Source organism: Dipteris shenzhenensis, chromosome 5, assembly GCF_047967505.1.
Source record: "Dipteris shenzhenensis isolate YYH24624 ecotype China chromosome 5, Dip_SZ_1.0, whole genome shotgun sequence".
NCBI classification, from domain to species: Eukaryota; Viridiplantae; Streptophyta; class Polypodiopsida; order Gleicheniales; family Dipteridaceae; genus Dipteris; species Dipteris shenzhenensis.
In genome coordinates, this window is record NC_141600.1 from 56,646,116 (window position 1) to 56,718,204 (window position 72,089).

The following is a 72,089-nucleotide window of genomic DNA, read 5'->3' on the forward strand; positions in this document are numbered from 1 at the left end:
CATGTGAGTTTAGGCTTCTCAATGCCATTTCTTAGGGCCTAATAAGAGATTGGCACCACTGCCATTCTCCACTTGTACAAATGTTTAGCCTACTATTCTAGGAGGGGTATTCAAGTGATCATAGGAGAGTGGTGTCCTATTCCATTCCACATGTGAGTTTGATGATCTCAGTGTCATCATGTAGTTGCAAGCATGAGATTGGCACCACTGCCATTCTCCGCTAGTAGTAGTCTAGACAGACTGAACCTATAGATTGACATTCCACTAATTTTATTGGCTGCAGTAGGATAATGGCAAAAGTGCCAATGCACATGTGAGTTTAGGATTCCTTGTGCATGTTTTCAGGTCATGGTATGAGATTGGCACCACTGCCATTCTCGACTGGTGGCATTCTCCACAGATATTGACACAATTCCATATGATCTCTACACAGCGGAGACAGTGATCACTACATAGAAGAATGCACATAAGAGTTTAGGCTTCTCAATGCCATTTCTTTGGGCCTAATAAGAGATTGGCACCAATGCCATTCTCCACTTGTACAAATGTTTACCCTACTATTCTAGGAGGGGTATTCCAGTGATCATAGGAGAGTGGTGTCCTATTCCATTCCACATGTGAGTGATGATGATCTCAGAGATTGACACAATTCCATATGATCTCTACACAGCAGAGACAGTGATCACTGCATAGAAGAATGCACATGTGAGTTTACGATTCCTTGTGCATGTTTTCAGGTCATGGTATGAGATTGGTACCACTGCCATTCTCCACTGGTGGCATTCTCCACAGAGATTGACACAATTCCATATGATCTTTGCACAACAGACACAGTGATCACTATATAGAAAAATGCACTTGTGAGTTTAGGCTTCTCAATGCCATTTCTTAGGGCCTAATAAGAGATTGGCACCACTACCATTGTCTTGTACAAATGTTTACCCTACTATTCTAGGAGGGGTATTCCAATGATCATAGGAGAGTGGTGTCCAATTCTAATCCACATGTGAGTCTGATGATCTCAGTATCATTATGTAGGTGCCACCACGAGTTTGTCTTCACTGCCATTCTCCACTAGTGGTTGTCTAGACAAACTAAACCTATAGATTGACATTCCAAGGCCTAATAAGAGATTGACACAATTCCATATGATCTGTGCACAACGGAGACAGTGATCACTACATAGAAGAATGCACATGTGCGTTTAGGCTTCTCAATGCCATTTCTTAGGGCCTAATAAGAGATTGGCACCACTGCCATTGTCCACTTGTACAAATGTTTACCCTACTACTCTAGGAGGGGTATTCTAGTGATCATAGGAGAGTGGTGTCCGATTCCAATCCACATGTGAGTTTGATGATCTCAGAGATTGACACAATTCCATATGATCTCTACACAGCGGAGACAGTGATCACTCCATAGTAGAATGCACATGTGAGTATAGGATTCCTTGTGCATCTTTTCAGGTCATGGTATGAGATTAGAACCACTGCCATTCTCCACTCATGGCATTCTCCACAGATATTGACACAATTCCATATGATCTCTACATAGCGGAGACAGTGATCACTACATAGAAGAATGCACATAAGAGTTTAGGCTTCTCAATGCCATTTCTTAGGGCCTAATAAGAGATTGGCACCAATGCCATTCTCCACTTGTACAAATGTTTACCCTACTATTCTAGGAGGGGTATTCTAGTGATCATAGGAGAGTGGTGTCCTATTCCATTCCACATGTGAGTGATGATGATCTCAGAGATTGACACAATTCCATATGATCTCTACACAGCGGAGACAGTGATCACTGCCTAGAAGAATGCACATGTGAGTTTAGGATTCCTTGTGCATGTTTTCAGGTCATGGTATGAGATTGGTACCACTGTCATTCTCCACTGGTGGCATTCTCCACAGAGATTGACACAATTCCATATGATCTCTGCACAACGGAGACAGTGATCACCACATAGAAGAATGCACATGTGAGTTTAGGCTTCTCAACGCCATATCTTAGGGCCTAATAAGAGATTGGCACCACTGCCATTGTCCACTTGTACAAATGTTTACCCTACTACTCTAGGAGGGGTATTCCAGTGATCATAGGAGAGTGGTGTCCTATTCCATTCCACATGTGAGTTTGATGATCTCAGAGATTGACACAATTCCATATGATCTCTACACAGCGGAGACAGTGATCACTACATAGAAGAATGCACATGTGAGTTTAGGATTCCTTTATATGTTTTCAGGTCATGGTATGAGATTGGTACCACTGCCATTCTCCACTGGTGGCATTCTCCACAGAGATTGACACAATTCCATATGATCTCTGCACATGTGAGCTTAGGCTTCTCAATGACATTTCTTAGGGCCTAATAAGAGATTGGCACCACTGCCATTCTCCACTTGTACAAATATTTAGCCTAATTCTGGGAGGGGTATTCCAAAGATCATAGGAGAGTGGTGTCCTATTCCATTCCACATGTGAGTTTGATGATCTCAGTGTCATTATGTAGTTGCAAGCATGAGATTGGCACCACTGCCATTCTCCGCTAGTAGTAGTCTAGACAAACTGAACCTATAGATTGACATTCCACTAATTTTATTGGCTGCAGTAGGATAATGGCAAAAGTGCCAATGCACATGTGAGTTTAGGATTTCTTGTGCATGTTTTCAGGGGTATTCCAATCATCATAGGAGAGTGGTGTCTGATTCCAATCCACATTTGAGTCTGATGATCTCAGTGTCATTATGTAGGTGCCACCATGAGTTTGGCATCACTACCATTTTCCACTAGTGGTTGTCTAGACAAACTAAACCTATAGATTGACATTCCACTACATAGAAGAATGCACATTGCCACTAGCGGAGAATGGCAGTAGGATAATGGCAAAAGTGCCAATGCACATGTGAGATTGGCACCACTGCCATTCTTTACTGGTGGCATTCTCCACAAAGATTGAAACAATTCCATGTGATCTCTGCACATGTGAATTTAGGCTTCTCAATGCCATTTCTTAGGGCCTAATAAGAGATTGGCACCACTGCCATTCTCCGCTTGTACAAATGTTTACCCTACTATTCTAGGAGGGGTATTCCAGTGATCATAGGAGAGTGGTGTCCTATTCCATTCCACATGTGAGTTTGATGATGATCCCTGCACAGCGGAGACAAGAATCACTACATAGAAGAATGCACATTACCTTCCATTCCCCATATGATCTCTGCATAGTGGAGACAGTGATCAATACATAGAAGGAGAGTGGTGTCCTATTACCTTCCATTCCACATATGATCTCTACACAGCGGAGACGGTAATCACTACATAGAAGAATGCACATGTGAGCTTAGGCTTCTCAATGCCATTTCTTAGGGCCTAATAAGAGATTGGCACCACTGCCATTCTCCACTTGTACAAATGTTTACCCTACTATTCTAGGAGGGGTATTCCAGTGATCATAGGAGAGTGGTGTCCTATTCCATTCCACAAGTGTAGTTGCAAGCATGAGATTGGCATCACTGCCATTCTCCGCTAGTGGTAATCTAGACAAACTCAACCTATAGATTGACATTCCACTACATTGAAGAATGCACATTACCACTAGCGGAGAATGGCAGTAGGATAATGGCAAAAGTGCCAATGCACATGTGAGTTTAGGATTCCTTGTGCATGTTTTCAGGTCATGGTATGAGATTGGCACCACTGCCATTCTCCTTTGGTGGCATCCTCCACAGAGATTGACACAAATCCATATGATCCCTACACAGCGGAGAGAGTGATCACTACATAGAAGAATGCACATTACCACTAGCGGAGAATGGCAGTAGGATAATGGCAAAAGTGCCAATGCACATGTGAGTTTAGGATTCCTTGTGCATGTTTTCAGGTCATGGTATGAGATTGGCACCACTACCATTCTCCACTGGTGGCATTCTCCACAGAGATTGGCACAATTCCATATGATCTCTGCACATGTGAGTTTAGGCTTCTCAATGACATTTCTTAGGGCCTAATAAGAGATTGGCACCACTGCCATTCTTCACTTGTACAAATGTTTACCCTACTATTCTAGGAGGGGTATTCCAGTGATCCTAATAGAGTGGTGTCCGATTCCAATCCACATGTGAGTCTGATGATCTCAGCATCATTATGTAGGTGCCACCATGAGTTTGGCATCACTGCCATTCTCCACTAGTGGTTGTCTAGACAAACTAAACCTATAGATTGACATTCCAAGGCCTAATAAGAGATTGACACAATTCCATATGATCTCTGCCCAACGGAGACAGTGATCACTACATAGAAGAATGCACATGTGAGTTTAGGCTTCTCAATGCCATTTCTTAGGGCCTAACAAGAGATTGGCACCACTGCCATTCTCCACTTGTACAAATGTTTACCCTACTACTCTAGGAGGGGTATTCCAGTAATCATAGGAGAGTCGTGTCCTATTCCATTCCACATGTGACTCTGATGATCTCAAAGATTGACACAATTCCATATGATCTCTACACAGTGGAGACAGTGATCACTACATAGAACATGTGAGTTTAGGATTCCTTTATATGTTTTCAGGTCATGGTATGAGATTGGCACCACTGCCATTCTCCACTGGTGGCATTCTCCATAGAGATTGACACAATTCCATATGATCTCTGCACATGTGAGTTTAGGCTTCTCAATGCCATTTCTCAGGGCCTAATAAGAGATTGGCACCACTGCCATTCTCCACTTGTACAAATGTTTAGCCTACTATTCTGGGAGGGGTATTCCAGTGATCATAGGAGAGTGGTGTCCTATTCCATTCCACATGTGAGTTTGATGATCTCAGTGTCATTATGTAGTTGCAAGCATGAGATTGGCACCATTGCCATTCTCCGCTAGTAGTAGTCTAGACAAACTGAACCTATAGATTGACATTCCACTAGTAGTAGTAGCAGTGATCACTACATAGAAGAATGCACATGTGAGTTTAGGATTCCTTTATATGTTTTCAGGTCATGGTATGAGATTGGCACCACTGCCATTCTCCACTGGTGGAATTCTCCATAGAGATTGACACAATTCCATATGATCTCTGCACATGTGAGTTTAGGCTTCTCAATGCCATTTCTCAGGGCCTAATAAGAGATTGGCACCACTACCATTCTCTTGTACAAATGTTTACCCTACTATTCTAGGAGGGGTATTCCAATGATCATAGGAGAGTGGTGTCCAATTCTAATCCACATGTGAGTCTGATGATCTCAATATCATTATGTAGGTGCCACCACGAGGTTGGCTTCACTGCCATTCTCCACTAGTGGTTGTCTAGACAAACTAAACCTATAGATTGACATTCCAAGGCCTAAAAAGAGATTGACACAATTCCATATGATCTCTGCACAACGGAGACAGTGATCACTACATAGAAGAATGCACATGTGAGTTTAGGCTATAGACAAACTGAACCTATAGATTGACAAACTGAACCTATAGTAGTCTAGACAAACTGAACCTATAGATTGACAATTCCATATGATCTCTGCACATGTGAGTTTAGGCTTCTCAATGCCATTTCTCAGGGCCTAATAAGAGATTGACACAATTACATATGATCTCTGCACAACGGAGACAGTGATCACTACATAGAAGAATGCACATGTGAGTTTAGGCTATAGACAAACTGAACCTATAGATTGACAATCTGAACCTATAGTAGTCTAGACAAACTGAACCTATAGATTGACAATTCCATATGATCTCTGCACATGTGAGTTTAGGCTTCTCAATGCCATTTCTTAGGGCCTAATAAGAGATTGGCACCACTGCCATTCTCCACTTGTACAAATGTTTAGCCTACTATTCTAGGAGGGGTATTCCAGTGATCATAGGAGAGTGGTGTCCTATTCCATTCCACATGTGATTTTGATGATCTCAATGTCATTATGTAGTTGCAAGCATGAGATTGGCACCACTGCCATTCTCCGCTAGTAGTAGTCTAGACAAACTGACCTATAGATTGACATTCCACTAGTAGTAGTAGCAGAGAAAGTGATCACTACATAGAAGAATGCACATGTGAGTTTAGGATTCCTTTATATGTTTTCAGGTCATGGTATGAGATTGGCACCACTGCCATTCTCCACTGGTGGCATTCTCCATAGGGATTGACACAATTCGATATGATCTCTGCACATGTGAGTTTAGGCTTCTCAATGCCATTTCTTAGGGCCTAATAAGATATTGGCACCACTACCATTCTCTTGTACAAATGTTTACCCTACTATTCTAGGAGGGGTATTCCAATGATCATAGGAGAGTGGTGTCCAATTCTAATCCACATGTGAGTCTGATGATCTCAGTATCATTATGTAGGTGCCACCATGAGTTTGGCTTCACTGCCATTCTCCACTAGTGGTTGTCTAGACAAACTAAACCTATAGATTGACATTCCAAGGCCTAATAAGAGATTGACACAATTCCATATGATCTCTGCACAACGGAGACAGTGATCACTACATAGAAGAATGCACATGTGAGCTTAGGCTTCTCAATGACATTTCTTAGGGCCTAATAAGATATTGGCACCACTGCCATTCTTCACTTGTACAAATGTTTACCCTACTATTCTAGGAGGGGTATTCCAGTGATCATAGGAGAGTGGTGTCCGATTCCAATCCACATGTGAGTCTTATGATCTCAGCATCATTATGTAGGTGCCACCATGAGTTTGGCATCACTGCCATTCTCCACTAGTGGTTGTCTAGACAAACTAAACCTATAGATTGACATTCCAAAGCCTAATAAGAGATTGACACAATTCCATATGATCTCTGCAGAACGGAGACAGTGATCACTACATAGAAGAATGCACATGTGAGTTTAGGATTCCTTGTGCATGTTTGCAGGTCATGTTATGAGATTGGCACCACTATCATTCTCCATTGGTGGCATTCTCCACAGAGATTGACACAATTCCATATGATCCCTACACAGCGGAGATAGTGATCACTACATAGAAGAATGCACATTACCACTAGCGGACAATGGTACTAGGATAATGGCAAAAGTACCAATGCACATGTGAGTTTAGGATTCCTTGTGCATGTTTTCAAGTCATGGTATGAGATTGGCACCACTACATAGAAGAATGCACATGTGAGTTTAGGATTCCTTGTGCATGTTTTTAGGTCATGGTATGAGATTGGCACCACTGCCATTCTCCACTGGTGGCATTCTCCACAGAGATTGGCACAATTCCATATGATCTCTGCACATGTGAGTTTAGGCTTGTTAATGCCATTTCTTAGGGCCTAATAAGAGATTGGCACCACTGCCATTCTCCACTTGTACAAATGCTTAGCCTACTATTCTAGGAGGGGCATTCCAGTGATCATAGGAGAGTGGTGTCCTATTCCATTCCACATGTGAGTTTGATGATCTCAATGTCATTATGTAGTTGCAAGCATGAGATTGGCACCACTACCATTCTCCGCTAGTAGTAGTCTAGACAAACTAAACCTATAGATTGACATTCCACTACTTTTATTGGCTACAGTAGGATAGTGGCAAAAGTGCCAATGCACATGCATTCTCCAGTGCCATTCTCCCATTGCAATGTCCTAATATAAATTTCATTTTGGAAATACAATTTCAAACAGAATAATTTGAATTTGAATTTAAATTTAATATTGGAGAGAATGGCATACTTGCCACTCTAAATATCCAAATTCAAAAGGGAACAATGGTGGGAAGAGCACTGGTGCCACTCTCACGGAATTCTTATGAGGTCTTGGAGAATGGCACTAGTGCCATTCTCCATTTAAAATTAAAAATTCAATCTCTAAATTTGCCATTCAATCATGAAAATCAAAATTGAGATTGAAGTTTAACTTGAAATCAAAATTTGAAAACTAGAATTTAGGTTTTGAAATACAATTTTAAAAGCATAATTTCAATTTGAAATCAAATTGAAATTAAAATTATCAATATGAATTTGAATTTGAATTTAAATTTGGAGAGAATGGCATAAGTGCCATTCTGTATATCCAAAATTCAAAAGGGCACAATGGCGGGAAGACCTATATTTCAAAATTTGAATTATTTAGTAGTTTCAAACTATCACTTTCAACTTTCAAATCTACATTTCAGACAAATCAATACCTTTTCTCTCATTTCAATTGATGCCTTTCCCTCCTTCACTTTCTATTCATTCCAAACAAATTGGAGAGGAGTCTCAGAGTCTCAGAGTTTTACTCACCACAGCTCGCACGGAGAGTCTTGAGGCAAGAAGACAACCAACGGCTCGACAGCCTGAAGTTGATGGAGCTGGAAGGAAACAACACAATTGACAATTGAAGCTCAATCAGTTCGGTAGCTTCTCTTTAATTTTCGGATTTTTTGCTTTCTTTCTTGCAATTTGGCTTCATCCTCCAACAGGAGGGTTGAAAGAAAGAGAGGACAGCTCCTCCACCATCTACACAACAAGATAACAGGAGGGTTAAAAGAAAGAGAGGAGAGATATACCCGTGACCGACTTAGACTGCTCGATTGGAACGGAGGCGTCGATTGGAACGAAGGTAATTCTCTATTTCACACTTGGAACTCAGACTGCTCGATTAATTAGATCAAATACTTGCTCGCAAGGAACCCCGAATTGCCACTACGGAATTTCCAAGCCACCTATGGAGAATGAGCCTCCCATCACTACTTTTACGGCGTTATTCAAGAATAAATAGGTGAATTGGTCTCCCAATACGGCGTTATTCGAGAACGGTGGCAAAGCTAAAATACGAGCTCTTTTGATTGTAACTCATGACCTTCCTTATCCTTGAAGATGGCGTGCCCTAACCAACCGACAGCTATTCCATCACCGTTGTCCCGGGAAGAGGTAGCTCTCAAATGACTTCAGTGACGAGGAAAGGAGAAGCTTGAACGAAGATATGCATGAGGAGAAGCTTGATGAAGATGATACGAATGATGAGATAAGGAGAAGCTTTACGAAAAAGATACGCATGATGAGAAAAAGCTAGGCATCCACGATTGACGAAAAGTTACGAAAAGCTACGGCGAGGAGACCAGCACGGCATGCGATGCGATCCACTTAGGGCAACGAGCGTAATGATTAGAAGGATCTAGGGTTTTCCATTTTTTTACGTCGTAAGTTTAACTTTTGCATTTCTTTTGCATTTCGTTAAAAACAAATCGATATCTTTTGCATTTCGTTAAAAACAAATTATTCTTTATGTAACGTGCCTTTCTCAAGGTTACTATCATCTCTACATTTTTTTCCTTTTAGCATGCTACGATGTGTTAAGAAATGCACTCGTGTTAACTTACATATGGCAAAAGGAAAAGATCAATTCATAGTTGTAAGTCTCCAAACTAGGAGAGCAATGAGATAATTTCACACCTTGGTATCTCATTTTGCATCCTAGGTACCCACATGCTTGGCTATGGAGTAGCATATATGGTTATCGTATGGCTAAAAAGATTGACAACCATAGAGGCCTCAAGGCATGGACAAGAGGTTTATAAGGAGCAAGCATATACATATGTATGACCGACTTAAAAGCCTGCATATGGTTACCTAAGGGTTAGACATCTAAAGTGAATATTAGGTCAAATATTGTTAGTCTTGAGAACTTGTTAGGTTGCTTATCCAACAGAGTCACCCCAAGATCTAGGTTGTCCTAGATGTTTTTAGTCAATTCAATCTAGGGCCTAGTCAAATAGCAAACAAGGGAGATTGTGAACAAAGAGGATCAAGCTTGTTGTAGAACTTCCATGCTACAGTCTTCAAAGGAATTGCACACTCAAGACCGTACTAGATAATTTGGGAAAAACCCAATTCCTAGAATGGCAGTTTTGGAAGAAATTTAACACGTTTAATATATCCTACCTTTTGCATTTCATTAAACTAGGATCATAAGTTCAATAACTACTTAGCTTGAAATAAGTTCAATAACTACACCCTTCTCAAGGGATATTGAAATTGGCTTATGATCAGAGAACAAGAGGGACGTTAAAATCCTTCTAGAGAAATAAGCAAGGACGGCGAGATATTATACGAAGTTAGAGATGTGTCATTGAGCTTCAAGTATACACTTGGGCTCCATAAACCACACAAGGCTCTAGAAGCCTCTTGTAATAGGCCTCCCAAAAAGATACATGTTATGAAAGCTTTATAATTATTTCTACTAAATGAAATGCAAGCATGACCACTTGTGAAGTTCATTAGTTACTTTGGCATAGTAGAGAGAGAATGGGAAGTGCTTGAGAAGGTGAACATAGAAGTCGTCCACGGAAGACAACAATGGCTTGAGGATGATTTCCTTAAAGAGTGCTTCTTAAGAAATTGATAGGCTAGGGGTTAAGGATGATAATTCTAAAACATTAAGCATCTAGATCAAGTAGATTAAGGACATAATTCAAGTGCACCTTTATTCAAAAGGAGTTACTCTCACTGGCGCACCATGGGCACCACCCACACATCATGGATGGGCAAGATTGCCCGCCCCATCCAACCCATGGCACAGATGCATTCAATGCACCATAGAGGGACCTAGGCAGCTCTAGTGTGAAAACATCATAAGCATTCAAGCTGCCAACTTAAGGGCACCTCAGCCTACAGAGGGGCACGTCTGAGCTGAGGTCAAAGTCACAGAGAGAGAGAGAGAGAGAGAGAGAGAGAGAGAGAGAGAGAGAGAGAGAGAGAGAGACAGAGAGAGCACAACGAAATGTATAGGAGAATATTGTATTGGGTGGTAAGTTTACCTCTTGAGTCAAGACAACAAGGATGGCGAGATATACGAAAAGCAAAATTTTACATTACTTGGACCTTGATCAAGAAAAACATACTCTAACATAAAAATTTGTAACTTGACCAACCTAGCATAACCAAACTAACGTGAATAAACTCACATAACGAGCTAGGTTTCATAAAGTAATATCAATCAACTTTACCACATATATGAATAAATGGAAGTAAAATAGTGTATGGTTTCAAATGAATACCACGTTCACACACACACACACACACACACACACACTACCATCCTCCAATCTCCCCATTTTACAAAGCTAAATTTTTTTTAAATTTGCTCCACTTCCATTCTCCCATTGCATAGGGGGAATGGCACCAATGCCATTCTCCCATTATGATTTCCTGATTCAAATCTTGGCTATGCAAAGGGGAAATGGCACTAGTGCCATTCTCCCAGATTAAAAGTTTTGGCTTCACAGAGTCAAAATGGCACATGTGAGTTTGATGATCTCAGTGTCATTATGTAGGTGCCAGCATGAGATTGGCATCACTGCCATTCTCCCCTAGTGGTAATCTAGACAGACTAAACCTAAAGATTGACATTCCACTAATTTTCCTATTACAATGGCACTAGTGCCTTTCTCCATTAGAATGGCACTAGTGCCTTTCTCCATTTTCCTATTACAAAGCCAAAAAATTAGGACATTCCATTGGGAGAATGGCACTAGTGCCATTCTCCATTTTCCTATTGCTAGTGCCTTTCTCCATTTTCCTATTACAATGGAGAATGGCACTAAACCTATAGATTGACATTCCACTAATTCCAATGGGAGAATGGCATTGGTGCCCTTTTACCTTTGTGAAGCCAAAATTTTGAATTAGGACATTCCATTGGGAGAATGGCACTAGTGCCATTCTCCATTTTCCAATGGGAGAATGGCACTAGTTCCATTCTTCATTTTCCTATTACAAAGCCAAAAAATTAGGACATTCCATTGGGACATTCCATTGGGAGAATGGCACTAGTGCCATTCTCCATTTTCCTATTACAAAGCCAAAAAATTAGGGCATTCCATTGGGACATTCCATTGGGAGAATGGCACTAGTGCCATTCTCCATTTTCCTATTACAATGGAGAATGGCACTAAACCTATAGATTGACATACCACTAATTCCAATGGGAGAATGGCATTGGTGCCCTTCTACCTTTGTGAAGCCAAAATTTTGAATTAGGACATTCCATTGGGAGAATGGCACTAGTGCCATTCTCCATTTTCCTATTACAAAGCCAAAAAATTAGGACATTCCATTGGGAGAATGGCACTAGTGCCATTCTCCATTTTCCTATTCCTAGTGCCATTCTCCATTTTCCTATTACAAAGCCAAAAAGTTAGGACATTCTATTGGGACATTCCATTGGGAGAATGGCACTAGTGCCATTCTCCATTTTCCTATTCTCCAGTTCCATTCTCCCATTGCAATTTCCTAATATAAAATTTTGGCTTTGCAAAGGGAGCATGGCACCATTGGCATTCTCCCAAGGCAAAGTCCCAAGTCAAAATTGTGTCTTCCAAATGAAGAATGGCACTAGTCTGTTCTACTCTTATGAAGACAAATGTTTTTCACAAGTCAATGCATGGGGAGAATGGCACTGGTGCCATTCCCCTTTTCAAAGATGGGATATATGCAATTCTCCATAGGTTAGCCAAATTCACATGGAGAATGGCACTTCTCCCCCCGCTACAAGGACAACTTTGTTGGTCTTATGAAATTCTTTGGTTGTAGTTTGTTCATAATCAATTTCTTGTCATCGTAATGAGAGGGGATGGCTACTATCAGATGCATGAATCAGGTCATGACGATGGTGAAAATAATTCATGCTTTAGAAAAAGTTTTATCAAATTGCTAAAATTTTTAGGGAAATAATTCATGCTTTTATGAAAATTTTGTATAGACTCATTCATGCTTTATAGAGATTTGCACCAATGCCATTCTTCCCCTCTAGGACATGTTTGATGGTCTTATGAAATTCTTTGGTTGTAATTTGTTCATAATTAATTCTCCGTAATCGTAATGACAGGGGATGGCTATCAGAAGCGGGGAGAAGGTCATGATGATGGTGGGGAATGAAGTGGTTGGAATTGGTGGAGTGTGTGCAATAGAACCGGAGGCCTACTGTAGTGGTGTGAAGATTGGGACAGAAAATGTATCGGTGATAGTGGAGAAGTATATCAATAGTGAAATGCTCTTGCCATTTCCCACTATGGCTTGTTGGTGAGGCAATTTGGAGCGTTGTCAAGTGGCCTAAGGGCTCTCTAAAACATGTTGGTGATTCTTTAGATGATGCGGTAACTGAAGAAGCTGCACCAAGTGAGCCTGAGCGACCTTATGTTGAGGCAATGCCAGTTTCTTCATTGGAAACTGACAATTTCATTCGTGAATCTTGGAAAGAGAAAAAGGTTGTCTTATGGGATGAGAGCAAAACAAAGACCGTGGGGGAAGGTGTGATCTTATATGTTTTCCCGAGAGACTCTATAAACTTTGACCTATTGGGTAACGATTGCATTGGTGTGGGTATTGAAAAGAAAGAACAAATTAGAGGAAGTGACTTAGGGTCTTCTATGCAAGATGTCGGCTCTCTCAGCCTAGTAAAGTGGCCCATCAAGCAGATTACCTTACTTGAAGGAAGCCCAGTGCAACAATATGTGCCCATGGACCACGTTGCTGGTATAGATGAGTTGGTCAATGATCAAATGTTGAAAAGGGATGATCCAACATCAAAGAAAAGAAGGTGCACTTTCATTAACAGGGTGCCTAAACAAAGAGCCTCCAACAACAATGTACAAAATGTCACTAGATTCGGTGCAGCAGGTTTCTTCCATCGATTGTTGTGGGAGTAGGTGTTGCCAACATGCAGAGCGAGATCTCTTAATGAATCTAAGGAAGAATTTTTGGGGCAGCTCCTTGGAGTCTCGTACAAACTTTATATACGATGTGTTGTCAACGGCTTGGCATCATGACTACACAGGGAGGATATGCTACAACTTCAGGATAAACGGTCGGGATGTCTGTTGTAGAGCATGGTATGAGATGCATGGAATTCCAAGGACATCATTTTATCGATACAGGGAGCAATTTGAGAGTGGTGTGCAATGATATGTGCATGGCAATTCAGGGATTATGAGGAGGAGTAGGGAGCACATAGGTATGGGAAGGGCTCTCATTCAACACTTTGTGGATAATAGCACAGAGCATATGCCTCACAAGAGTAGAACCATGTAGGATGGTTCTAGAGAGACACAGCAAGTGATACCTGAAGTGTATAAGAATATAGACATCCTATGTGAGGTCAACACTTCACTTAATCAACGTGGTTATCAATCCACATCCACATTTGGCAGGATTTGGAAATCAGACTTAAAAAATGTAGCCCTTGCTAAGACGAGCGAATTCTCTAAATGTAGCTTGTGCAGCCGGATCAAGGCTCAATTGGCAGCCACAAAAAGTCAAGATGAGCGCAATTCGCTCATGGGGGAAGAGAGAAAGATGCATATGATACAACAACAAAGTTGTAGGAACTTATACTATGCATGGCGTAGGTACTCCCAGATGGATCCAAAAAAGTATGTATGCATAATCCATGATAAGATGGACCAAAAAAAGACGGCAATTCCAAGACTTTGGGTGAGGTCGAAGGACACCGATCTGCATGGCAATTACAGGTTTCACTCATTGGAATGATTACCCATGGGCATGGAAACGGTCATTATGGACACTTCACCCTCAATGGTTTGTGGCCATCTGATCCCAACCTGACGATTGGATCGCTCTCAATTTGTTTGCGCAACCTCGAGAGGATGGATATGCATGACCTTGGAGACCTTGCTACCAATGGGATTCCTAGAAGCAATGCTCGCCTTTTGAATGCTCTATGTTCAAGAAACGCTTTGCACTCCCATTACAGTTCTAAAGGTGCACATGTTTCCACAAGTGGAGCTAGCTTGTCTGAAAATGTAGATGTCATGATCACAAATGCAAATCTAGAAACTGTATCGGAAAGTGACCCGAAGTCTGTCACGGAGGCCATGACAACTTCCATTGCAAGGGCTACAGACACATGTGTGAATTTTTTTCCGTCAAATACAGGAGAAAACCCACCCTCTTTAGAGGGGAGTGTTGCTATTGAGCCACCATTCCAAAAGTTGCCAGAGAACTTGCTACTCCAACTAGATAATTGTGGGTCTGAGAACAAAAATAGATACTTGTTTGCATACCTTTCTCTTCTTGTAGCAAGGGGCATTTTCAAGACAGTTCAATTGGGCTTCTTGATGGTAGGGCACACACATGAGGACATTGATGCAATGTTCAGCAGGTTTTCTGAGAGCTTGCAAGTGGGACAAACATTCACTTTCCCGCATCTGATGGATACATTCAGAAAATGTACATCATATTCACCGGCACCATTTGTTCTTACACGGGTTCCTAACTTCAAGGATTATGTAGATGGCTACCTATGTGATGGGCAAGAAATGCTAGTTGGACATGCAAAGCCATTACAATTTCGATTTTACATGCAAGGTGACATACCAATGATGCAGTACAAGGTGCATCCAAAGTCCCCGAATTGGATGCCCATTGAAGGGGGAATTGAGCTATGGAAGAAAGATAGTGAGGATCGATCATTGTTGCCAATAGGTTGTCCGGATATACTGCCAATGGCTGCATTTGTGAGAGATCACTTGCAAGTAATATCAAGGATAAAGGATTACATTAAGTTTTGGGAGAAATGTGCAAGTGGAAAGAATGCATCCTATGAGTCCTACATTAGGCCAGTGATAGACTATTGGAAAACCATGATCGGTGAGCTCGAACAGGAAAACATCTCAGAGATAGGACTGTACAGAGAGTTTTGGCCAAGAACACAATCTCCTGATGAGGAGGATGATATAGATGCTTGCATTAATGATTTCCAAGGCTATGAGGAATGGAATGATCACTATTGTGGGCCTCTAAAAGGTAAGCCGAGGGAAGAGTTTAGACCAATGGTGGATGTTAAGCAAGGTGACTTCGTCTTGGTGAGGCCATCAGATCCTATATACCCCATATGGCTTGGGGTTGCCGGGATGGATGCTGCTTCTCCTAATTTCAAGAAATTATTAATTCAGTATTGGGCACCATCAGTTAAGAGAAAGGGGCTCAGTGATGCAGATGCCTATGTTGATTGCTGGAACAAGTATTGGGTAGAGAATAGGTTGGATCCATAGGTATGGGAGTGTATTGATGCAATTGTCTGGTCACTCAGGGGGATCACTATGTATAAACCCTCTATATCACGTGCATTCAAGGCCTATTTTTAAAATCCCTTATCTGTAATTTTTTCATTAATAAAATGTACCCCTTTTCTATACAAATATGTAAATTTTTTCCAAAACTATTTTAAATAGTCCCTTATATATATTTATTTCTGTAAATTTGAGAAATAAAAAATATCCTTTTGTTGAACTCACGTGATAGGGATACATATGATGAGTGACCCCCCCGAGGTCAGTCTGGTCATGGACATCAAAATCCATAAATAGACCCAAGAAGATCAAGATTCCACAGAGCGTATGTATCAAAGCACAGGAGAGCTTGCTTGGTATCAGAGCATAGAAAATGGTGTCGAATTTCTCCCTCTTAATCTCCCAAACTTCCATTGTAAGGTGTGTTCTCATGTGATGTTTCTCAATTGTTGTTATCTTGTCAATGGGTATTTGCATATTATTAATATGACAATTTTCAGAAGCTGACCTTCACCAACAACTGCTTTGTTTCTAGTGGAACTCACTATGCATGGTGTTTGTTAACACCACCAACTGGTGTTTATTAACACCTCAAGTAAAATATACATGTTGTCCCTAGACGGTGTTTATTAACACCACCAAATACATGATTTTCAAACTCTGCCACAAATGCTTTGTTTCGGTTTTTATACGCAATGAACTGTTTCACAACCAATGAAGTTTTTCATAATCATTGGAATTCCAAATATTAGCTTATTCAATATTGGTAAAATTCCCACAATCAATGGAAATTTTCCCAAATTTAATGAAGCCTGTCCCAATTTTAATGAAATCCACCCAATTTTGAAATTCCCAAAATGCAACTTTCGTCCCACTTTATTTTATACTGTGTTCTTTTTCTTACATTGCGAACACATGCAATAAAGGCATATTTTCATTTCATTTTCCCTTGTATCACAACCATGCAAGCACTTGAGGGTTTTCAAATCACCAGCAAGATACCATTCAACTTGAAAGGTTCCATGACCATCGACTGTCAATGTTTGCCCTTCCTCTTGTCTTTGGATGGTCAATGGGATTCCTGTTCTATCTAGAACCCACTTCAATGTCTCATGGGACTCTTTCAGAGTCTCAAATGCTGCAAGCCACCATATATCTTTCTCTGATTGCATTGAGAAATCTTGCTCTACTTCTTTATTTCCTTGAACAAAGGCTAAGGCTTTATTCATAATGCAGATGCTGACTCTCTCTAACTTGTGTTCTTTCACCAATTGAGCTTCATCCATTTTGATGACAAATATGAGCTTTCCATTGCAATCTGTACAACAAAAGAGAAAAATTATTAGGATAAACATGATATAGGAAATGAACTAAGTAAAGTCCAATGCTATAATGGATTTCCTCTTACCATCTTCCCTCATGCCATAGAATTTGACCATTTCTTGTTGTAGCTTCTCAACATCTAAGTAGACATTTTTGAAAGCATTCATCTCAAAGGTTTGCAAGCCAGATTTCTTTTTACTCTTCCAAGTCATTGTGCCCCTTACGCAATGGTACCCTCCAAGCAGATGTGTAAGCTTCATGACTTACACCGATAGTATCACAAGCTGCAAGCATCTCCTTTGCATCCACAATAAGACCGTATTAGATAATTCGGGAAAAACCCAATTCCCAGAATGGCAGTTTTGGAAGAAATTGTAGCTCCCCTCAATGAAAAAACAGGAGAAATATGTGAAAATAGACTAGATAGCCATTCATGAAGTGTGAAATATCAACTACATTCTCAAATAATAAATAGAATATCAGTGTCTAAACTACGTTATCATCAACAAAATAATAAACTTTGAAACCCATTTGAGTTAGATTCATCTCGTGAGCCATAGTGATGTTCAAAAACACCTTCATAATTCTGGAATTTCCATTGATATTGAGACTCGCTTTTGTTGTGAGCATTCTCATTTGAAAATCTCCAAAACACCGTTTACAAAATGTAGACTGTAATTAATAACCATGAGTATTGCAATGAAAACGAACAGGCTCTTTAACTTAGTAAGATATGTAGTTGATGGAAAATCAAGATATGTAGTTGAGGAGAATGAATGCAAGATATGTAGTTGATGGAAAATCAATGGGCAATGACAAGCATTTGATGTAATTTAGGTGGCAATGACAATCATTTATTGTGCACTTTCAATTTTTGGACTGACTATCATTATTGTAAAATGATAACTTTACGTGTCATGTTGATTACTCATTGCAAAGTAAAAAAGTACACTTTAGGATGGAAACATAACAACTTGTTGATACACCATTAAAATCCCTGAAATAAATCATGATTCCAAAGAAACTCTCAACCACTAGCAGAGAATGGCAGTAGGATAATGGCAAAAGTGCCAATGCACATGTGAGTTTAGGATTCCTTGTGCATGTTTTTAGGTCATGATATGAGAGTGGCACCACTACCATTCTCCACTGGTGGCATTCTCCACAGAGATTGGCACAATTCCATATGATCTCTGCACATGGGAGTTTAGGCTTCTCAATGACATTTCTTAGGGCCTAATAAGAGATTGGCACCACTGCCATTCTTCACTTGTACAAATGTTTACCCTACTATTCTAGGAGGGGTATTCCAGTGATCATAGGAGAGTGGTGTCCGATTCCAATCGACATGTGAGTTTGACGATCTCAGAGACTGACACAATTCCATATGATCTCTACACAACGGAGACAGTGATCACTACATAAAAGAATGCACATGTGAGTTTAGGATTCCTTGTGCACCACTGCCATTCTCCACTGGTGGCATTCTATAATGGCAAAACTACCAATCCACATGAGTTTATGATTCCTTGTGCTTGTTTTCAGGTCATGGTATGAGATTGGCACCACTACCATTCTCCACTGTTGGCATTCTCCAGAGAGATTAACACAATTCCATATGATCTCTACACAGCGGAGACACTGACCAATACATAGAAGAATGCACATGTGAGTTTAGGCTTCTCAATGCCATTTCTTAGGGCCTAATAAGAGATTGGCACCACTACCATTCTCTTGTACAAATGTTTACCCTACTATTCTAGGAGGGGTATTCCAATGATCATAGGCGAGTGGTGTCCGATTCCAATCCACATGTGAGTCTGATGATCTCAGTATAATTATGTAGGTGCCACCATGAGTTTGGCATCACTGCCATTCTCCACTAGTGGTTGTCTAGACAAACTAAACCTATAGATTGACATTCCAAGGCCTAATAAGAGATTGACACAATTCCATATGATCTCTACACAGCGGAGACAGTGATCACTACATAGAAGAATGAGCATGTGAGTTTAGGCTTGTCAATGCCATTTCTTAGGGCCTAATAAGAGATTGGCACCACTGCCATTCTCCACTTGTACAAATGTTCACCCTACTATTCTCGGAGGGGTATTCCAATGATCATAGGAGAGTGGTGTCCAATTCCAATCCACATGTGAGTTTGATGAACTCAGAGATTGACACAATTCCATATGATCTCTACACAGCGGAGACAGTGATCTCTACATAGAAGAATGCACATGTGAGTTTAGGATTCCTTGTGCATGTTTGCAGGTCATGTTATGAGATTGGCACCTTTACCATTCTCCACTGGTGGCATTCTCCACAAAGATTGACACAATTCCATATGATCTCTACGCAGCGGAGACAGTGATCGCTACATAGAAGAATGAGCATGTGAGTTTAGGCTTCTCAATGCCATTTCCAATTCCCAATTCGGGAAAAAACCCAATTTCTAGAATGGCAGTTTTGGAAGAAATTGTAGCTCCCCTCAATGAAAAAACAGGAGAAATATGTGAAAATAGACTAGATAGCCATTCATGAAGTGTGAAATATCAACTACATTCTCAAATAATAAATAGAATATCAGTGTCTAAACTACGTTATCATCAAAAAAATAATAAACTTTGAAACCCATTTGAGTTAGATTCATCTCGTGAGCCATAGTGATGTTCAAAAACACCTTCATAATTCTGGAATTTCCATTGATATTGAGACTCTCTTTTGTTGTGAGCATTCTCATTTGAAAATCTCCAAAACACCGTTTACAAAATGTAGAGTGTAATTAATAACCATGAGTATTGCAATGAAAACGCACAGGCTCTTTAACTTAGTAAGATATGCAGTTGATGGAAAATCAAGATATGTAGTTGAGGAGAATGAATGCAAGATATGTAGTTGATGGAAAATCAATGGGCAATGACAAGCATTTGATGTAATTTAGGTGGCAATGACAATCATTTACTGTGCACTTTCAATGTTTGGACTGACTAGCATTACAAAAAAATAACTTTACATGTCCTGTTGATTACTCATTGCAAAGTAAAAAAGTACACTTTAGGATGAAAACATAACTTGTTGATACACCATTGAAATCCCTGAAATAAATCATGACTCCAAAGAAACTCTCAATTTCTAGCCCCAAAGAGAATGGCACCGGAAAGAATGGCACGAGAGACACTATAGTCATGAACATGTTTGCATATTATTCACACACAACAATTACGCACCAATTTACATAGTTGGCAAGAAAGTAGTAATTCCCATAAGTAATGATTGTATAAAGATATACAATGTTGTTATTCAAAACTCATAGTCTGCAAATAGCTCCTCTCCTGCATGTATATCATTTATGGATTCAATACAAATGTGACCATATTCTGCAATATCTATGTTCATCATGGGGTCATACCAAGGTGGAACATCAGGGGAAAATACATAACAAACATTTGGCTTTACATTGGTATTTCTATTGCTGTTAATAAATCCTGCCACATTGCCATATTGAACATCACCAACAATATGCACCATATCCTTCATAGGGACAGTAGGGTCCTCTTGGATCGAGTACTTCTTTAGCCTTGGATGAACTCTACATAATTCCTTCCAGTCTCTGTAGGAGTACTTGTCACCTCCATAATGGAGAATAGTAGTCCCTCTCTTGATGGAGCCATGCACAAACAAGCCCAAGCCAGCTCCTGTAATGGTTGACTCATGCACCTCGAAAGCCACATTTTTTATCCAGAACACTTCGTTGATAGGGACAGGTAACTTTGGTGGTCCAAATGGATCTCGTTCTGGTATGTACCTACTCAAGCTTGATTTGAACGTATATCTATCTACATCACAAAAGACAAATTCAATTAGCTACAACAACAGTTATATATTGAGATAAAATCAAAAAACACTTTGACATATGTACCTTCATGAAAAATACGCATTCTGTAGTCGGGTTATGTAGCCCTTAGCAATGTATTTCTTGATATAGCTACCTTTGTACCCTAGGTCTATAGCCAATTGAGAAACTTGCATAGCATTCATGCTAGAGAGTTGCGGAGCGTTCCTTAAAAGTCTTATTTGGGATGCATTGAGTTTAGGCACCTGGCCATCACCACCATGGGTTGCCCTACCACCTATATCCCTCTCTCTTAGTTGATCTACAAGAGGAAGATTTCTTGTTTTATATTCCATTCTTGACCATGCATGATTTTCCTCCCTCCATTCATCAATTACTTTCTGGACAAGGTTGAAATCCTTATGCCCCTCCATCACAGGTAATTGTCCATACCGATTTGTCTCAATCATGCTGTGCACATCTCTAGTCTCATCGAGTTGTAGTAAGTACGGCATCAACTCTCTCAGTAGAATATTATCATCCTTGTCTTGTACATCAAACGTTGAAGGAAATATGCAATTTGATGGAGGGCTAATGCAAGCCTTGTATGGGGAGTCATCAACAAGAATTGTCCTTCTAGCATCACATCCAAATGCCTTTGAGATTTTTGCTAAGGGTTTGAACATTGCCTCAACACCAACCTTGTCAGGCCTATTTATCCTCGTCTTACTGTAAGTGTAGCATCCTTGCTGAGACCATATAACAAAGAAAGGGAGGCTCTCATTTGCATAATTTTGCAGCTTTCCTACCATATCAAGTACGTTATGCTCCATCGCAGTTGACCAGATACCTACATTAAATCTTTGTAGCAAGATTTTAAGAAATTCTATGCACCCAGGACGAACAACCATATAACTATTTTTGCCATGCATAATAGACGGATGTATTGGAGACTTGAATAGGCAGCGACTTAATAACAGGCCATTCAAGTCTAATATGATTGTTAATCATGGCATATCCAAAGAAATTGTATGTGGATATAGATCCAAATTCTCCTTGAAGTTGCTGGCTTCTAACTCATCCAAATTGTCAGGTGCTATGATTTCATGCATGTTTGCAACAACAATAAGATTATCTAGTTTTGTCCCCAATGTTGAGATAGTACGTTCATCCATGTTCTCTTCTAAGAGTATAGGATTCGTGATATTCCTTGCAATTTTCTCCATTTTTGGGGTTATGTTTTCTTCTATACCTCCTGCATCCATCACGTAATTGATAGTCCCCATAACTGGTGGTATGTTGTCCTCTACATTTGATGTCTCCACATCCTTCCATGCATCATTGGTCCCTGTGGAAGTTGAGGAATATAGAAATATTTTGATTCTTTAGAGTGTATTCAACAATGTCGAAGCACAAAAGCATATGAAACTAATAAATAACAATAAAGTATGAACATTATCCATCGTCGTTCGCTGATTCCATTGTATTTTTGGGGAATGGCAAAAGTGCCAATCTCTCTAAAGGTCAATTGAGAATGCAAATAGTGCAACCTTTCTCTCTGAACTCATAGAGAGAATGGCAATAGTGCCATTCTTCTCTTGGGGTGGTGCTAGTGCCATTTTACATATAAGGTTATGGAGAATGCCACTAGTGCCTTTCTCTATACCCTCATTGGGAGGAGAGAATACTACTAGTGCCTCCCCCATGTCCCAAAAGAAATGTACAATGCATGATCTGAAAGCATAGATACTGTATTACTTTGGTCCAATAGATTTGTAGAAAGCACCCAAATCAAAACTTTGGTAGCATAGTTAATATTATACAATTTTTAATCTCTGTAATGCTTTCAACTAACATAGATTCAAGAAAGGAACATAACAGTATTACCATTTCTACATAACCACAAAGAGAGAATGGCACTAGTGCCATTCTCCATATGAGGTCGCATAAAATGTTAATAGTACCTCTTACGTATAACCCTACGTATAACCCGACATAGGGAGAATGACACTAGTACCATTCCCCATGTCATTATGTCACACAATTTTATCATACCTAATGTTTAATATCTTTAATATGATGAGAGTATGTGCAATCGAGAAAATCCATAAAAGTCATATTATTTTGAAACTGAATACACAAGGCATAAATGAGTAGCTAAAGACCTTGCTCCAAATCTTCCAATGTAATCTTTGGGATAGCTTCAAGATCTGCTTCAGTTAAAGGTCGCAAGTCTTCAATGTGATGCTCACCCTCTTTAATTCCTTCATCGATAGGTGAATCAGCTCTATGTGTCTCAAGAGGCCTCTCAATGCTAGACCAAATCTTAATATGGGGATTATTTGATGCATGTGCCACACACATAGCCTCGACCTCTGTCACCTGTTGGGATGTCTTCACCAGCGAGATCACTTTTCTTTTGCTTGACAATGCTTGTAATGCCACACATCCATTAGTAAAGACGTCAACAACAACTTCATGTTCCCTACTACAATAGCACCTGATGCACTCCTTGATGATGCCATGCTTCACAACCGCCTCTTTTTCCATACTCATCGCCCTCATCAGAATAAAGAATATTGTCCTCAATTATTGTGTATGGCCTTGTGATTTCGATATATGGTTGATTTTTCGAAATGGTCTGTGCCTCCATGTTGGCCATTGATGATATCTCACAACTTGCTTCAACTGGTGCATTGACAACAATTCTCGCCTTCCTCCGTGTATAGAAACCTTTTCGTTGATTGAAGGCTTCTCCATGTGCTTTAGTTATAAATATCCTTGCAACATAAATTGAATGCTGCCCTGCGAGAATCCAATAATTATACTCCTTTAACTTTTCCACCTTTATCTCTTCCTTGCACATCGGAGTATTTGTGCTTATGTGGTAAGGCATAAGATATGCACATGTTGCAGGAGGTCGTGCATTCATTGCAAAACTCTTGACCAAGTCACTAACATAGCTGAGGGTCAACGTCCTGTACACATATTGGCTTGGTGCTCTAAAGCAATTCATCACTGGGATCAACACCTCAAACTCCAAACCAAATGGGAAGTACTCTACATACTCCATCAAGCCTGTCATACTTGTGTCCTTCCTTTCCAATTTCTTTTGTAGTGCCTTAAAGTCAACATCTGGCTAGATTTTCTTATACAGGATGATAGTTGCTTCAGATGATTTCTCACCATGTCCTGTTATATGTGTCTCACCACTCCCCGTTGCATCACCTCCACTTCCAATTCCATCAGTGACTATTCCCGTACCTCCCTGTTTTCCTCCTAAAGTTGTCTCTTTGTCTTTAGCATCCAGTTTATCCCCAATGCTTGTTTTTCCATCTGACCTTATTTCCTTCTCACCTGTTGTTTCCTCCTCACCGGTCTCTCTAGCCTTCTCTTTCAATGTGTTCTGAGACACTTGAGAGCTTGATCCAACAACATCACTTTTCTTGGTTCTTTTCAAAACTTTTCTACTCTTTTTTATATCTTGCTTTATCCCTTTGTTACCAAGTCAAAGCTTTCTAATATCTGTTGGTTGGTATAATTTTTTGGCTCATTAATCCAACCCCTAGATATCATCGTGTCCTCCCCAGTAGCATTCATCCTCGCATGATCAAAACAAGCAGGATCCAATTGATACACATTGCCTCCCAATGTATGAATTTGGAGACAAGGAACGTTGTCTTTCTCGGTATCCTCCATCTCTTGAACTTGTCCAACATCTTCAAAAGTTTTTCCTTGGATGTTCACAAAACAATGCACTTTATGAAGTTTTTGGAGTTCGTTATTGTATATATCCAAAAACCATCCTCTTCTAGAACTAACTCCATCATAAACTGACACCTCTCGAACCTTTCGCTTTCCCTTGCTAGCCATTCTTGCAATGTTCTGTTTACAAAAGAACCAAGGACACAATGAAATGTATAATAGAAAATCATAACTGTAGTAGGAAATATTACAACCACAATGCAACTTCTATTAACAAAATAACCAAGGCGAAGCAACTTATATATGCATTATGAAAAACTATACCAACACAGCAAGCAAATATACACAATATCAATCTCCACATAGATTGACACAATTCCATATGATCTCTACACAGCGGAGATAGTGAACACTACATAGAAGAATGCACATGTGAGTTTAGCATTCCTTGTGCATGCTTTCAGGTCATGGTATGAGATTGGCACCACTGCCATTCTCCATTGGTGGCATTCTCCACAGAGATTGACACAGGTTTCTCAATGCCATTTCTTAAGGCCTAATAAGAGATTGGCACCACTACCATTCTCCACTTGTACAGATGTTTACCCTACTATTCTAGGAGGGGTATTCCAATGATCATAGGAGAGTGGTGTCTGATTCCGATCCACATGTGAGCGGAGATAGTGATCACTACATAGAAGAATGCACATGTGAGTTTAGGCTTCTCAATGCCATTTCTTAGGGCCAGCATGAGTTTGGCATCACTGCCATTCTCCGCTAGTGAATATCTAGCCAAACTAAACCTATAGATTGACATTCCACTAATTTTATTGGCCGGAGTAGGATAATGGAAAAAGTGCCAATGCACATGTGAGTTTAGGATTCCTTGTGCATGTTTTCAGGTCATGGTATGAGATTGGCACCGCTGCCTTTCTCCACTGGTGGCATTCTCCACAGAGATTGACACAATTCTATATGATCTCTACACAGCGGAGACAGTGATCACTACATAGAAGAATGCACATTACCACTAGCGAAGAATGGCAGTGGGATAATGGCAAAAGTGCCAATGCACATGTGAGTTTAGGATTCCTTGTGCCAATGCACATGTGAGTTTAGGCTTCCCAATGCCATTTCTTAGGGCCTAATAAGAGATTGGCACCACTGCCATTCTCCACTTGTACAAATGTTTACCCTACTATTCTAAGTTTAGGCATCACAATGCCATTGTCTAGGGCCCAATAAGAGATTGGCACCACTGCCATTCTCCGCTTGTACAAATGTTTACCCTAATATTCTGAGAGGGGTATTCCAAGGATCATAGGATAATGGTGCCCGATTCCAATCCACATGTGAGTTTGAGGATCTCAGTGTCATTATGTAGTTATCTGCATGAGATTGGCATCACTTCCATTCTCCACTGGTGGCAGTCTATATAAACTAAACTTGTATATTGACATTCCACAAATTTTATTGGTTGTATTAGTATAATTGCAAAAGTGCCAATGCACATGTGAGTTTAGGATTCCTTGTGCCATTTTTAAGGTCTTGGTATGCTACCATTCTCCACTGGTGGCATTCTCCACAGAGATTGACACAATTCCATATGATATCTATACAACGGAGACAGTGATCACTACATAGAAGAATGCACATGTTAGTTTGATGGTCTCAGTGTCATTATGTATTTGCTAGCATGAGATTGGCATCACTGCCATTCTCCACTAATAGTAATCTAGACAAACTAAACCTGTAGGTTGACATTCCACTATATTTATTCGCTGTTGTAGGATTATTTATTGGGTGTAGTGTGAGTTTGATGATCTCAGTGTCATCATGTAGTTGCAAGCATGAGATTGGCACCACTGCCATTCTCCACTAGTAGTAGTCTAGACAGACTCCAAACTCCAATTGTAGAAGAATGCACATGTGAGTCTGATGATCTCAGAGATTGACACAATTCCATATGAACTCTACACAGTGGAGACAGTGATCACTACATAGAAGAATGCACATGTGAGATTGGCACCACTGCCATTCTCTGCTAGTAGTAGTCTAGACAGACTCCACTTGTAGAAGAATCCACATGTGAGTCTGATGATCTCAGAGATTGACACAATTCCATATGGTCTCTACACAGCGCAGACAGTGATCACTACATAGAAGAATGCACATGTGAGTTTAGGATTCCTTGTGCATGTTTTCAGGTCATGGTATGAGATTGGCACCACTGCCATTCTCCACTGGTGGCATTCTCCACAGAGATTGACATAATTCCATATGATCTCTGCACAGCGGGGACAAAAATCACTACATAGAAGAATGCACATCTGAGTTTAGGCTTCTCAATGCCATTTATTAGGGCCTAACAAGAGATTGGCACCACTGCCATTCTCCACTTGTATAAATGTCTACCCTACTATTCTAGGAGGGGTATTCCAGTGATCATAGGAGAGTGGTGTCCTATTCCATTCCACATGTGAGTTTGATGAACTCAGAGATTGACACAATTCCATATGATCTCTACACAGCGGAGACAGTGATCACTCCATAGAAGAATGCACATGTGAGTATAGGATTCCTTGTGCATGTTTGCAGGTCATGGTATGAGATTGGCACCACTGCCATTCTCCGCTGGTGGCATTCTCCACAGACATTGACACAATTCCATATGATCTCTGCACAGCAGAGACAGTGATCACTACATAGAAGAATGCACATGTGAGTTTAGGCTTCTCAATGCCATTTCTTAGGGCCTAACAAGAGATTGGCACCACTGCCATTCTCCACTTGTACAAATGTCTACCCTACTATTCTAGGAGGGGCATTCCAGTGATCATAGGAGAGTGGTGTCGGATTCCAATCCACATGTGAGTTTGATGAACTCAGAGATTGACACAATTCCATATGATCTCTACACAGCGGAGACAATGATCACTCCATAGAAGAATGCACATGTGAGTATAGGATTCCTTGTGCATGTTTGCAGGTCATGGCATGAGATTGGCACCACTGCCATTCTCCACTGGTGGCATTCTCCACAGACATTGACACAATTCCATATGATCTCTGCACAGCAGAGACAGTGATCACTACATAGGAGAATGCACATGTGAGTTTAGGCTTCTCAATGCCATTTATTAGGGCCTAACAAGAGATTGGCACCACTGCCATTCTCCACTCGTACAAATGTCTACCCTACTATTCTAGGAGGGGCATTCCAGTGATCATAGGAGAGTGGTGTCCTATTCCATTCCACATGTGAGTGATGATGATCTCAGAGATTGACACAATTCCATTTGATCTCTAAAGAGCGGAGACAATGATCACTCCATAGAAGAATGCACATGTGAGTTTAGGATTCCTTGTGCATGTTTTCAGGTCATGGTATGAGATTGGCACCACTGCCATTCTCCACTGGTGGCATTCCCCACAGAGATTGGCACAATTCCATATGATCTCTGCACATGTGAGTTTAGGCTTCTCAATGCCATTTCTTCGGGCCTAATAAGAGACTGGCACCACTGCCATTCTCCACTTGTACAAATGTTTAGCCTACTATTCTAGGAGGGGTATTCCAATGATCATAGGAGAGTGGAGTCCTATTCCATTCCACATGTGAGTTTGATGATCTCAGTGTCATCATGTAGTTGCAAGCATGAGATTGGCACCACTGCCATTCTCCGCTAGTAGTAGTCTAGACATACTGAACCTATAGATTGACATTCCACTAATTTTATTGGCTGCAGTAGGATAATGGCAAAAGTGCCAATGCAGATGTGAGTTTAGGATTCCTTGTGCATGTTTTCAAGTCATGGTATGATATTGGCACCACTGTCATTCTCAACTGGTGGCATTCTCCAAAGAGATTGACACAATTCCATATGATCTCTACACAGCGGAGACAGTGATGACTACATAGAAGGATGCACATGTGATTGTAGGCTTCTCAATGCCATTTCTTAGGCCCTAATAAGAGATTGGCACCACTGCCATTCTCCACTTGCACAAATGTTTACCCTACTATTCTACGAGGGGTATTCCAATCATCATAGGAGAGTGGTGTCCGATTCCAACCCACATGTGAGTCTGATGATCTCAGTGTCATTATGTAGGTGCCACCATGAGTTTGGCATCACTGCCATTTTCCACTAGTGGTTGTCTAGACAAAACTAACCTATAGATTGACATTCCACCACTTAGAAGAATGCACATCACCACTAGTGGAGAATGGCAGCAGGATAATGGCAAAAGTGCCAATGCACATGTGAGATTGGCACCACTCCCATTCTCCACTGGTGGCATTATCCACATAGATTGACACAATTCCATGTGATCTCTGCACATGTGAATTTAGGCTTCTCAATGCCATTTCTTGGGGCCTAATAAGAGACTGGCACCACTGCCATTCTCCACTTGTACAAATGTTTACCCTACTATTCTAGGAGGGGTATTCCAGTGATCATAGGAGAGTGGTGTCCTATTCCATTCCACATGTGAGTTTGATGATCTCAGTGTCATAGTGTAGTTGCAAGCATGAGATTGGCATCACTGCCATTCTCCGCTAGTGGTAATCTAGACAAACTGAACCTATAGATTGACATTCCACTACATTGAAGGATGCACATTACCACTAGCGGAGAATGGCAGTAGGATAATGGCAAAAGTGCCAATGCACATGTGAGTTTAGGATTCCTTGTGCATGTTTTCAGGTCATGGTATGAGATTGCCACCACTGTCATTCTCCACTGGTGGCATTCTCCACAGAGATTGGCACAAATCCATATGATCTCTGCACAACGGAGAGAGTGATCACTACATAGAAGGATGCACATTACCACTAGCGGAGAATGGCAGTAGGATAATGGCAAAAGTGCCAATGCACATGTGAGTTTAGGATTCCTTGTGCATGTTTTCAGGTCATGGTATGAGATTGGCACCACTGCCATTCTCCACTGGTGGCATTTTCCACAGAGATTGGCACAATTCCATATGATCTCTGCACATGTGAGTTTAGGCTTCTCAATGACATTTCTTAGGGCCTAATAAGAGATTGGCACCACTGCCATTCTTCACTTGTACAAATGTTTACCCTACTATACTAGGAGGGGTATTCCAGTGATCATAGAAGAGTGGTGTCCGATTCCAATTACATGTGAGTTTGATGAACTCAGAGATTGACACAATTCCATATGATCTCTACACAGCGGAGACAGTGATCTCTACATAGAAGAATGCACATGTGAGTTTAGGATTCCTTGTGCATGTTTGCAGGTCATGGTATGAGATTGGCACCAGTACCATTCTCCACTGTTGGCATTCTCCACAGAGATTAACACAATTCCATATGATCTCTACACAGCGGAGACAGTGACCACTACATAGAAGAATGCACATGTGAGTTTAGGCTTCTCAATGCCATTTCTTAGGGCCTATGCCATTCTCCACTTGTACAAATGTCTACCCTACTATTCTAGGAGGGGCATTCCAGTGATCATAGTAGAGTGGTGTCCTATTCCATTCCACATGTGAGTGATGATGATCTCAGAGATTGACACAATTCCATTTGATCTCTACACAGCGGAGACAGTCATCACTCCATAGAAGAATGCACATGTGAGTTTAGGATTCCTTGTGCATGTTTTCAGGTCATGGTATGAGATTGGCACCACTGCGATTCTCCATTGGTGGCATTCCCCACAGAGATTGACACAATTCCATATGATCTCTGCACAACGGAGACAGTGATCACTACATAGAAGAATGCACATGTGAGTTTAGGCTTCTCAATGACATTTCTTAGGGCCTAATAAGAGATTGGCACCACTGCCATTCTTCACTTGTACAAATGTTTACCCTACTATACTAGGAGGGGTATTCCAGTGATCATAGGAGAGTGGTGTTGTCTGATTCCAATCCACATGTGAGTTTGATGAACTCAGAGATTGACACAATTCCATATGATCTCTACACAGCGGAGACAGTGATCTCTACATAGAAGAATGCACATGTGAGTTTAGGATTCCTTGTGCATGTTTGTAGGTCATGGTATGAGATTGGCACCAGTACCATTCTCCAGTGATCACTACATAGAAGAATGCACATGTGAGTTTAGGCTTCTCAATGCCATTTCTTAGGGCCTAATAAGAGATTGGCACCACTGCCATTCTCCACTTGTACAAATGTTCACACTGCTATTCTAGGAGGGGTATTCCAGTGATCATAGGAGAGTGGTGTCCTATTCCAATCCACATGTGAGTCTGATGATCTTAGAGATTGACACAATTCCATATGATCTCTACACAGCGGAGACAATGATCACTCCAAAGAAGAATGCACATGTGAGTTTAGGATTCCTTGTGCATGTTTTCAGGTCATGGTATGAGATTGGCGCCACTGCCATTCTCCATTGGTGGCATTCTCCACAGAGATTGACACAATTCCATATGATCTCTGCACAGCGGAGACAGTGACCACTACATAGAAGAATGCACATGTGAGTTTAGGCTTCTCAATGCCATTTCTTAGGGCCTAATAAGAGATTGGAACCACTACCATTCTCTTGTACAAATGTTTACCCTACTATTCTAGGAGGAATATTCCAATGATCATAGAAGAGTGATGTCCAATTCCAATCCACATGTGAGTCTAATGATCTCAGTATCATTATGTAGGTGCCACCATGAGTTTGGCATCACTGCCATTCTCCACTAGTGGTTGTCTAGACAAACTAAACCTATAGATTGACATTCCAAGGCCTAATAAGAGATTGACACAATTCCATATCAGGGATGTTTTTATCGAAGGTATAGAAATATAGTATTATAATATACTGGCAAAATTTTTCATAAATTATATTTAAAAGTTTCAAAGAATTGGCGAATTATATCTTTTGTTATAATTTTTGTTTCAAAACTTGGCTAAATATTCTAGGACATTTAAAAAACTTTCAATTTTCACAAATATATTAAAAACTAGTTATATTAAAAACTCTGTCTTTTCCGTTTTACATAATTTCAAAATACATGAAATAGCTAGCATTTAGGATACTGTAGAGTATGCAAAACATAAAATTGTTTAAGGATAATGAATATCCTTCAAATCCAATGGGGGAAGAAAATTCTCAAAGTCTAGTTTAAATAGTCCAAAAAAGCTAATTATAGCCTTTTCTTTTACAGCTTGACTTCCAGAGTGCTAATGCTCTATCATACGGAAAGCTACTAACATCATAAGAACAAGAGTATAATCTCAAGCTAAGATCTAAGTTATCATCTAGCTTATTACGAAGCTTATTCTTTAAGTAACCGAGAGTACTAAAACACCTTTCATCCTCAACTGAGCCAAGAATAAAGGTTTGACATAAATTTGCAAGCTTAAAGTACTCAGAAATGTTATCTTGTAGGAATGTACTGCGAGAGAGCTCATTCCAAAGCTGAACCATCGAACCTTGCATTTGAACATTTTCCATTAAATTACTTTGCTGGTGCATGACTTCTCCAAAAAGGGAAGACTGTGAATAAAGCTTTCCAAAATCCAACAAACCATTGTACTTTATATTGTCCATGTCAATGTCCCGTCCAAAGTGTTTTTTAAGAGCATCCAAATGATTCTTTAGACCTGCTTTGATATTTTCATAAGATCCATTGACCCAAAAATGTGGAAATATGATGGTAAATGCTTCCATTAGGTCATTTCGTGGAAACCTACTTCTAATCTCATCTACCACTGCACTTGCAACTTCACTAAGGGCATTTTTCACCGTTTGTACTTTCTTTAAAAAAGCCTCTTTTTTAATGTATTGTAGTCTTTTGTGTCGTTTGTTTTCTCTTGTCATCCTGAAAATCTGATTGTTTGCACGAAGGCAAACATATCCTTCCTGGTCACATGTTAAAAGTGAGGAATCCCCATCTAGGTCTATTAAACTTTTCCAATCTTTGAACAATTTCTCGTCTTGAAAACTGGAGCTTGACTTCTTATCGTATGCTATTGTTATACTCAAATTAGTGAGTTTTATTGCCTTGACATATTCATTGATATAAATTTCCTTCGATTGCGACATTTTACTCAACATATTCATTTTGTCTAAAAGTGGAATAATTCCACACAATCCCAATATCGAATCTATGTTGGTCAGTTTATGATACAAAATATCTGCCTTTTCAACCTCTTCTTCTACCTCCATGTGCATTAAATAGACCAAAGTCTTGTATTCATCCCATAATCTTTTCACTGGCTGAACCAAAGATATCCATCTAGTATCCACATTCTTCAAAATCTTCCTCCCTTTTGTACCCACTGCTTCTGCAATAACTCTAAATTGATTGTATCCTTTTGGACTCTTGCAAAAGTAAGAGTAGCTTTTTTTAACCAACGTCTCGATTTGTTGTACTGATGGAAATGTGGACACAACTTTGTAAGCTAGATTTGTGCGATCAGCCATACAATGTATCTCAACACAGTAAGGAGCATATTTTGTTTCTATTTGTACAGAGACACCATTCTGACAACCTTGCAAGATTGAAGCACCATCACATGCAAAACAAACAAGTTTCTTGACCATCTCAGACTCTGTCACACCTCCATACTCTTTTAAAGCTTGGATCAAAACTTGCACTAAGTTATTAGCATTGGATTCTGAATCAAGTTTGTGTACATTTAAAAATATGGTTTTCTCTTATTGTTTTCCACCACGTACAAATGCATTCCCAACCACAATGTAGTATCCATAGCTGTGTACTCATCCAATGACACAGAAAAAAAGTCTGCAAGTTTTAAAGTCTCCTTTAAATCATTAATTATGACTTGGTTCATGTGGTTAGCCATATCTGTTGTGCTACTCCTTGACCAATGCATGCTTGCCAAATTAGGAACATCCAAAAATTGAAGATATGATTGGTAACCCGAGAAGTCTATCAGTGAGTGGCCTTGCTTCAATATTTGCATGATAGTTGAGAATTGCACTATCTTTTCTCTATCAACTTGATCATCGATACATTCCCAACGCTTTTTCAATGATCCTTCACTTTTATTTCTGCTAGACTCTTGTGCAAGCAAGAACTTATTGTACTCAATCTCATTTTTTAAGTGGCGGTTATTTTCCTTGTCCCATTCTTTGATCACTTTCTTTTCATTACTTGTATCTTCTACAGTCTTGTAAACCTTCCCACAATGCTTCTCAATCGTATCAATCTTCAATTGTAACCGTGCCTCCTTTTTCCTTGCCCATGTGCATATTTTACAAATGGCCCACTTTGGTGCATCCCCAGTGTCCACTTGTTCTACGTCTAACCAAGGATATTTGGCTACCCAATCTTCTTGAAAATTCCTACGAATATCCCAAGCTCTCTTTCTCTTCTGCTTACTTGAAGAGTTGCAACTTGTGATGCATTCTCAATGGCTTCTTCAGTTGGTGTTGACATTGATGATACTGTTTCTAACATTTTTCCACTTTCCAATCCAGTTAAATCCACTACCTCATTATTTGTCAATGATGTGCCAGCTGATGAATTTTCAATTCCAATTGCATTCCCTTGATTACAGTTTTGTGATCCTATCTTCCCTGCTTCCAAGACTTGAAAACTCAAATCCCTGTTAAAACTATCATCGTTAAGTAGTGATCTAGAACATTGATTTCTAGCATGATGCATTGTGCCCGGAGCATGTTCAGGAGTCCCATAAATTGCTTCATGATTCATGGATGATGAACTTGAGAGTAAATTCTCTGGTGTACTTGATGTTGTAAACATGTTTATATTAGTGCCCAATGATGTAGAAGGTAATAAGAAAGATGTCATTTTTGTATTTTTCTCTAGAGCTTGAACTTTCTTCTTTCTTCCCATGATAAGTACCTATTTAAAAAATTATTTCTTTATTAGTTGAGCATAAAATAGAACATAATTTCTTTTCTCTAAACACATGCTGAAAAAATAGCATAATAATTCTTATCCTTATAAAATTATGTGCACTTCAAGTGTGTTGCAAATCAAGTATAACACATCTTCCAAGAGAAGAAATACTTTAATTTATTTTCATACAAATCTACTATATGAATACAAAATGAATATAAGTCCACCACATGAATACAACAACAAGATATTGCTAGCTTCAAAGCAACATTCATCTCATCAAGGGGCCGCATTGCTAGACTTGCATTACATCCAAAGCAACATTTAAAGGTAGACTAAGTATATTTTCTATGTTGCTAGCTTCAAAGCAACATTCATCTCATCAAGGGGTCGCATTGCTAGACTTGCATTACATCCAAATGTTGATAGGATTCTATAGGTATCCATAAGTGCTATTCTCTCTAAAGAATTCTCAGTCATCATCTTTTCAAAGGCATGTTTTTTAATACACTTCAATAGTGCACTATCAGGCATGTGGCGAGACTGTTCAAAATACCCAACTGCATCTTCCCAAAATTGTATAATCTATGTAATTATCCATCCTAATGCATATATGTCTGACTGAGGGCTATACACACCTCTCCTAGAAAAACATTGAAGCTTAGGTGCAAACCACTTCTTTCATGCATGCTCTTGCTCTTTCTTATGCTTCCTTTGTGTAAATTGTTGGTCAGTCTCTAGAGGTGTCTTCTTCATATCCTTAAAAGCTTTTCTAGTCTCTGAAGAAACTAGTGCCATCCCCCAATCAATTATGCCAACTCTATATGCACCATTTGCTGTGAAATCTAACAGAATGTTACTAGGATGTAAGTGTGTATGAATCCATTGACCCTTATGTAACCTTGCTAGTCTAGCAATGAGTGCATGTATAATGTGGTGCACATTTGAACTAAAGTAGTTAATTGGCTCTATTTGCTCCCTTGTGCATACATCTTCCAATGTTCCTTGTGCCCTTGCCTTCGTTTCTTTGCCTCTTTTTAGGACTATGTCAACATAGTGCCTAAACCTGCCTTGCTCATATGGTAAAGTTCTCATGAAGTCCATCAAGCTACCACCATTAAAATATGGTGTGGTAGTCCACAAGGGCTCTTCTGGAGTTGCTGCAATAACACGAACAAGCACAGGATGCCGAATTTGCATTTGTGCCTCCTTCCTTGCCTCTCGTGTATGATCCCCTATGTCACCCTTATATTGCTTTCCAGCATAGCATATATGCTGTAATAATCCTGGAGCACCTGTGAGTTGTACTTTGTAGACAAATCCATATGTGCCAGAACCTATCTTTTCACCAACTTGGATCTCATTTTCAGTTATGTACATCATGAAGGACACATTGCTTATATGACTTGCCCTAATCTGTAGCTTTTGAGAATCACTACCTTGTACTTCTCGTGTTTTTCCATTCAAAATCCTTGCACTTTCTTCTCCTTTTGCTACTTCCTCCACCCTTTCGAAAGCAATTGCTGACTTTTTCTCCCAACTTATAGCTAGTATGGTTTTCACATCTGACTTTATAACCTTTGTCTTATTTTTAGCCCAAAAGGAATTCCATAAATGCATCTTTTCCTCATTAATATCATTTACAAATGTTGGGTTCCTTGCGCATGCTTCATTAAACCAGGCCAAGACATTCCCAATGTTGCTCTCTACCCATAGCATAACATCAGTGTCCCATTTTGTGATCCCTACAAGGTGTTTCCTGTTAGGATCTAGTTCTACTTGATGCCTTGTATTCAAAACAACTTTGCTCTTTAGAGTATGCAATCTAGAAGTGCTTTCTATGGTCATCTCCATCTCCTTTGCACTCATGTTATTCATCTCTGCAAGAAGCTCATCTCGAAGGACCTAATTGACATACTTCTGCTATCCTTTAGATAACTCAAAATCAATCGCCTTATGCTTAGATCCTTCCATCCCTAAACCATATGTAGGATCAAAACAAAAGAGCATTCAAAAATAGTTCTAAATCTAAGAAATGGAACAACTTTATCATAGCCCCAACATACATGAAATTGATATCAACTTATTAAAAAAAGAATAATCACATCACATCATGCATACCAAACAATAATGCTAGCTACATATTCACAACATAAACTTTAAAAAAATAAATAAGCATATATTTCTGCAGGTTGTCAGCTACAACTAAGGAACTTGGTCCTAGGTCGTGATGCCTCTTAGCCCCCTGCCTTGTGAGCGCAGGAACCAGACACCACTTCCTGAACCAAGCCCTTATTTCATGTTTGAAATCATAATACTACACTACATAAAGCATGCCAAACCAATTTCAACTTACTCTATACAATGCACCAATAAATACATTAAAAAAGAAAGAGCACATCACAGGCAATGATGCATATGCATATTCACAACAGAAACTTTTAAAAAATATATAAGCATACATTTCTTCAGCTTGTCAACTAGATCTAAGAAACTTGGTCCTAGGTCGTGGTGCCTCTTAGCCCCCTGCCTTGTGAGTGCAGGAACCAGACACCACTTCCTAAACCAAGCCCTTATTTCATGTTTGAAATCATAATACTACACTACATAAAGCATGCCAAACCAATTTCAACTTACTCTATACAATGCACCAATAAATACATTAAAAAAGAAAGAGCACATCACAGGCAATGATGCATATGCATATTCACAACAAAAACTTTTAAAAAATATATAAGCATACATTTCTTCAGCTTGTCAACTAGATCTAAGAAACTTGGTCCTAGGTCATGGTGCCTCTTAGCCCCCTGCCTTGTGAGCGTAGGAACCAGACACCACTTCTTGAATCAAGCCCTTATTTCATGTTTGAAATCATAATACTACACTACACAAAGCATGCCAAACCAATTTCAACTTACTCTATACAATGCACCAATAAATACATTAAAAAAGAAAGAGCACATCACAGACAATGATGCATATGCATATTCACAACAGAAACTTTTAAAAAATATATAAGCATACATTTCTTCAGCTTGTCAACTAGATCTAAGAAACTTGGTCCTAGGTCATGGTGCCTCTTAGCCCCCTGCCTTGTGAGCGCAGGAACCAGACACCACTTCCTGAACCAAGCCCTTATTTCATGTTTGAAATCATAATACTACACTACATAAAGCATGCCAAACTAATTTTAACTTACTCTATACAATGCACCAATAAATACATTAAAAAAGACTTGCTACCCATGTGGCAGTAGATCTGCTGCCTACATGTCAGCCTTAATTCTTTCCCTACTGTAGTCAATCCTCTACAGCTACTGGCTATGGTGTATGAAAGACCAAAATTCAAATAGACATAGATAAGGGTCTATTGGGAAAGGTTCCTCTTCATCAAAGACTGTAGATTGAATTCCATTTTATGTCTTTGGAGGATGCTGCACGATGCTAGCTTATGCGGATGTATGCTTTTATTCCTATGTACTTTAAGAGTGGCTACTTTCTGCAAGTAGTTTTTCTCGTTTCTTTTTTCTAGACTTCTGAGCATGTTGAGCAATGAAGGTGCTTCCTTCTACTCCAGATTTTAAGAATCACATCTGGTAAGCTTCCTGCTTGATCGTTAAGCTTTGCCATGGCTCACACACCTATTTCTTAAGGAAGGATAATGCCCATTCTTTCCAAGGAATAACATGAATGTTATTGTGTATTACCCCCTTCATATGTCTGACAATGTTCCGTAGTATGTACGAAAGAGTTTGTATTTCTTTTATGCATAATGAGTTTGTATTTCTACAAGCAGCCTACAACTATGCAGATGAAGAGAGAACGTCATCAAGCTACAACGTAGATTAAGAGAGAATTTTGTCAACGTGTCTCTACAAATATGCAAATTAATAGAGAACGTCATCATTGGAGGGTAGAGAAAAAACTTCAATCACTAAGGGCATCCGTGAGCTTGTAGAACGAACCAAGAAAGAGGCAATGATCTGAGTTCTCACCAGATTTTGCCTAGCAGAACCAATAACCAACAGTAGCTGATTTCAACACGTCAACAGCCCCTAGTCTCCCCCAAAGCTCGACCTATTCGCAGCCACAAATTCAGATTTATGTATCTGAATACATCTTCAATGCACTGATCAGTACTTTGGAGACTACCAAGCAACTTTACATACACTACCACATAGAAACATAGCAGCCCCAACACTTGGATTATACAGTGAATTAACGACTCAAAGAATCAAAGAACTAGCTCAAAAAAAAAACACGAATCGGATGAGAAAACTACACGTCTAAAATTAGAGGGAGAGATGCCTGAGTGGGACACTCACATACGAGAAATTGTGACGCTGCCAATCGAAAGATGCAGAAAAGATCATCACTGCTGGATCATGAGAGAGAGAGAAGAAGGGTACCGGCCCTTCTGTTGAGAGCAAGATTCGGGCTGCATCGATCAACGGGTCGGTGATCAACAGTGGATGGTCGATGGAGGGAGTTCATTGTGTGTGGATATATTATTATATCAAAAAGAAAAGCAAGAGCTCTGGTGCAGTCACTATCGGAATCCTGGTCATGACTCACGACTCACATGTCTGCGCAGTGCGGATTGTGCTCTCAATGAAAGGTGGTGTCAATGAAAGGTGGTGCGCGATCTGTGCATCTAATACTCCTAACACAAGTAGTTGCCAATGTTGTCGGGTGAAAGAATATAAATCTATGCTACTCTCTGTGTGGCCTGGCTTTTTACGATTTATCCCATCTCTTCAGGTCTTGTGGGATTGCCCAGAGGGTTTGGTATAGAGTTTTTGGCTCTATCAGAGGTGGGCTTAAGCTCTATCACAACTGTGGGATCGATGGGTGGATTCAACATGTGTTCAAAGCGGATGCTAGTTCTCATTGGGGATCTTACGACAGGTGATTAATCAAAGGCAGAAGTCGGGGCAACCTCAGAGGCCCAAAGAAATGCATGCAAAAATGAGACACGCACATCGCAGATTGTATAAAAAGTGATACGAGCTACAATCGTCAAGATGGGCTTGAACTCGGGCCAAGACCCAGAGAAAGCCATTGCAGAGGCCACGAGTCCATGAAGCACCAGGATACCACGTCTGAGGGACCCCCACGAGTTCACGACAGAGAGTCAAGACTTGCTTCAAGAGGTGCTGGTACTGTGGTTCCCATTCCACCGTGAAGCTCCATGGATTGTGAAGAAATTTGCGTGACAGAAAACTCTTACCTGAATTTTGAGGAACGAATAGTTTCCTTTGTCCAGAATCAAGCGCGGAACTGCTATGCTCTCATACCAAAAATGATGAATCTGGGTATATATGCACTGCAGCTAGATATAGCTCTGTTCAAAAACTGGTGCGGGCTCCAAGATGTTGTAAATCACAGCCCACTGAAGAAATATATAGAGCAGTCATCAGTTGGCTCAAGAGAAACAGCAACAAAGAGATGAGCAGTGAGCATATGAGCGAACGTCTGGCACACAACGTAACGTGAATCGTGATCATGCCCATATTTTAATCGAATCACAATGACATAGAACACTACGAGTAACGAGACTCATAAAACCACCTCCAACTTACACAAAATGGCGAAGCGTCATGATAGCTAAAGCGGCAGTATGAAATGCTTGTCCCAACAGCAACCCAAGATAAATCTTTGCACAAGGATCCAAGAACAAGGTGTCAAGCATGGGAGACGAGAGGAAGGCAATCTACGAGAGCAAAGGCCAAGCATACTGCAGTCTGGCACAACCTAATATCTCACAACGGCCTACATTATGACCACCTAAGTGGCAGCGCCATCGGTTTTAACCCATTCCTCTAAAAATAATCAAATTAAAATAATCAAATTAATTAATACACCTTAGAAAAAGGAATGCCCTCCTCCCCACCTCTAGAATTTGATCCCATAGGTGGTCTCCTTTAAGATCTAGTGGGTAGCTCGTGGCAAGCCACCATGGTCTCATATTATACATATAATTCCACAGCTTTGCAACTACTTGTTTTTCAGAATTCTCAAGTATAAATCGTTACGTAGTTTGAATTTATGAGCTTCTGTAATACAATTGAATGGACCCGAATCAGTTTCACTGGCAATGGATTCCGGGTGCCGTTACTACTCTGTCCATGAAGATCCATGTACTTCTTCAAATCTGTGTCCATGTATTCAAATACCAGGTTCAGAAGCAGCTCGCTCTTCTTCTGAACACGCTCTACGCATAGCAGCCTGCAAACAATGGAAGGGTTGCTCAATGTGAAAATGGAAGTAATAGGACACCATAGTTAGCGAGGAATTAGTGAGCAAAAAGAGACAAAAGAGAAGGTAAAAGTAAAAGAGGAGTTGTTACGACAAAAAGCTCCAACGGAAAGCCGTAGCTACTATATCAACACACAGAAAAGGGACAGCAGCACCAAGGTACTAGTGGATAGCCTAGCTGCCTATGAGAGCCATAGTGCTAGCAGTTGCAAGAGAGGGAAGAATGAGACCTTGCGAGTTGAGTAACGACCTTGAATGTGGAGTAAGTAGTAGAATTGCAGAGGAGATAAGGCTGCAACATAGAAAATAAAGCCCACAGGAAGTTGGCGCACTGATAGCCGAGCTACAAGTGGACACAAATAGAGGCTTGAATGAAGGGATGGGTTGTTTATAGAAGGAGAGAACCTGTTTGAAGGAGGCATGGTAGGGAAGGCACTTGAGATGGTAAGAAGGAGGAGGAGGAGAGCAAGTCGGTTGATGAAGTTGGGATGTAGTGAAGCATAACCAAAGGAGTCGGGAGCTTAATAGAGATGCAGGAATTTCAAAAAAGGAGGCAAAGAGTAGGATGGAGTGCTCAGTGCACCAAAAAAAAGGGGTTACAGAGGTGAGGTGCAAGTGCGAGGATGTAAGGATAAGAGCTAGAAGGTGGCAGTGCATAACGGTGCATAATGGCTCCAAGATGGCAGTGTATAACGGTTAGGGGGTGTGGTTTGGTGGGTGTTGTGTGTAACTGAAGGTGCATGTGGAGATAGATAGCACCTTTCATTTGCACTGAGTCCAAATGAGTAAGAAGGTACAACGATAAATTGAAAAGTTACATGGTAAACAACCATAGAAAATTAAGAAGGAAGCAATTAAAGGAAAATAATCACTATATAAGTACATATATAGGGAAAGTATCTAAAGACTCAAATGCAAGTTTAAAATCACATATACCATAGGAGCTCATTAATCATATATTTTAGATTACGGATTGCATTTACATTTTATGCAATATCAAACGGCTTCATGTTCAAATAGATAAAACCTCTACATTATTATCATTCTAGCAAACATTAAATGTTAACACTAGATTATACTTGATTGCACAAGTCTTCTTTTGGTGCTTAATTCTATAGATCTACCCAAATTTTTAAATTGTATATATAATATGTTGGCGAAAGTTTCCAAATATATTTATCTATTATATAAAACTTTGGCGAATTTTCATGGACTTTATTTATAATTATATAATCTTAAAGGCTAAACCTAGCTCTTTTTTTAATTTTAGTTTCAAATTCTGGCGAATATACTAAGCTCTTATTTTTATAAAAGCATATAAACTTTCACAAGCCATATAAAACTTTCGCTTATTAACGAAACTAATGTGAAAAAATCATCCATGTTCCATATGATCTCTGCACAGCGGACACAGTGATCACTACATAGAAGAAAGCACATGTGAGTTTAGGCTTCTCAATGCCATTTCTTAGGGCCTAACAGGAGATTGGCACCACTGCCATTCTCCACTTGTACAAATGTCTACCCTACTATTCTAGGAGGGGTATTCCAGTGATCATAGGAGAGTGGTGTCCGATTCCAATCCACATGTGAGTGATGATGAACTCATAGATTGACACAATTCCATATGATCTCTACACAGCGGAGACAGTGATCACTCCATAGAAGAATGCACATGTGAGTATAGGATTCCCTGTGCATGTTTGCAGGTCATGGTATGAGATTGGCACCACTGCCATTCTCCACTGGTGGCATTCTCATAGACATTGACACAATTCCATATGATCTCTGCACAGCGGAGACAGTGATCACTACATAGAAGAATGCACATGTGAGTTTAGGCTTCTCAATGCCATTTATTAGGGCCTAACAAGAGATTGGCACCACTGCCATTCTCCACTTGTACAAATGTCTACCCTACTATTCTAGGAGGGGCATTCCAATGATCATAGGAGAGTGGTGTCCTATTCCATTCCACATGTGAGTGATGATGATCTCAGAGATTGACACAATTCCATTTGATCTCTAAACAGCGGAGACAGTCATCACTCCATAGAAGAATGCACATGTGAGTTTCGGATTCCTTGTGCATGTTTTCAGGTCATGGTATGAGATTGGCACCACTGCCATTCTCCATTGGTGGCATTCCCCACAGAGATTGGCACAATTCCATATGATCTCTACACATGTGAGTTTAGGCTTCTCAATGCCATTTCTTAGGGTCTAATAAGAGATTGGCACCACTGCCATTCTCCACTTGTACAAATGTTTACCCTACTATTCTAGGGGGGGTATTCCAGTGATCCTAGGAGAGTGGTGTCCTATTCCATTCCACATGTGATTTTGATGATCTCAGTGTCATCATGTAGTTGCAAGCATGAGATTGGCACCACTGCCATTCTCCGCTAGTAGTAGTCTAGATAGACTGAACCTATAGATTGACATTCCACTAATTTTATTGGCTGCAGTAGGATAATGGCAAAAGTGCCAATGCAGATGTGAGTTTAGGATTCCTTGTGCATGTTTTCAGGTCATGGTATGAGATTGGCACCACTGCCATTCTAAACTGGTGGCATTCTCCAAAGAGATTGACACAATTCCATATGATCTCTACATAGCGGAGACAGTGATGACTACATAGAAGGATGCACATGTGAATTTAGGCTTCTCAATGCCATTTCTTGGGGCCTAATAAGAGACTGGCACCACTACCATTCTCCACTTGTACAAATGTTTACCCTACTATTCTAGGAGGGGTATTCCAGTGATCATAGGAGAGTGGTGTCATAGTGTAGTTGCAAGCATGAGATTGGCATCACTGCCATTCTCCGCTAGTGGTAATCTAGACAAATTGAACCTATAGATTGACATTCCACTACATTGAAGGATGCACATTACCACTAGTGGAGAATGGCAGTAGGGTAATGGCAAAAGTGCCAATGCACATGTGAGTTTAGGATTCCTTGTGCATGTTTTCAGGTCATGGTATGAGATTGGCACCACTGCCATTCTCCACTGGTGGCATTCTCCACAGAGATTGGCACAAATCCATATGATCTCTACATAGCGGAGAGAGTGATCACTACATAGAAGGATGCACATTACCACTAGCGGAGAATGGCAGTAGGATAATGGCAAAAGTGCAAATGCACATGTGAGTTTAGGATTCCTTGTGCATGTTTTCAGGTCATGGTATGAGATTGGCACCACTGCCATTCTCCACTAGTGGCATTCTCCACATAGATTGGCACAATTCCATATGATCTCTGCACAGCGGAGAGAGTGATCATTACATAGAAGAATGCACATTACCACTAGCAGAGAATGCCAATAGGATAATGGCAAAAGTGCCAATGCACATGTGAGTTTAAGATTCCTTGTGCGTGTTTTCAGGACATGGTATGAGATTGGCACCACTGTCATTCTCCACTGGTGGCATTCTCCACAGAGATTGGCACAAATCCATATGATCTCTGTACAGCGGAGAGAGTGATCACTACATAGAAGGATGCACATTACCACTAGCAGAGAATGGCAGTAGGATAATGGCAAAAGTGCCAATGCACATGTGAGTTTAGGATTCCTTGTGCATGTTTTCAGGACATGGTATGAGATTGGCACCACTGCCATTCTCCACTGGTGGCATTCTCCACAGAGATTGGCACAGTTCCATATGATCTCTGCACATGTGAGTTTAGGCTTCTCAATGACATTTCTTAGGGCCTAATAAGAGATTGGCACCACTGCCATTCTTCACTTGTACAAATGTTTACCCTACTATACTAGGAGGGGTATTCCATTGATCATAGGAGAGTGGTGTCCGATTCCAATCCACATGTGAGTTTAATGAACTCAGAGATTGACACAATTCCATTTGATCTCTAAATAGCGGAGACAGTCATCACTCCATAGAAGAATGCACATGTGAGTTTAGGATTCCTTGTGCATGTTTTCAGGTCATGGTATGAGATTGGCACCACTGCCATTCTCCGCTGGTGGCATTCCCCACAGAGATTGGCAAAATTCCATATGATCTCTGCACATGTGAGTTTAGGCTTCTCAATGCCATTGCTTAGGGTCTAATAAGAGATTGGCACCACTGCCATTCTCCACTTGTACAAATGTTTACCCTACTATTCTAGGGGGGTATTCCAGTGATCATAGGCGAGTGGTGTCCTATTCCATTCCACATGTGAGTTTGATGATCTCAGTGTCATCATGTAGTTGCAAGCATGAGATTGGCACCACTGCCATTCTCCGCTAGTAGTAGTCTAGACAGACTGAACCTATAGATTGACATTCCACTAATTTTATTGGCTACAGTAGGATAATGGCAAAAGTGCCAATGCAGATGTGAGTTTAGGATTCCTTGTGCATGTTTTTAGGTCATGGTATGAGATTGGCACCACTGCCATTCTCAACTGGTGGCATTCTCCAAAGAGATTGACACAATTCCATATGATCTCTACACAGCGGAGATAGTGATGACTACATAGAAGGATGCACATGTGATTTTAGGCTTCTCAATGCCATTTCTTAGGCCCTAATAAGAGATTGGCACCACTGCCATTCTCCACTTGCACAAATGTTTACCCTAGTATTCTAGGAGGGGTATTCCAATCATCATAGGAGAGTGGTGTCCGATTCCAACCCACATGTGAGTCTGATGATCTCAGTGTCATTATGTAGGTGCCACCATGAGTTTGGCATCACTGCCATTTTCCACTAGTGGTTGTCTAGACAAACTAAACCTATAGATTGACATACCACCACATAGAAGAATGCACATTACCACTAGCGGAGAATGGCACTAGGATAATGGCAAAAGAGCCAATGCACATGTGAGATTGGCACCACTGCCATTCTCCACTGGCGGCATTCTCCACATAGATTGAAACAATTCCATGTGATCTCTGCACATGTGAATTTAGGCTTCTCAATGCCATTTCTTGGGGCCTAATAAGAGACTGGCACCACTCCCATTCTCCACTTGTACAAATGTTTACCCTACTATTCTAGGAGGGGTATTCTAGTGATCATAGGAGAGTGGTGTCATAGTGTAGTTGCAAGCATGAGATTGGCATCACTGCCATTCTCCGCTAGTGGTAATCTAGACAAACTGAACCTATAGATTGACATTCCACTACATTGAAGGATGCACATTACCACTAGCAGAGAATGTCAGTAGGGTAATGGCAAAAGTGCCAATGCACATGTGAGTTTAAGATTCCTTGTGCATGTTTTCAGGTCATGGTATGAGATTGGCACCACTGCCATTCTCCACTGGTGGCATTCTCCACAGAGATTGGCACAAATCCATATGATCTCTACACAGCGGAGAGAGTGATCACTACATAGAAGGATGCACATGACCACTAGCGGAGAATGGCAGTAGGATAATGGCAAAAGTGCCAATGCACATGTGAGTTTAGGATTCCTTGTGCATGTTTTCAGGACATGGTATGAGATTGGCACCACTGCCATTCTTCACTGGTGGCATTCTCCACAGAGATTGGCACAATTCCATATGATCTCTGCACATGTGAGTTTAGGCTTCTCAATGACATTTCTTAGGGCCTAATAAGAGATTGGCACCACTGCCATTCTTCACTTGTACAAATGTTTACCCTACAATACTAGGAGGGGTATTCCATTGATCATAGGAGAGTGGTGTCCAATTCCAGTCCACATGTGAGTTTAATGAACTCAGAGATTGACACAATTCCATATGATCTCTACACAGCGGAGACAGTGATCTCTACACATGGTATGAGATTGGCACCACTGCCATTCTCCGCTGGTGGCATTCCCCACAGAGATTGGCAAAATTCCATATGATCTCTGCACATGTGAGTTTAGGCTTCTCAATGCCATTGCTTAGGGTCTAATAAGAGATTGGCACCACTGCCATTCTGCACTTGTACAAATGTTTACCCTACTATTCTAGGGGGGGTATTCCAGTGATCATAGGCGAGTGGTGTCCTATTCCATTCCACATGTGAGTTTGATGATCTCAGTGTCATCATGTAGTTGCAAGCATGAGATTGGCACCACTGCCATTCTCCGCTAGTAGTAGTCTAGACAGACTGAACCTATAGATTGACATTCCACTAATTTTATTGGCTACAGTAGGATAATGGCAAAAGTGCCAATGCAGATGTGAGTTTAGGATTCCTTGTGCATGTTTTTAGGTCATGGTATGAGATTGGCACCACTGCCATTCTCAACTGGTGGCATTCTCCAAAGAGATTGACACAATTCCATATGATCTCTACACAGCGGAGATAGTGATGACTACATAGAAGGATGCACATGTGATTTTAGGCTTCTCATTGCCATTTCTTAGGCCCTAATAAGAGATTGGCACCACTGCCATTCTCCACTTGCACAAATGTTTACCCTACTATTCTAGGAGGGGTATTCCAATCGTCATAGGAGAGTGGTGTCCGATTCCAACCCACATGTGAGTCTGATGATCTCAGTGTCATTATGTAGGTGCCACCATGAGTTTGGCATCACTGCCATTTTCCACTAGTGGTTGTCTAGACAAACTAAACCTATAGATTGACATACCACCACATAGAAGAATGCACATTACCACTAGCGGAGAATGGCACTAGGATAATGGCAAAAGAGCCAATGCACATGTGAGATTGGCACCACTGCCATTCTCCACTGGCGGCATTCTCCACATAGATTGAAACAATTCCATGTGATCTCTGCACATGTGAATTTAGGCTTCTCAATGCCATTTCTTGGGGCCTAATAAGAGACTGGCACCACTCCCATTCTCCACTTGTACAAATGTTTACCCTACTATTCTAGGAGGGGTATTCTAGTGATCATAGGAGAGTGGTGTCATAGTGTAGTTGCAAGCATGAGATTGGCATCATTGCCATTCTCCGCTAGTGGTAATCTAGACAAACTGAACCTATAGATTGACATTCCACTACATTGAAGGATGCACATTACCACTAGCGGAGAATGGCAGTAGGGTAATGGCAAAAGTGCCAATGCACATGTGAGTTTAAGATTCCTTGTGCATGTTTTCAGGTCATGGTATGAGATTGGCACCACTGCCATTCTCCACTGGTGGCATTCTCCACAGAGATTGGCACAAATCCATATGATCTCTACAGAGCCGAGAGAGTGATCACTACATAGAAGGATGCACATGACCACTAGCGGAGAATGGCAGTAGGATAATGGCAAAAGTGCCAATGCACATGTGAGTTTAGGATTCCTTGTGCATGTTTTCAGGTCATGGTATGAGATTGGCACCACTGCCATTCTCCACTGGTGGCATTCTCCACATAGATTGGCACAATTCCATATGATCTCTGCACAGCGGAGAGAGTGATCATTACATAGAAGAATGCACATTACCACTAGCAGAGAATGCCAATAGGATAATGGCAAAAGTGCCAATGCACATGTGAGTTTAAGATTCCTTGTGCGTGTTTTCAGGACATGGTATTAGATTGGCACCACTGTCATTCTCCACTGGTGGCATTCTCCATAGAGATTGGCACAAATCCATATGATCTCTGTACAGCGGAGAGAGTGATCACTACATAGAAGGATGCATATTACCACTAGCAGAGAATGGCAGTAGGATAATGGCAAAAGTGCCAATGCACATGTGAGTTTAGGATTCCTTGTGCATGTTTTCAGGACATGGTATGAGATTGGCACCACTGCCATTCTCCACTGGTGGCATTCTCCACAGAGATTGGCACAATTCCATATGATCTCTGCACATGTGAGTTTAGGCTTCTCAATGACATTTCTTAGGGCCTAATAAGAGATTGGCACCACTGCCATTTTTCACTTGTACAAATGTTTACCCTACAATACTAGGAGGGGTATTCCATTGATCATAGGAGAGTGGTGTCCAATTCCAGTCCACATGTGAGTTTAATGAACTCAGAGATTGACACAATTCCATATGATCTCCACACAGCGGAGACAGTGATCTCTACATAGAAGAATGCACATGTGAGTTTAGGATTCCTTGTGCATGTTTTCAGGTCATGGTATGAGATTGGCACCACTGCCATTCTCCACTGGTGGTATTCCCCACAGAGATTGGCACAATTCCATATGATCTCTGCACATGTGAGTTTAGGCTTCTCAATGCCATTGCTTAGGGTCTAATAAGAGATTGGCACCACTGCCATTCTGCACTTGTACAAATGTTTACCCTACTATTCTAGGGGGGGTATTCCAGTGATCATAGGCGAGTGGTGTCCTATTCCATTCCACATGTGAGTTTGATGATCTCAGTGTCATCATGTAGTTGCAAGCATGAGATTGGCACCACTGCCATTCTCCGCTAGTAGTAGTCTAGACAGACTGAACCTATAGATTGACATTCCACTAATTTTATTGGCTACAGTAGGATAATGGCAAAAGTGCCAATGCAGATGTGAGTTTAGGATTCCTTGTGCATGTTTTTAGGTCATGGTATGAGATTGGCACCACTGCCATTCTCAACTGGTGGCATTCTCCAAAGAGATTGACACAATTCCATATGATCTCTACACAGCGGAGATAGTGATGACTACATAGAAGGATGCACATGTGATTTTAGGCTTCTCATTGCCATTTCTTAGGCCCTAATAAGAGATTGGCACCACTGCCATTCTCCACTTGCACAAATGTTTACCCTACTATTCTAGGAGGGGTATTCCAATCGTCATAGGAGAGTGGTGTCCGATTCCAACCCACATGTGAGTCTGATGATCTCAGTGTCATTATGTAGGTGCCACCATGAGTTTGGCATCACTGCCATTTTCCACTAGTGGTTGTCTAGACAAACTAAACCTATAGATTGACATACCACCACATAGAAGAATGCACATTACCACTAGCGGAGAATGGCAGTAGGATAATGGAAAAAGTGCCAATGCACATGTGAGATTGGCACCACTGCCATTCTCCACTGGTGGCATTCTCCACATAGATTGACACAATTCCATGTGATCTCTGCACATGTGAATTTAGGCTTCTCAATGCCATTTCTTGGGGCCTAATAAGAGACTAACACCACTCCCATTCTCCACTTGTAGAAATGTTTACCCTACTATTCTAGGAGGGGTATTCCAGTGATCATAGGAGAGTGGTGTCATAGTGTAGTTGCAAGCATGAGATTGGCATCACTGCCAGTCTCCGCTAGTGGTAATCTAGACAAACTGAACCTATAGATTGACATTCCACTACATTGAAGGATGCACATTACCACTAGCGGAGAATGGCAGTAGGGTAATGGCAAAAGTGCCAATGCACATGTGAGTTTAAGATTCCTTGTGCATGTTTTCAGGTCATGGTATGAGATTGGCACCACTACCATTCTCCACTGGTGGCATTCTCCACAGAGATTGGCACAAATCCATATGATCTCTACACAGCGGAGAGAGTGATCACTACATAGAAGGATGCACATTACCACTAGCGGAGAATGGTAGTAGGATAATGGCAAAAGTGCCAATGCACATGTGAGTTTAGGATTCCTTGTGCATGTTTTCAGGTCATGGTATGAGATTGGCACCACTGCCATTCTCCACTGGTGGCATTCTCCACAGAGATTGGCACAATTCCTTATGATCTCTGCACAGCGGAGAGAGTGATCATTACATAGAAGAATGCACATTACCACTAGCGGATAATGGCAATAGGATAATGGCAAAAGTGCCAATGCACATGTGAGTTTAGGATTCCTTGTGCATGTTTTCAGGTCATGGTATGAGATTGGCACCACTACCATTCTCCACTGGTGGCATTCTCCACAGAGATTGGCACAATTCCATATGATCTCTGCACATGTGAGTTTGATGGTCTCAGTGTCATTATGCATTTGCCAGCACGAGATTGGCATCACTGCCATTCTCCACTAGTGGTAATCTAGACAAACTAAACCTGTAGGTTGACATTCCACTATATTTATTGGCTCTAGTAGGATTATTTATTGGCTGTAGTGTGAGTTTGATGATCTCATTGTCATTATGTAGTTGCCAGCATGAGATTCGCATCATTGCCATTCTCCATTAGTGGTAGTGCCAATGCACATGTGAGTTTACGATTCCTTGTGCATGTGAGTTTAGGCTTCTCAATGACATTTCTTAGGGCCTAATAAGATATTGGCACCACTATTCTAGGAGGGGTATTCCATTGTGAATCCAAAATTTTGAATTAGGACATTCCATTGGGAGAATGGCACTAGTGCCATTCTCCATTTTCCATGGGAGAATGGCACTAGTACCAATTTTGAATATCCAAAATTTTGAATTAGGACATTCCATTGGGAGGATGGCACTAGTGCCATTCTCCATTTTCCAATGGGAGAATGGCACTTGTACAAATTTTGAATTAGGACATTCCATTGTGATTCCAAAATTTGGAATTAGGACATTCCATTGGGAGAATGGCACTAGTGCCATTCTCCATTTTCCAATGGGAGAATGGCACTAGTGCCAGTCTCCATTTTCCTATTACAAAGCCAAAAAATTAGGACATTCCATTTGGACATTCCATTGGGAGAATGGCACTAGTGCCATTCTCCATTTTCCAATGGGAGAATGGCACTAGTGCCATTCTCCATTTTCCTATTCCTAGTGCCATTCTCCATTTTCCTATTACAATGGAGAATGGCACTAAACATATAGATTGATACTCCACTAATTCCAATGGGAGAATGGCATTGGTGCCTTCTACCTTTGTGAAGCCAAAATTTTGAATTAGGACATTCCATTGGGAGAATGGCACTGGTGCCATTCTCCATTTTCCAATGGGAGAATGGCACTATTGCCAGTCTCCATTTTCCTATTACAAAGCTAAAAACTTAGGACATTCCATTAGGAGAATGGCACTAGTGCCATTCTCCATTTTCCAATGGGAGAATGGCACTAGTGCCATTCTCCATTTTCCTATTCCTAGTGCCATTCTCCATTTTCATATTACAAAGCCAAAAAATTAGGACATTCCATTGGGAGAATGGCACTAGTGCCATTCTCCATTTTCCTATTCTCCAGTGCCATTCTCCCATTGCAATGTCCTAATATAAATTTTGGTTTTGAAATACAATTTCAAACAGAATAATTTGAATTTGAATTTAAATTTAAGATTGGAGAGAATGGCATATGTGCCACTCTATATATCCAAATTCTAAAGGGAACAATGGCGGGAAGAGCACTGGTGCCACTCTCACGGACTTCTTATGAGGTCTTGGAGAATGACACTGGTGCCATTCTCCATTTAAAATTAGAAATTCAATCTCTAAATTTGCCATTCAATCATGAAAATCAAAATTGAGATTGAAGTTTAACTTGAAATCAAAATTTAAAAACTAGAATTTAGGTTTTGAAATACACTTTCAAAAGAATAATTTCAGTTTGAAATACAAATTGAAATTAAAATTATCAATATGAATTTGAATTTAAATTTAATATTGGAGAGAATGGCATAAGTGCCACTCTATATATCCAAAATTCAAAAGGGCACAATGGCGGGAAGACCTATATTTCAAAATTTGAATTATTTAGTAGTTTCAAATCAAGACCTTTTCTCTCATTTCAATTGATGCCTTTCCCTCATTCACTTTCTATTCATTCCAAAGCGGATTGGAGAGGAGTCTCAGAGTCTGAGAGTTTTACTCACCACAGCTCGCACGGAGATTCTTGAGGCAAGAAGGCTGAACTCCACCGGAGCTGCGAAGTTGATGGAGCTAGAAGCAAACAACACAATTGACGCTCAATCAGTTCGGTAGCTTCCTCTCTAGTTCACGGATTTTTTGCTTTGAAACGCTGATTTTCTATTGTTTAAGGAACGAAGCGCTCCCTTGGATTCGCCATAGCCAATTCCTATATTTTATTAAGCTTTCCATAGTTAAATTCGAGCAAAGCGTACGTACGAAAGATTACGAAAGTTAAAGTTTTGAAAGCTTTTGTTAATCATCTCAGAAAGCTTAAGTTTTGAAAGCTTACCGTACGTTTAGATCTTTGGAAGTGCGAATCCCTTCATTCTTTGGAAAAGCGAATCCTTCATGCTTCCATTCTTTGGAAAAGCGAATCCTTCATGCCTTTTTGGAAGTGCGAATCCCTTCAATCCTTCGAAAAGCAAAGAGAATGAATAACAGCGAGCCGTGAATCCTTCATGGTTCGTTGGAAGAGAATCCCTTCAATCTTTGGAAAAGCAAAGAGTAGAGAGGCTTGCTAAAGAGTGAGTAGGTGAACGATAGGCGGCGAGTCGAGCGGCGAGCATAGGAGCGATAAGAGTTTGAGTAGAACGACGATAGGCGGCGAGTGATGAGCGATAGGATTTTGAGTAGATGAGATGAGAGTGAGTTTTAGTAGATTAGTGATAAGAGTATGTAGTGAAGCTAGAGGAGAGCGGACGAAGGCATGCTGTGATGAAAGAAAAGAGAGGGCGAGTCGAGCGGCGATCAGCAAGAGGAAAAGCGAGGGCGAGTCGAGCGGCCAGCAGAAAAGGCAAAAGGAAAGCTAAAGTTAGGAACTCAAAAAAGCGAAGGGAGGAAAGTCATGCGAAAGTACAAATGAGATAACGATGGGCTCAAAAGTAGCACAGCATGCGACGCAATCAACCTAGGGCAACGAGATGAAGGTACTAGGGTTTTTTAAATTTTTACCTTCGTTAGTTTAACCTTTTGCATTTAGTTAAAAAAAACGTTTAATAAACCACACAAGGCTCTAGAAGCCTCTTGTAATAGGCTTTACAAGAACCACACAAGGCTCTAGAAGCCTCTTGTAATAGGCTTTACAAGAACTACAGTCTTTTCAAGAGCATAAGAATATTAATTGCGGCTTTAATGAATGCTTAGTTAAAAGAAAGTGTTAATAAATTGTATGTAACCTATCTACTAAAAAATTAGACGAAGATGGAGAGTATCAGCATTTGATTGTGCCAACCAAAAATCTATTTTTGGTCAATGCCATCCCATTCTGCAAGATATTATAGGGAACGAAAACCTTACATATAAATTCTTTACGAATTATGTTAATTTAGAGAATGGAAACATACACACACACACCATCGACACGGATGTGCATGGATGCACACATGTAAACATATATACACACCCAAGCACACACACACACCTATGTGCATGTGCATGGAACACACACACGCACACGCGGGCATGCACATGCTCACACACGCATGCAGAGAGGGGGAGAGAGAGAGAGAGAGAGAGAGAGAGGTTCTTAGCAAATGGTTGCTTTTAGTTCAGATGACATTCTTACTTACTCTACCAGACCCCGAATGAGCAATGGGAAGTAGAATAAAGAGAGATATTCCATTTGTACTAGGATGAAGCATCTTCCTATACCAATGTGAGGAGATCTTACCCTACGTACCACTACTTGGCTTAATGGGATTTAGCCTCTAGTAGACTTTGTTCTCATGTCTAAGTCAAATTGGTATGCCTTATGGAGATTAGGAGGGTCCAATCAGGCACTCTGTGGCTAAAACAATTCTCACAAGAAGTTCCTAAAACACTTTCAAACCCTCATACTTATTATTAATGAGAAAAGAATCTCCCAATCGCCATCAAAATCAAGAAACATAACAATATTGCAACTTCATGTTCCGAGATTGAGACGCTAGAACACAACCTCCATTTGTGTCATTAGTGCAAATGTGGGGAGGTACTCTTGCATTGGGAGGTGCGAGATCCAAGAAATAAGTTCTCATTGGAGTTTAGAATGCAAGCTTCAAGAGCAACACATAAAAATATAGTCAATGTTGTCTAGACATACTCATAGTGATGTAGAAGTCGTAGACTTTGTGCAAATTCACAAACCTCTGCCTCTCTCTCTCTCTCTCATAGACAAGAATTCCACACACAAATCCTATCAAACATAAATTTCAAACAACAAGAAAATGAGTTCCTAGGGGGCTCCTACAATCAAGCTCCAGAGCTCTCAAATATAAATGGGAACTATACTACTCAAAGAAATGGTGAAGATGGGCAATGTTGTAGAGGGAGGGCTTTTGAGCGTAACAAAACCAAGGTCTTACAAGAGAGAGACACTATACTATAGGGGGGAGAAGAACACCATGGGCTGATATAAAGATAGGGGTGAGAGAGAGGCATTCCAATGGAATGGATAGGGTTGAGTCTCTGCTTCCATTCAGCTACTTTGACTTATGTCATGACTTTGTTTCCTTCATCTCTATTGTCTTCTACAATTCTGTCACCTTTGTAGTCGATGCATCTCGTCTTTGCTCACCACTCTGTGCACTATGTCTATAACCACCCCATAACCACTTAGGTGCTTGTATAAATACATGGCATCAAACATCGGTTTGTTAAGTGGCTTGAGAGCCTAAGAACATGACAATGGCACCCTTTGTAACACTTCGAAAACCCTTTTCCCATCTTGAAAATGTTTCAGTGGCAAGCTCTTGATGAGTGAAGTTGATTGTTTCATTTTCTAATGCCACTACCTACTTTGTTTACTCCCACTGTATATTTCATGAAAGAGTGAATTCAATTGCAAATCAATTATTTTTCATCTACTCCTATATTAACTTCATAACTAAAAGTTAGGAATACTCAACATTAAAAATGGAGAATACATAATTAATAAAACACAAATATAGTAAACACACAAAAAACATACAGAATATATATATTATCATATTTAAATATAATCAAATATATCAATGAAATTGATGTATATTTCATTAAAGAGTGAATTCAATTGCAAATCAATTATTGGGACGAGTTTCATTGATAGATGGTGCCCATCAGCAAGACAAGAATGACTAGATTATAGTTCCCCATTGCCCATTGCCCAATCTCCCCTCCCCCCCTTCCCCTCCCCCCCCACCCCCCTTTCCCCATTGGGAGAATGGCACTAGTGCCATTCTCCATTTTCCAATGGGAGAATGGCACTCATTCTCCATTTTCCTATTACAAAGCCAAAAAATTAGGTCATTCCATTGGGAGAATGGCACTAGTGCCATTCTCCATTTTCCGATTACAATGGAGAATGGCACTAAACCTATAGATTGACATTCCAATAATTCCAATGGTGGAATGGAATTGGTGCCCTTCTACCTTTTGTGAAGCCAAAATTTTGAATTAGGACATTCCATTGGGAGAATGGCACTAGTGCCATTCTCCATTTTCCAATGGGAGAATGGCACTAGTGCCAGTCTCCATTTTCCTATTACAAAGCCAGAAAATTAGGACATTCCATTGGGAGAATGGCACTAGTGCCATTCTCCATTTTCCAATGGGAGAATGGCACTAGTGCCATTCTCCATTTTCCTATTCCTAGTGCCATTCTCCATTTTCCTATTACAAAGCCAAAATGTTAGGACATTCCATTGGGAGAATGGCACTAGTGCCATTCTCCATTTTCCTATTCCTAGTGCCATTCTCCATTTTCATATTACAATGGAGAATGGCACTAAACCTATAGATTGACATTCCAATAATTCCAATGGTGGAATGGCATTGGTGCCCTTCTACCTTCTGTGAAGCCAAAATTTTGAATTAGGACATTCCATTGGGAGAATGGCACTAGTGCCATTCTCCATTTTCCAATGGGAGAATGGCACTAGTGCCAGTCTCCATTTTGCTATTACAAAGCCAGAAAATTAGGACATTCCATTGGGACATTCCATTGGGAGAATGGCACTAGTGCCATTCTCCATTTTCCTATTCCTAGTGCCATTCTCCATTTTCCTATTCCTAGTGCCATTCTCCATTTTCCTATTACAAAGCCAAAATGTTAGGACATTCCATTGGGACATTCCATTGGGAGAATGGCACTAGTGCCATTCTCCATTTTCCTATTCCTAGTGCCATTCTCCATTTTCATATTACAATGGAGAATCGCACTAAACCTATAGATTGACATTCCACTAATTCCAATGGGAGAATGGCATTGGTGCCCTTCTACCTTTGTGAAGCCAAAATTTTGAATTAGGACATTCCATTGGGAGAATGGCACTAGTGCCATTCTCCGTTTTCCAATGGGAGAATGGCACTAGTGCCAGTCTCCATTTTCCTATTACAAAGCCAAAAAATTAGGACATTCCATTGGGACATTCCATTGGGAGAATGGCACTAGTGCCATTCTCCATTTTCCTATTCCTAGTGCCATTCTCCATTTTCCTATTACAAAGCCAAAATGTTAGGACATTCCATTGGGAAATTCCATTAGGAGAATGGCACTAGTGCCATTCTCCATTTTTCTATTCTCCAGTGCCATTCTCCCATTGCCAAATTCACATGGAGAATGGCACTGGTGCCATTCTCCCCCCGCTACAAGGACAACTTTGTTGGTCTTATGAAATCCTTTGGTTGTAGTTTGTTCATAATCAATTTCCTATCATCGTAATGAGAGGGGATGGCTACTATCAGATGCATGAATCAGGTCATGACGATGGTGAAAATAATTTATGCTTTAGAAAAAGTTTTATCAAATTGCTAAAATTTTTAGGGAAATAATTCATGCTTTCATGAAAATTTTGTATAGACTCATTCATGCTTTATAAAGATTTGCACCAATGCCATTCTTCCCATCTAGAAGGACATGTTTGATGGTCTTATGAAATTCTTTGGTTGTAATTTGTTCATAATTAATTCTTCGTAATTGTAATGACAGAGGATGGCTATCAAAAGCGGGGACAAGGTCATGATGATGGTGGGGAATGAAGTGGTTGGAATTGGTGGAGTGTGTGCAATAGATCCGGAGGCCTACTGTAGTGGTATGAAGATTGGGACAGAAAATGTATCGGTGATAGTGGAGAAGTCTATCAATAGTGAAATGCTCTTGCCATTTCCCACTATGGATGCAGTGCTTGTTGGTGAGGCAATTTGGAGCGTTGTCAAGTGGCCTAAGGGCTCTCTAAAACATGTTGGTGATTCTTTAGAGGATGCGGTAACTGAAGAAGCTGCACCAAGTGAGCCTGAGCGACCTTATGTTGAGGCAATGCCAGTTTCTTCATTGGAAACTGACAATTTCATTCGTGAATCTTGGAAAGAGAAAAAGGTTGTCTTATGGGATGAGAGCAAAACAAAGACCGTGGGGGAAGGTGTGATCTTATATGTTTTCCCGGGAGACTCTATAAACTTTGACCTATTGGGTAACGATTGCATTGGTGTGGGTATTGAAAAGAAAGAACAAATTAGAGGAAGTGACTCAGGGTCTTCTATGCAAGATGTCGGCTCTCTCAGCCTAGTAAAGTGGCCCATCAAGCAGATTACCTTACTTGATGGAAGCCCATTGCAACAATATGTGCCCATGGACCACGTTGCTGGTATAAATGAGTTGGTCAATGATCAAATGTTGAAAAGGGACGATCCAACATCAAAGAAAAGAAGGTACACTTTCATTAACAGGGTGCCTAAACAAAGAGAGCCTCCAACAGCAATGTACAAAATGTCACTAGATTCGGTGCAGCAGGTTTCTTCCATCGATTGTTGTGGGAGTAGGTGTTGCCAACATGCAGAGCGAGATCTCTTAATGAATCTAAGGAAGAACTTTTGGGGCAGCTCCTTGGAGTCTCGTACAAACTTTATATACGATGTGTTGTCAACGGCTTGGCATCATGACTACACAGGGAGGATATGCTACAACTTCAGGATAAACGGTCGGGATGTCTGTTGTAGAGCATGGTATGAGATGCATGGAATTCCAAGGACATCATTTTATCGATACAGGGAGCAATTTGAGAGTGGTGTGCAGCGATATGTGCATGGCAATTCAGGGATTGTGAGGAGGAGCAGGGAGCACATAGGTATGGGAAGGGCTCTCATTCAACACTTTGTGGATAATAGCAATAGCATATGCCTCACAAGAGTAGAACCATGCAGGATGGTTCTAGCGAGACACAGCAAGTGATATCTGAAGTGTATAAGAAGATAGACGTCCTACGTGAGGTCAACACTTCACTTAATCAACATGGTTATCAGAGCCTATCCACATCCACATTTGGCAGGATTTGGAAATCAGACTTAAAAAATGTAGCCCTTGCTAAGACGAGTGAATTCTCTAAATGTAGCTTATGCAGCCGGATCAAGGCTCAATTGGCAGCCACAAAAAGTCAAGATGAGCGCAATTCACTGATGGAAGAGAGAAAGATGCATATGATACAGCAACAAAGTTGTAGGAACTTATACTATGCATGGCGTAGGTACTCCGAGATGGATCCAAAAAAGTATGTATGCATAATCCATGATAAGATGGACCAAAAAAAGACAGCAATTCCAAGACTTCGGGTGAGGTCCAAGGACACCGATTCTGCATGGCAATTATACGTTTCACTCATTGGAATGATTACCCATGGGCATGGAAATGGTCATTATGGACACTTCACCCTCAATGGTTTGTGGCCATCTGATCCCAACCTGACGATTGGATCGCTCTCAATTTGTTTGCGCAACCTCAAGAGGATGGATATGCATGACCTTGGAGACCTTGCTACCAATGGGATTCCTAGAAGCAATGCTCGCCTTTTGAATGCTCTATGTTCAAGAAACGCTTTGGCCTCCCATTACAGTTCTAAAGGTGCACATGTTTCCACAAGTGGAGCTAGCTTGTCTGAAAATGTAGATGTCACGATCACAAATGAAAGTGGCGCGAAGTCTGTCATGGAGGCCATGCCAACTTCCATTGCAAGGGCTACAGACACATGTGTGAATTTTTTTCCGTCAAATACAAGAGAAAACCCACCCTCTTTAGAGGGGAGTGTTGCTATTGAGCTACCATTCCAAAAGTTGCCAGAGAACTTGCTACTCCAACTAGATAATTGTGGGTCTGAGAACAAAAATAGATACTTGTTTGCATACCTTTCTCTTCTTGTAGCAAGGGGCATTTTCAAGACAGTTCAATTGGGCTTCTTGATGGTAGGGCACACACATGAGGACATTGATGCAATGTTCAGCTGGTTTTCTGAGAGCTTGCGGGTGGGACAAACATTCACTTTCCCGCATCTGATGGATACATTCAAAAAATGTACATCATCTTCACCGGCACCATTTGTTCTTACACGGGTTCCTAACTTCAAGGATTATGTAGATGGCTACCTATGTGATGGGCAAGAAATGCTAGTTGGACATGCAAAGCCATTACAATTTCGATTTTACATGCAAGGTGACATACCAATGATGCAGTACAAGGTGCATCCAAAATCACCGAATTGGATGCCCATTGAAGGGGGAATCGAGCTATGGAAGAAAGATAGTGAGGGTCGATCATTGTTGCCAACAGGTTGTCCGGATATACTGCCAATGGCTGCATTTGTGAGAGATCACTTGCAAGTAATATCAGGGATAAAGGATTACATTAAGTTTTGGGAGAAATGTGCAAGTGGAAAGAATGCATCCTATGAGTCCTACATTAGGCCAGTGATAGACTATTGGAAAACCATGATCGGTGAGCTCGAACAGGAAAACATCTCAGAGATAGGAGTGTACAGAGAGTTTTGGCCAAGAACACAATCTCCTGATGAGGAGGATGATATAGATGCTTGCATTATTGATTTCCAAGGCTATGAGGAATGGAATGATCACTATTGTGGGCCTCTAAAAGGTAAGCCGAGGGAAGAGTTTAGACTAATGGTGGATGTTAAGCAAGGTGACTTCGTCTTGGTGAGGCCATCAGATCCTATATACCCCATATGGCTTGGGGTTGCCATATCAAGTGCCGAGATGGATGCTGCTTCTCCTAATTTCAAGAAATTATTAATTCAGTATTGGGCACCATCAGTTAAGAGAAAGGGGCTCAGTGATGCAGATGCCTATGTTGATTGCTGGAACAAGTATTGGGCAGAGAATAGGTTGGATCCACAGGTATGGGAGTGTATTGATGCAATTGTCTGGTCATCGACATCAAAATCCATAAATAGACCCAAGAAGATCAAGATTCCACAGAGCGTATGTATCAAAGCACAGGAGAGCTTGCTTGGTATCAGAGCATAGAAAATGGTGTCGATTTTCTCCCTCTTAATCTCCCAAACTTCCATTGTAAGGTGTGTTCTCATGTGATGTTTCTCAATTGTTGTTATCTTGTCAATGGGTATTTGCATATTATTAATATGACAATTTTCAGAAGCTGACCTTCACCAACAACTGCTTTGTTTCTAGTGGAACTCACTATGCATGGTGTTTGTTAACACCACCAACTGGTGTTTATTAACACCTCAAGTAAAATATATATGTTGTCCCTAGATGGTGTTTATTAACACCACCAAATACATGATTTTCAAACTCTGCCACAAATGCTTTGTTCCGGTTTTTATACGCAATGAACTGTTTCACAACCAATGAAGTTTTTCATAATCATTGGAATTCCAAATATTAGCTTATTCAATATTGGTAAAATTCCCACAATCAATGGAAAATTTCCCAAATTTAATGAAGCCTTTCCCAATTTTAATGAAATCCACCCAATTTCGAAATTCCCAAAATGCAACTTTTGTCCCACTTTATCTAATACTGTGTTCAATATCCTTGAAGTCCTTCATCACCTCCTTAGCAACTTGCACATGTAGGTGATTGTGTCGTGGGTCCCTTAGTATCCCAATGACATCGCTAGACTTCAATAAACTAGCTAGAGCATATGAAGAGTCAATATCATCCCCATCCACTCTTCCCATCACATCTTCCATGAAGTTCCTAAAGAAGAACACAATAAAAACTTAGTCACAAATAGTGTAGCACAAAAGAGTGTAATCTCATTGGAACATTTAATAACCAACCTTGTAGCCTAGACTCTCCTCTTTCTAGCACCACCAATGGGTGCCAATACATCCATGTTATGTAAGTACCTTCTTTTCCTCTCCTTCAATCCCAAAGGTCTTTCTTTCATCTTTTGCACTCATTCTTCTGCCTTCTCTCTTTCCTTCTCTATGGCTCATCGAACTTGATTGTATATAGATCTTTCCAAGCCTTTTTTGGACTCAGCTAGCTTATAGAGTGACTCTTCTAATTTATGTCACTCCAAGTCCAATGCTTTAGCTTTATCATGAAGATCCTGGTTCTCCCTTTGAAGATCCTGCATAGAGTTATGCATTGCAGCAATGGTGCTATTTCCTAAATGTGCTAGCATCTCTGCTTGGGCTCTGCGCATCTCGCTTGCTTGCATAGCCATTGACTGTGCATTGTTTAACTGATTGCAATAACCAAGCAACCTCACATGTCCATTTTCAACAAACCAAACTAGCTCATGCATTGTATGGAAAGGAGGGCTCTTTTGGTTGGCAAGATCTAAAGGATACAAGGATTGTTCTACCCAAAGGTCGAGATGCTTCTTTCCTTGCGAACGAAGACTGTGGATTTTGGAAGCTCCCCTCAATCTTAGACTACATGTGCTTGCAGAGAAGGATAAGGTGTGGAGATATAGGCTTGAAGGAGTAGCAAGCAAGAAGAGGGAGGGCGAGGAGGAGGAGGGACGGGGGAGGGAGGACCAGTAGCTGAAGAGGAGGAAAGGGGGGCAGACCAGTAGGTGTGGAGGGTGAGGAGGAGTAGGCATGGAGCAGGAGGGAGGGAGGAGGGAGGAGTGGGAGGGAGGGGGGAGGAGGAGCAACGGTGGAGGAGGAGGGAGGGGGAGGGGAGGAGGAGCAGGCGTGGAGAAGGGAGGGAGGGGGAGGGTAGCAGGAGCAGGCGTGGAGGAGGGAGGGGGAGGAGGAGGAAGGGGGAGGAGGGAGTGAGGAGGGGGAGGGGGAGGGCAGGAGAGGGGAGGGGGACGAGGGAGGGAGGGAGGGGGAGGAGGAGGAAGGGGGAGGAGGGAGTGAGGAGGGTGAGGGAGGAGGGGGGGGGAGGGAGGGAGGAGAGAGAAGGAGGGAGGGAATTTAAAATTTGAATTTTGAATTTTGAATTTTTTGGTTCCCACCTAGGAGTAAGAATTGTGTAAGAGGTGGGGTCACTTTTGGGCTTAACCCACCTAGGTGAGGGGGGGTTAGGGATTTTTGGAACCTATCTTGGCCCTTTCATTAGGACTAATCCATTCCTTATGAGGCCCTTTTGAGATCCCAATTCTCCCCTAATGGTTGATTGACCCATTTCTTCTAGCGGCACTCAGTAGTGTGGGCTACGATGAATCTAGTCTCAAAGAGATATTGTAGTTGGTCCATGTGGTGTGATGAGCAATTCTTTTGGGCTTAGTCACTCCATGTATGTGATCCAAATAATTGGCACCTACATAATAGATGGTGGACGGCGGCTTGTGGATAATCATATGTACCTTTTCATCTTCTTCATCACTTTGTTATAATGAAGGGGCCCCCTTGGTCACTAGTGATCTTAGTTGGATAGCTGAATCATGTCATAATATGCTCATAGATGAACTTGGTTGTCAATTCAGATGAATTGATTTTCAGAGGCCATGCCTCAATCCACTTGGTGTAGGACTCTATCGCCATTAAGACAAATTTTTTACCGGATGGGTGGGAAACATGCTTGAACAGGCCAACAAAGTCAAGGCCCCACATTTGGAATGGTTCTAGAGGGAGAAACGGGTAATTCAGCATGCAATCCCTGACAGTGGTCTGTCCCACCTCTGGCATGCACTGTATCTTATATAATTAACCCATTTTACATAGTTTGGGCTCATCCAATAATGCTGTGTTGCTGGATTGGTTTTGCATATTCCTTTAGGACAATTCTATGCTAGTAAATTTGAGGTCCAATCCTCTTCATGTATGTGTAACTCCATGAGAAGACATCCACAAATGTCACACGGAGGTGTTTTAGTTCCATTTGGAACTTGAGTTTAAGTCGGGTGTGCTGATGTAGACCATGCATGCATTGTACTCCATGCCAAGGTTCAAGTCCATCAAGGCATCTTCGGTCACCCTTTACGAGTGTTGCAACTCCCTCTCAAAATATTGTTTCTCTTGAATGAGCTTTATGATATTAGCTAGGGTATCATAGGCTACTTATGGTAATGGGATTTGGATCATCCTCAACCAATAGATAATCATTTAGTAGTGGTCTTTCATGAGGGAAGTGGTACTTGTCAAGGATGGAGACTATGACTACCTTAAATAGAATCGCAATGTAGGGGTTTTTTTGAAGGAATTCCTCCTCTTTGTCATCGTCAAGTACTTCACTCCATGTTGACTCCTTCAGCCACTTGTGGGTGAATGCATTGTGAGTCAGCCTCTTGGCCTTATTAGACAACTTCACCTTTTTTTTACCTTGTCGACGAATCATGATCTGGTCATAATTTTACTCTTGTTTCACAGGCACTTGCCATAGCTACGGCCAACTGAGCCATATTGGTAGGCATTGCTGATGTCTTCCATACAAAGGACAATGATGGAAACCACAAACATTAGGTTCAAATATGGTAGGAACTGCTGATTTCTTCCATACAAAGGATGATGATGGCAACCACAAACATTAGGCTCGCCACTATGATTGGAACACTGTGAAGTATGCCAATTGGTACTATCTTTCACCTAAGGATGAAATGGACTTGACAATCCTTACTACAAATGGCACTGGATTCCATTTGGAGAATCCAAGTCACCGGCACATATCATCAGATATGAGATTAACCCCTGAACCACCATCAAGAAATGCACCCAATATCGCTTGGCATTTCAATGTCACCATAATCTCTACAATATTCTCGTCATAAATTGATGCTTTTGGTTGTACCCTCAGTAGTTTTCGCTGAGTGGCACACACCATTGGACTGGTTTCTAATGGTCCTGTGACACACACTTCCTCGGCTTGTACTCTCAGTACAACCAAAAAACCGAGCTGGTGATGGCAAAGGTGCTGAAGAGAGGTTGGCACAAGATCCAACAGTTGCTTTACTTGCATTTTGATCCATAGGTCCTTCAATGTGCTCCAAATGTCCAACTCAGCCTTAAAAGAAACTTGCTCACCCTTATCGAGTTTTCTGCCACTTTCTGGGGAACACTCCACTTGATTTGAGGGAGTTCCTCCTTCTCTTCCACAATCATTTCCATCGAGGCCTTTACACCAGGCATCATTCTTTTCTGGCTGCCTTCACCTTTGCTAGCCTGAGCTTTTGTTCCTGGCTGATTCTTTGTCAATTTCTCTATAATCCACACATGTAAACCTTTCAACATGTTCGATTTTCTAAGAACTTGCATTCTTTCAGCCCTTGGCTGGCTTGAAGGTAAGAATTCCTTGCACTCCTTCTTGATCTAAAAGTTGAGATCACCCAAATCAATGCTTGATCAAGCTTTGCTAAGTTTTCATGGGTCTTTTTCCAAGAATCCTCTGCTACATTTTAGTTGTCCAGGTAGTCCTCCAATCCTAATATTCTTTGAGTTGAGCAACCTTTTAGCATGCTCCTTTACTTCCCTCTGTAGGAATTGAACAAATATGGAGAGAGGATAGTAGAGGAGTGGAGATGAAGAGAGAGGGCACAGCCAGAGAGCACACCACAAATGACTAACTATACACTAGATTTAGTTGAAAATGTAGAATATATACAAACCTCTTTAGGGTTAGGGCTAGGGCTTCTAACCCTTTCCTATGTTCTTTACCTGGATTATTCATAAATCTTCTCACAACTCCCATTGCATGTGCAATATTTGGCCTTGTGTATAGCATTGCATACATCAAGATACCAATTGCTGATGCATATGGAACCCTTGACATATATTCAATCCATACCTTGTGCATACCCTTGACATATATTTAGCCTTGTGCATACCATTGCATACATCAAGCTATCAATTGCTAATGCATATGGGACCCTATATAGTCAATCTCCTCCTATGTCTTGGGACATATATCCTTGCATAATATAAAATTATTAGCCAAAGGTGTAGAAACAGGGTTTGCATTTCATTTCAAACCTTTCCAATACCTTTTCAATGTACTCACTTTGAGACAATGTCAACTTGTGGTTTTTCCTATCTCTTGTTATTCTCATGCCAAGGATTTGCTTTGCAGCACCCAAATCCTTCATTGCAAAAGTATTTTCCAACTTTCTCTTGAGAACGTTGATATCCTACATGTTATAGTCTGCTATAAGCATGTCATCAACATACAATAAGAAGATCACGTATTTGCCATTGTCTAGTTTCTGATAATAAACATAGTGGCCTAAATGACATCTACTAAAGCCCTATTCTGCCATAAACCTATCAAACTTTATATACCACTACCTTGGATGTTGCTTTAAACCATACAGGCTTTTCTTCAACCTGTATATCAATTCCTCCTTTCCTTTGACCTCATATCCTTGTGGGGGCTGTTGTTGCATATAAATTTCTTCCTCTAGATCCCCATGAAGAAAAGCTATCTTCACATCCAATTCTTCAAGATGCAAGTCTTCTATAACCACAAGACTTAGAATATTTCTAATTGAATTCATTTTAGCAACAGAAGAGAATATTTCATCAAAGTCTATACCTTTCTTTTGTGCAAATCACTTTGCAACAAGCCTTGCCTTGTAGCTCCTTTTTCCTCCTTCTTCCTTCACCCTGTAAACCCATTTATTCTACAATGCTATTTTTCCCATAGGCAAGAAAACCAAATCCCAAGTTTGGTTTTGCAGCAGCAAAGAGTCCATTTCCTCTCCCATGCCTTGCTCCCACTCCTTTTTGGATTCTACCTGCATTGCTTCTGTTGAGATATCGAGCTCCACTCGCGATATGCCAGGGTGACCGTTGTGTATTTATGTCACCGACTTGTTAGCTGGAGATGCGGTTGGTACACCGCCCACGAATAATAGCTGGATGACAGCTATCCTTATCTACTCTAGTTTGTGGCTCAGTTAGTATGCCACCTTAGTTAGTTGAGTTTGGTTTGAGACCCACATATAGGGTTCTTCTATTTTCTTTGTACTAGAGTTCTTTTGTCTTTCACAACTAAGAAGAGGAAAACTGTTTTTAGCCTCCACCTTTGTGTGTATTCCCCCATTGTGTATGTGAGAAAGCCGCAAGTGAGACTCCTTCCCTCTCTCCCACTATCTTCACATGGTATCAGAGCCTTGTTAATGGTAAGGAGCTCAAGAAAGCAAACCAAGTTCGCAGTGTCCTGGTAAGAGGACTAGTGTTGCTTTCCTTTTTCGAGTTTGGGAGCAAATCTCTGCAGGTAGCACAGCCGGAAGTGCAAGAGTGCACTGTCTCAGATTGAGACGCCCTTCGCGGTGTGGCGAGAGGGCATTACATGTGACTTTATTTTTTTGATTCGAGGTCATTTCGGGGCCCGTTTTGGAGGCGGAAGTTCTCCGCAGGCACTCAGAAAAGGGCCCTATTTTTGCTGTGCGACCACTGTTCTGCAGGTCGGTGAAAAGTTGCCGCAGAAATTGCATCGTATGCCTGTGCGCAGAGATATTGGGAGTTGCAGAATCATCCTTATTGCCTGTTGATGCAAAATCGTCACTAGGAAGTGACTGTGTGGTCAAAAAAACCACTTTCGTCAGGTTTGCAGATTTGCCCTTGGGAGGCAAAAGCTGTTTTTTTTGCAGTGACAGAATATTTTACAGTGTTCTGTAATGGCGTCTGATTCTCTTTCACAGATTGTCACTGAAAAGCTTGACAAGAACAACTTCCAAGCATGGAAGTTTAGAATGATGAATTTCCTTATGGGAAAAGGCTACTGGGAGTTCATTACAGGAAATGAAGAAGAACCAGTTCTTCCTAATGTCCCCAATCAACAGGAAATGCAGGCATTTAAAGGATGGCATGAGAGAGCCAGAAAAGTTATGTACTGGCTGTCTATCAGTATTTCAGATTCAATGATTGTGCATATTCAGGATGCAAGTACGCCAAAGGTGGCATGGGATACTTTGGCTAAAATGTACAAATATGCAAGCCAGGAAAATGCAGCTCAAGCAGGAGCTGCACAATGTGCAGAGAGAAAATATGAGCATCAATGACTACCACATGAAGGTGAAGAAAATTGCGGATGCACTTGCTTCCATTGGGTCGCCAGTGGATGATGACGATTTAGTTTCTGTGACCTTGAATGGTCTAGGAAAGGATTATGCACAGTTCCGGACATGAAAAATTTCCTGATTTTGAGGAGTTGATTGCTCTTCTAATTTCTGAAGAGCAGAGAAATGGTGGTGCATCTTCTTCAGGAGGAACTTCAAAAGAATCTATCTTCTACTCAAATGCTGGAAGGGGTAGAGGCAGAGGTAGAGGAGGCCGATCTGGAGGCCATGGTAGAAATCAGAATATGCAGCAAACTCAAGAAAACCAGTCCTATGCAGGAGGATGTGGTAAATCTAGAGGCAGGGGGAGCCAAAGAGGTCGTGGTGGATGGCAGAGAGGCCAAAATGCAAACACCAATGTTGAATGCTACTACTATGGTAAAATGGGGCATATGGCTAAAGACTGCTACAAAAAGCAGAATGACATTATGAATGGAAAATTGCAGCAAGGCAATTATGCATCCTCTAGTAGACAGGGTGATGATAGAATTGAACATTTGTTTATGGTACAGCATATGACAAATTCTGTGACAAGTGCAGAAGAAAGCAATGATGTGTGGTATGTTGACTCAGGTGCATCAAACCACATGACAGGTCATGCTGAATGGATGCAGGATGCAAGGAAAATGGAAAAACCAGGATTTGTGGAGACTGGTGATGATACCGCACATCCTATTGTGTAGATTGGCGAAATTCCTTTGTCTATGCAAGATGGGAAAAAGAAATACTTGTCTGATGTATTTCATGTCCCGAACATCACCAAGAACTTGGTTTCTGTTGGTCAAATGGTTGAGCAGGGCTTGCAGGTCAGATTCAATCCTCATGGATGTTTTGTTGAGGATATGAAAAATAATGGTCGCTTGATAGCAAAAGGAAAGAAGAAAGGCAGGATGTTTACGCTGGATGCGGACATGCCTGAATTGAGTGCAGCAATGTTTGCACATGGGACCGGTGTAGTTGCAGATATTGATATCTGGCATAAACGCATTGGTCATGTTAATGTACAGTGACTTAAATCAATGCAGGCCCAAAATATTGTTGCAGGATTGCCTAAATTCAAGGTTGCAGAAATGCATAAGGTGTGTGAAGCCTGTCAATTTGGAAAACAGGCAAGGAAACCATTTCCTAAGCATGTTCAAGAGAGTAAAAAGCCATTGGAATTAATCCACTCTGATGTGTGGACTACTAAAGCTGCATCTATTGGAGGCTGTCACTATTTTGTCACATTTATTGATGACTTCAGCAGAAAACTTTGGGTGTATTTTATGAAAAAGAAAAGTGAAGTGTTTGGGCACTTCAAATCTTTTAAAGCTATGGTTGAAAAAGAAACAGGCCTGCAAATAAAATGCCTAAGGTCAGATGGAGGGGGAGAGTACCTCTCAAATGAGTTTGCAAGGTTCCTGTAGGAGCATGGCATAAAGCTGCAATATTCATGCAGTCATACCCCACAGCAAAATGGAATTGCAGAAAGGAAAAACAGGCATATTGGAGAGGTATCTCGAGCCATGCTAAATGAAAAAGATCTACCAGATTATTATTGGGCTGAAGCAGTTGCTACAGCATTTTATATAATGACTCCCACTGCAGCAATACATGGCATGACGCCAGAGGAGATGTATACTGGTAGGAAACCAGACATTTCTCATTTGAAAATTTTTGGTTGCATTGCCTATGTTCATGTGCCAGATGAGTTGAGGTCCAAGTTGGATCCAAAGGCTGAGAAGTGCGTCTTTATTGGTTATTCTCTGTAGCAGAAAGGGTATAGATGCTATAACCCTTCTACACGTAAGTTCACAGTGAGCAGAGATGTTGTTTTTGATGAGATGAGTAGCTGGTATAAACCAGTAAATGTGATGATTGATGTAGATGCACAAAATGGTAATGTTGCACAAAATTCACAGCAGCAATCACAAAATATCAGTGGACCTGCAGTGTCCTCTAGTAGTGGTTCACATACTTCGCCATGAATAGGTAGATTGAGATCAGGAGAATCTCCTCAAAGCAATGCAGATAGTGGTATGCAGGTATCACGAAACGGAAAAGAGAAGGTAGATCAGCCCATGTTTGATGTGAATGCAGGTCACTCTTATGTGGATGGTGAATCCAGTGGCTCAGAGCAAAGCATTGATGATGAGTTGGGTATTCCTTCTATTGTTACACCTGGAGTAAGGAAGACCAGGGATGTTTTGAGAGCACCTGGAAGTGAGCCTATTTTGCGCAGGTCTACCAGGGTTAGGTATCCTGTGGATAGGCTGAAATATGATGGATTTACAGCCATTCACTATGCCTATATGGCCAAAGTGATACAGGAACCAGAACCCACTTCTTTTGAGCAAGCCATGGGAAATGAAAAATGGGAGGAAGCCATGGATGAAGAAATGGATGCCTTGGATGCAAATGTAAGAGCAGCCATTGCTATGGCTGCATCAAAGGGATGGTCTTTACATCAGATGGATGTAAAGAATGCCTTCTTGCATGGTGATTTGTAAGAAGAGGTCTTTATGGAGCAGCTAGCAGGTTATGTTCATGCTATTCATCCTGAGTTTGTTTGCAGGTTGAAGAAAGCCTTGTATGGCTTGAAGCAAGCACCTAGAGCATGGTCTGACAAGAGAGGACAGTATCTTGTCACTATTGGCTTTCAGATTTCCAAGGCAGATTTCTCACTCTATGTGAGAAAAACAGAGAAAGGGATTATGCTGCTTGTCATTTATGTTGATGATTTGATCATCACAGGTGATAGTGATGAAGATATCCTTCATGTGAAAATGCTATTGAGGCAAAAGTTTGAGATGAAGGATTTGGGAGAGCTGCGTTATTTCTTGGGCATTGAGGTGATTAGATCACCAAGTGGGATACAGCTCTTGCAGAGGCAGTATGGATTGGACATGCTGTCCAAATATGGGATGACAGGCTGTAAGCCTATTTCAGTTCCTTTGGAGCAGAATGTGAAGCTGAGCACAGATGCAGGTGAGCTTTTGGAAGACCCTACTATGTACAGACGCATAGTAGGAAGTTTGATTTATATGACCATTACCAGGCCAGATCTAAGCTATGCTGTTGGATTGGTAAGTTAGTTTATGCAGGCTCCAAGGAAACCGCATTTGGATGCGGCTAGACGCATACTCAGGTATGTGAAGTCCACATTGCAGTATGGACTATTTTATGAGGCTGGGGTTCAGATACAGTTGCATGGATACAGTGATGCTGATTGGGCTGGTAGTATTTCTGATAGACGATCTACCAGTGGATATGTGTTCTCTTTTGGGAGTGCTGCAGTCACTTGGAGCAGCAAGAAACAGCCTACAGTTGCCTTGTCGAGCACAGAGGCTGAGTACAGGGGTGCAGCAATGGCTGCATGTGAGGTAGCTTGGTTGCATAAGCTACTTTATGATGTGCATCAGTCTACAGATGGGCCAGTTGTCATTTATTATGACAACATGAGCAGTATACACTTGGCAAAGAACCCAGTCTTTCATGCTAGAACAAAGCACATTGAGGTGCATTATCACTATGTGCGGGAGAAAGTGTTACTAGGTCTTATTGATCTAGTTTATGTCAGCACAGAGGATCAGGTAGCTGACATATTCACGAAAGCATTGGGCGTAGAGAAGCTGCGCAAGTTCAAAGACCTGCTTGGTGTGTAGGTATTGGGATTGAGCTCGAGGGGGAGTGTTGAGATATCGAGCTCCACTCACGACTCCACTCGCGATATGCCAGGGTGACCGTGTTGGGATATCTCAAGGTGTATGCCTCAGGCACACCTTATGTTTCTATGTGTGAGTGCTAGAGGCACAGTTAGGTGCCCACAAGCACAGTTAGGTGGTGGAAGAGCCACATAGGATGATTGAGAGAATCTAGGAGCAGATTGAGGAGATGATTGTGGAGCTCTGAAGTCATCAGTGATGTCAGTGAGCATGTATGAGGTGCCTACTTAAGGACCTCACTCTTCTTCATTCTACAACCAAGTAATGTAAGTATTCTGAGTTTGTGTCCACTCTTTGCTTTCCTTTCAGCTTTCCAATATGGTATCAGAGCCCTTTGATCCCCCTTGAGCCCATTTCTGCCACATCATCATCTTCTTCTTCATCTTCTTCTTCTCCATTTTCCTCTTTCTTCCCAAAATCTTTGAGAGCTTGGTTCTCCACCTACAAACGACCATTGCCCAAACCCTTTGAGCTGGAATTTCCTCTAG

The 72,089-nt window shown here is 41.0% G+C and overlaps 1 long non-coding RNA gene across 1 annotated transcript; it reads right to left on the reverse strand.

Annotated features, from left to right (window-relative positions):
* Positions 1 to 20,784: 20,784 nt before the first annotated feature.
* LOC147902230 (uncharacterized) lies at positions 20,785 to 53,085 on the reverse strand. Its single transcript, XR_015540965.1, has 3 exons — positions 52,976 to 53,085; positions 52,650 to 52,716; positions 20,785 to 21,191 (listed from the first exon to the last, which is right to left on the reverse strand). It is a non-coding gene; the product is annotated as an uncharacterized LOC147902230 (long non-coding RNA).
* Positions 53,086 to 72,089: the final 19,004 nt, after the last annotated feature.